Source organism: Helianthus annuus, chromosome 16 (genome assembly GCF_002127325.2).
Source record: "Helianthus annuus cultivar XRQ/B chromosome 16, HanXRQr2.0-SUNRISE, whole genome shotgun sequence".
NCBI classification, from domain to species: Eukaryota; Viridiplantae; Streptophyta; class Magnoliopsida; order Asterales; family Asteraceae; genus Helianthus; species Helianthus annuus.
This window is the reverse complement of record NC_035448.2, coordinates 106021897-106093985: the sequence shown is the minus strand read 5'-3', so window position 1 is coordinate 106093985 and position 72089 is coordinate 106021897. Positions and strand designations below refer to the sequence as shown.

Below are 72089 nucleotides of genomic sequence, written 5' to 3'. Positions count from 1 at the left end.
ATCGGGAACACAAATTTGACCAAAGAAGATTATCATCAAATTGATCCCGAAGAAATGGAATTGATTGACATACGCTGGTGCATGACAAGCGTAATTCGACATGCACAAAGGTTCATGGAAATAAACGGGAGAAATTCAATTAGTGGGCCTTCAACGAAGTTGGGCTTCGATAAGTCAAAGGTTACGTGCTTTAAGTGCAAACAAAAGGGGCACTTCAAGAGAGAATGCAGGAATGCAGCTTCAGATGAAACAGCCAATCTGTTTCATGATGATTATTATAAAAAGGTTGTTTATCATCGCAACAGGGAATAACCGCCAAGAATAAAACAAATTGAAGAAACTCCTAAGGAGAAGTCTAGAGCCTTAGCAGTAATTCATGATGACGAGGGATTCGACTGGAGTGAGTTTTTACAAGAAGATGATGCTATAGGTTATGCGTTCATGGCCAAAGTTGAACCATACAAAGATACACGAACTGAAGAGCAAAAATACACCTATCGGAAGATGGTAGCTCAAGCTATGAAGGATAGAAACTATTGAGCCTGGAAAGAAGCCAAAAGGGCTAACAGATGGGATCCGGATCGTGAGGGGTATTTGGACCCAAAAGGCAACATAATTGCTGAACCAGGAACACTCATAGTTGAAACTCTCATTGAAACCTAGAAGCAAGAGGATGAACAGAGAGAGAGAGACGCAGCAAAGAAAGCTGAAGAGGAAGAGTTAAGGTCAAAGAAAGTCGACGATGGGATAATCGACACAACAAAAGAAATGACCACAGAGAATTTGACAAAGATGGAAGATAAAGTGCTTGCTGCAAAGGAATTATAGGTAGATTCCAATCTGCGTATGAGTCAACAAACAAGGTCAGTTGTTGTAACAACTGCCACTAAAATCCATAATTAGGATGGTAATTAGCTATTAAGAAAACCCTAATTGAGAAACCCAAGTAATTCTGCACTAACCCTAAAATTTCCAGAATAATCAGAATCAGGAACAGGGCCCCTAAAACTCAGGGGGGGATAAACCCTAGCCAACGATCATCTTAATAACTCTCTGTCGAAATAGAATTTTAAAATTCTATCAACTCAGCAAGCCTACACACGCAAAAACCTACCCTATAAACATAGGTTACCACTCGCGTAGCGCGACGCCCATAGGGGTACCCCTCGCGCTACGCGACGGTGTCAAATTTTCAGTATAAATAGCAGGGGTTGGGACTTGAAATTTGGCACTTGAACGACGAAAAAACTCTTAATATTCTCTGAGTCATAGCGAATACAGTTCACAAACACACACGATTATCGAAACGCTGCCGCAATCAGGGTAATAACTCGATCGCTATTACGATTCAACGTCCGATCGATTATAACTATCCAACGATTGTCCGAGTGCTGCTCAAATTGAGCTTGTACTTTGATTATTCGTCGTGATTTTGACTTGAATATTAGAGTGCTGTTCGAATTCGGACTATGCTCTGTTATTCGTTGTGAATCCGATTGAATTATCGAGTATTGCACTGATTAATCGCTGTGAAGGTTTAATCTCGTGAATTGACGTAACTGCTATTAAGTTACCTACCTAGTTGTGTGCACTAGGTTACAAGGATAAATCAATAGGCTAAGCTTTGCCTGTATAAATCTGCAATATATCAAGGCTTATCTGTAGACTAAACTTTGGCCGTATGAAACTGCATGATTATAATGTGAGTCATTCCCCTTTTATAAACTCTTTTCTCACAGTTTGTGAGTCATTCTTCTTTTTAACTGTTTTCTCACAGTTTGTGAGTAAGTATTACAATACCTCAAATTATTTCAAAGTGTTATAATTACAGGGATTAAGTCGTGGTTATCTTAACCGCTGGTTAGTGGGGTATTGTGCACATTACTAATTTCTCACCGTTAGGCAATAAGCCCTGACATGAGTTAGGCTAATAAGACCTAACAGTGACAAAACGTCACTAATTGGGTGACTGGACCCAATAGTGGTATGACCATCGTCACACGGGTGGCAAGACCAGATATTAATTAAGATACTGCCATAGTAATCGCTCTTATGTTGTAATTTATAACTATGTGTCATTTTATCAAAATGAATGATTCACTCAGTATTTCCCGCTGACAAAACCATTTTTAAAACACGTTTCAGGTAATTACAGTATATTGGAGTAAGAATTGGATCCAGCACTGAAGGACTTCAAGAAGTGGATTATTTTATTAATTAAATCAAATTAAGAAATGTCATTTTTATTAAAAGCTACCTTTGTAAAACATGGAATTTATTCCATCTATTTAAATAAAATCCGGTGTTTCTAAACTCTGATATTTTTCCTAACTCACGGTCCTGATAAAATTTCCGCTGCAATGTTTTTCAAAAATAATCACCGGTACCACTGGACTGCTCACGGCACCCGATTCCGTCCAGGGTGGGTCGGGGGTCGTGACAGAAGGTGGTATCAGAGCTAAGCCACTGCTTTAAGCCTATAAGTGTTGTGATAATAATACTTAAGCTTAAATAAAAAGAGTTAGGAGATTTCTATTAAATGGTAGCACAGCTGATAGCAGTTAGACTTGAACATAAGAAAAGATGCCTTAGTATAAGCTAAGTCACTGGTTTACACAATTAGGTGTTATGATAATACCTAAGTGAAACGGAGAATTAGAAACTTAATATTATCTGATAGCACTCCGGATGGTATTTAGACTTGAACTTAAGAATTTTGCCTTAAAATAAACTTTAAGGTAAATTACTTATATAAGTATAATGGATACTGGTATGACGATTAGCAGGTAATAGCACTTAGTTGCTGTTTATTTTTGTTTCTTGATATTTAGTATAGAATAAAGATATGTATGGAAATACAAATTTCCTTGACTCTACATAAAAACCCTATTGAAATAGGCACTTTTAAAACATTGAAAAGATACTATTTATGGGAAATAGAAAATTTTCTCCGGCAAGACTGGGTATGGTGTAGCAGACTCTCCAGTTTGCCCGGATATACTAAGATTACCTCTCCGGCGCGAACCGGGTAAGCAAGTATATAATATGTCAAACAAGTGACAAGATTTCCCTAAATAGTATTATGATTAGATATTTGATTGGGTTTTTGGAAATATGACTTTGTGAATACGTTGACCTGATAAATGGTATGTTTATTTCAACATGTGAAATATGTGATTATATAGATAGGTATATCTATAAGGAAATCCAAAAATCCTAAAGATTGACAATTTGAAATAAATCACTAGTATCTGTGTCTAGATTTCTTTATCAGGAATCTCTTTTCCGATATCAAACATTATTCCGATTGATCAATTGTCACGTAGCTCGTTTGACAAAACAATGGAAACCCATTAAGTTGGGACATCATTAAGAGTAAAAGAAATTCTAAAAGAATTACCACATACGATTTACGCAAATAAAGTTGTGCTAATACACAAGAAAACACATGAAACTTATTAAATTATTTATCCACAAAATCTGAAGATTGCGCTAATCTCGGATTTAATTATTCATTTATTTAAAATTATTTATATTAAATTTGCCTTATTAATTTATTCTATATAAGCAAACATATACTCAGATAATGATACACAAATTCACCTCCTATTCTGATATACTCCCATTTAAGTTTATGTTAGTTTCATTATTTGTAATAATATATCAGTATTTTAAATACTCTGGTTATTATCAAGAGCAGATATTGAGTAGCCTAGCCTTAGTTAGGCATGGACTGATCACCTATGCTTAAACAAGGCAGCACTAACCAATATCCAACCATAATAATAACCATTTAATGTATATAAATTAAGTTATCATACTTATTCCAACAGTCAAAAAGAATATTGTGAGCATTTGCATGCACTCTTAACCTTGTTAAGAAAAGAGAAATTGTACGCCAAAATCTCGAAGTATGAATTCTGGCTACAGGAAGTGCAATTCTTAGGTCATGTGAAAAATCACAAAGGTATCCATGTGAATCCTTCTAAACTAGAAACAATTACTAAATAGAGGGTTCCGCAAACAGCCATAAAAGTTCGAAGTTTTCTAAATTTAGCTGGATACTATAGACAAATTATTAAATATTTTTCTAAGATAACTAAACCCTTAACTAAGCTAACCTGTAAAAAAGTTAAGTTTGAGTGGGGACCTAGACAAGAAGAAGCTCTTAAGATAGTAAATCAAAGGTTAACAAGTGCTTCACTTTTAGCATTACCAGAAGAAACTGCAGATTTTAAAGTATATTATGATGCTTATACCGTGTACCCAGGTAACAATTAGATATACCAAGATTTAAGAAATAATTTTTGGTGGATAGGAATAAAAAAAATGGACATAGCCAGACATGTATCTAAGTGTCTCACTTGTTCACAAGTTAAGGCAGAGCACTAGAAACCTTCAGGATTACTCCAACAATTAGAAATGCCTATATGGAAATAGGAACTCTTAACAATAGATTTTGATTACTAAAGTTACCCAAAACCAGAAAAGGTAATAATGCGATTTGAGTAATCATGGATTGATTTACCCAAATCAGCTTATCTTCTAAACTATGAAAGAAACCCTTAGCATGGAAAGGTTAACCAAGTTATACGTAGATGAAATAGTATCCCTACCTGGAGTCCCACTCTCCATAGTATCGGATAGAGATAGTCGATTTACTTCTCATTTCTGGAAAAGTTTTCAGAAAGCAATGGGAACTCGACTAAATACTGCATATCATCCACAAACAGACGGACAGAATGAAAGAACAATACAAAATCCAGAAGACATGCTCCGAGCATGTGTAATTGACTTTAGTGGTAATTGGGATAGCCATTTGCCATTAATTAAATTCTCCTATAACAATAATTATCATTCAAGTATCAAAACTGTCCCATTCGAAGCACTGTATAGACGCAAGTGCAAAACTCCAGTTTGTTAAGCAGAAATAGGGGAAAGTTAATTATCAGATCCTAAAATTTAAAAAAAAAAAAAACCCTGACGAAATAACTCAAAACAAGAAAAGACTGAAAACAGCTCGAGATCGTCAGAAGAGCTATGTCGATAATTGTCGTAAACCTTTAGAATTTCATGTAGGAGATAAGGTACTTTTAAAAAGTTTCTCCTTGGAAAGGTATAGTACGATTCGGTAAGAAAAGAAAGCTAAGTCCGAGATACGTTGGACCATTCCCTGTGATTCAACGAATAGGACCAGTAGCTTATCAGTTACAACTACCAGAAGAATTGGCTGGAGTACATAATGTATTTCATGTATCCAATCTCAAGAAATGTCTATCAGACAAATCTCTGGTAATACCTCTTCAAGATATAGCGGTAAATGAAAAAAAAATTAAAATTCATAGAGAAACCATTGGCTATCGAAGATAGAAAAGTCAAATTTCTCAAACACAAACGACTAGGGTTGGTAAAAGTCAAATGGGAATCCAAGAGAGGACCAGAATACACTTGGGAACTGGAATCGGAAATGAAGAGAAAGTACCCTCATCTATTCCAGTAAATCTCGAGGACGAGATTTTTCTTAAGGTGGGGAGGATGTAACAACTGCCACTAAAATCCATAATTAGGATGGTAATTAGCTATTAAGAAAACCCTAATTGAGAAACCCAAGTAATTCTGCACTAACCCTAAAATTTCCAGAATAATCAGAATCAGGAACAGGGCCCCTAAAACTCAGGGGGGGATAAACCCTAGCCAACGATCATCTTAATAACTCTCTGTCGAAATAGAATTTTAAAATTCTATCAACTCAGCAAGCCTACACACGCAAAAACCTACCCTATAAACATAGGTTACCACTCGCGTAGCGCGACGCCCATAGGGGTACCCCTCGCGCTACGCGACGGTGTCAAATTTTCAGTATAAATAGCAGGGGTTGGGACTTGAAATTTGGCACTTGAACGACGAAAAAACTCTTAATATTCTCTGAGTCATAGCGAATACAGTTCACAAACACACACGATTATCGAAACGCTGCCGCAATCAGGGTAATAACTCGATCGCTATTACGATTCAACGTCCGATCGATTATAACTATCCAACGATTGTCCGAGTGCTGCTCAAATTGAGCTTGTACTTTGATTATTCGTCGTGATTTTGACTTGAATATTAGAGTGCTGTTCGAATTCGGACTGTGCTCTGTTATTCGTTGTGAATCCGATTGAATTATCGAGTATTGCACTGATTAATCGCTGTGAAGGTTTAATCTCGTGAATTGACGTAACTGCTATTAAGTTACCTACCTAGTTGTGTGCACTAGGTTACAAGGATAAATCAATAGGCTAAGCTTTGCCTGTATAAATCTGCAATATATCAAGGCTTATCTGTAGACTAAACTTTGGCCGTATGAAACTGCATGATTATAATGTGAGTCATTCCCCTTTTATAAACTCTTTTCTCACAGTTTGTGAGTCATTCTTCTTTTTAACTGTTTTCTCACAGTTTGTGAGTAAGTATTACAATACCTCAAATTATTTTCAAAGTGTTATAATTACAGGGATTAAGTCGTGGTTATCTTAACCGCTGGTTAGTGGGGTATTGTGCACATTACTAATTTCTCACCGTTAGGCAATAAGCCCTAACATGAGTTAGGCTAATAAGACCTAACAGTGACAAAACGTCACTAATTGGGTGACTGGACCCAATAGTGGTATGACCATCGTCACACGGGTGGCAAGACCAGATATTAATTAAGATACTGCCATAGTAATCGCTCTTATGCTGTAATTTATAACTATGTGTCATTTTATCAAAATGAATGATTCACTCAGTATTTCCCGCTGACAAAACCCTTTTTAAAACACGTTTCAGGTAATTACAGTATATTGGAGTAAGAATTGGATCCAGCACTGAAGGACTTCAAGAAGTGGCTTATTTTATTAATTAAATCAAATTAAGAAATATCATTTTTATTAAAAGCTACCTTTGTAAAACATGGAATTTATTCCATCTATTTAAATAAAATCCGGTGTTTCTAAACTCTGATATTTTTCCTAACTCACGGTCCTGATAAAATTTCCGCTGCAATGTTTTTCAAAAATAATCACCGGTACCACTGGACTGCTCACGGCACCCGATTCCGTCCAGGGTGGGTCGGGGGTCGTGACAGTTGTAGTGATTCACAAATGGATCAGGTAAGACTGATAAGGCTAAAATTGAGAGTGATTGCAAAAATTGCATGAAAGATTGCATAGTTTGCAGCACAAATGTATATCTCACAGTCAAAAAGACTGAAGAACTGGTTGCAAAAGTCAAAACAGTTGAAGATCAAATCTTAAGTCGTGATAAACTGGTGAGAGCTTCAAATGAGAGAATTAAAGAGTTAATTGAAAGAATTGAAAAAGATAAAACTAATGTAGAATGATTTAAGAATGAAAATGAGAAGTTAATTCATGAAAACCGACAACTTTCTAAAAATCATGAGAAGCTGAAAAGAACAATAAAATATTCTGATGAGCGAAATAGTAAACATCCAAAGAAAATTTTCAATTGTCTGGAGTTCTTCAGACAAAAGAGAAACAAATCAACCAGCAATTGGATGAGATTGCAAATCTAAAGCTTCAGTTTCAGGAAGCGAAGATTGAGAATGAAAGAATCAATCTGAAAATGAACAGTTACAGCTCCGCGAGCTTTGTTCTTCAACACATAGTTCCCAAACCAATTGGGAAGAACAAAGATGGTGAAGATGTATACTCAGATGGAACCGGGGTGGGGTATCATCAAGTTCCCCTGCCCGTGTTAAACAATTTTTCAAAGAAAAATTATGGGCTGGATAATGAAGATGAATCAAATGATGTAAAACTTCCAGAAACAACCGATGTCACATTCACTTCATCATCTGATGAAGACAGTGTTCAATCCAAAGTCGTAAAAAATGTGGTTGAAAACGTTTTAAAATCTGACAGTGATTCGACTGAGGATGAAGAGTGTTTTTTGAATAACTACATTCTGAAATCAAAATCCCAAAACAACTCAAATGACGGTCCTACTCTTGTGATGTACAAGATGTCTGGTTCTGATAAGTTGTATCCGGATCTTGAATTTCCACTTAAGAATGTGAACGTTGACAAGTTGAAGAATGTTTTCAAATTGGTTGAAATCGATGTTTCTGAAATTGAGGGTTTGAAAAGTTCCAAAAGGCAATTGAACTTTGAAAAAGATAAATCTTACTATAAAAAACCTGTTGTACCGCCACGTTTTAACAACAACAATCAAAACAGATGTTCGGGTGGTTATCAGGGTGGTAAGAATAATCAAAGAAGGAACTTTCAAAACAAAAAGTTTGTCGAAAAGAAAGTCTTTGTGAAAAGCTCAAGTTCACATTCAGAGCAAGAATATGAAATTTTTTCAAAATCAAATGAAGAATTCTTTGAGAAAAAGGCCTCACAGCCTCAGACCGAAGGCAAAAGCTGGGAAGTTGACACCCACACATGCTTTAAATGCAACGAAGTTGGACACATTGCACGAAAGTGCACCAACTCGAAGCCTAAGTCTGTGGTTGTCGAGAGTCCGAAAAAGAAGAACGATGTCAAAGGAAAGGCTCCAATGATTGTTGAAAAGAAAGTTTTGAAAAATGAAAACACCAAAGTCAAAACTGAACCCGTAAAACAGTAGGTAACTAAAACTGATAAATTTTACAAACGGGTCGCTTCTTCGCTACAAACGTGGAAGCCAAAATCTGAGACAAAGACATCAAATGTTCAAAAACCAAAGGTTTCTGATTCTGAAAACCAATCATCTTCCACAAAGAAGATGAATGTACCTTTGGACTATTACGAGAAACTTGAGAAACAAACTTCGACCCATTCAGGGAAGAAATATGTTCCAAAGAAAGACCAATCATCTGGTCAACCTCTGAAAAATGAGTTCTTTTTGTATAAGGAGGTTGAGATTGGGTCTGAAGAAAGTCTTAAGATGAATGACAAGAATTTCCCCCCATTGTACACCAAAACCACATACCTAAACGTCAAGCTACCTGAGTCGAAAGAGGCTTGGGTTGCTTCAAAATCTAACTGAATGCTTTGAAATGTGCAGGAGCTCCCGAGATCTATCTCACGTTGGATAATGGATAGTGGAGCTTCTCGGCACATGACAGGGAGAAAAACCCTGCTTTATGATGTTAGAGGGTTTAACGGAGGTTACGTCGGTTTTGCTAGTAATCAAGGAGGACGTATTATTGGTGAAGGAACATTATCAAATGGTGTAATCACGTTTTAAAGAGTCACTGATAAAGAATGTCTGGTCTTCAAGCCGGGGTTTGTCATCCCCGAGGAGTGGATCATCATGAGAGCACCTCGAGTTAATGATCTGTACGTGTTGGATATGAGCGTAGCTATGACTACCACGGGTCAAACTCACTGCTTCATGTCAAGAGCCACTGAAAAGGAGTCGCAATTGTGGCACAGGAAGATGGGCCACATTCACCTGCGCAAGATGAACTACCTGGTGCATAATGATTTAGTCAAATGTGTTCACTTGAAGAGTTTCCATCTTGAGGGGGAGTGTATAAGTTGTGTAAAAGGAAAGCAGCGAAAGAAATCTCACCCGTGCAAGAAGATGAACTCAGTCTCGAAGTCGCTGGAGAGACTTCACATGGATCTCTTTGGTCCTGTGAATGTCAAGAGCATAACGGGTGATCTCTACTGTTTAGTAGTCACTGACGACTATTCAAGATTTTCGTGTGTGTCGTTCTTGAAGACAAAAGATGAAACATTCGAGAGTTTGCTGAGACTATTCAGAAAGACTGAGAATTTGTACCGAACCCGTATTAGAAGATTAAGAAGTGACAATGGTACATAATTTAAGAATAATATAATGGAAGAATTTTGTGATAGGAGAGGTATACTGCAAGAGTTCAGCGCCCTTATACGCCGCAACAGAATGGAGTCATAGAAAGAAAGAATAGAACGCTGATCGAAACGGCGAGGACGATGCTTGCTGATTCCAAGTTACCGGTTAATTTCTGGGCAGAAGCCGTATCAGCCGCTTGCTATACTCTCAACAGGGTACTTATTGTGAAAAAGCACAACAAGACATGTTTCGAATTGATCAACAACCGCAAGCCTAATCTCGAGTATCTAGAACCGTCTGGGTCTCCCTTCACAGTTGTAGATCCCGATGGCAAATTTGGTTCAAAGAGTATTGAAGGTATCTTCGTGGGGTATGCTAGTCCACTTAGAAGAGTCTTTGTTCCAAGTCTGAAGCGGATCATCGAAGCACAGCATGTTGAATGTCAAGGCTACATAATGCCACCACAGAAGACCGCGGACTCATGGCAATTCAACTACGATACTCTACGGGATTCATTCGAGTTAGAAGAAGAGCCAGAGTTCTTTGATGATTTAGATATTTTAAGAGAATATGAAGTAGCTCAGGAAAGATTCCCAGCAGGGTCTTCTACACATCAACGACAAACTTCTAATGATGATGAAGCTGGTCCAAGTCATGCTGGAGAGAATGATGAAGTTCAGCAATCTCCGACTTCTTCAGAACGCGAACCTGCTCCTGAAAATCAGACGGTTGTCAATGATAATTCAGAATCTGATGATATACCTACTTTTGACCGTGGTGATTCAGAGTCTGAGGGGGAGCAAATCCAATCTTCAGATCAGACAATTCTTGACAATGAACAAGTTGCGGATCAGAACGTTACGAATTTGGAAGGCGACGTGGATGTTCCTGGCGAGGTTATGCCGAGGACTCTTTCATACCATCTAGAAGAGTTGATAATAGGAGAGCTGCAGTCAGGCGTTCGCACCAGACGACAAATTGACCATGGCCTTACTTGTTTTTATACTAAAGTCGCTCCTTTACAAACAGAATTTTCACTCAGTTGTTTCATTTCACAGATTAAGCCGCGAACCTACAAGGAAGCACTGACTGAAGATTCATGGGTCAACGCAATGCAAGAGGAGCTGAGTCAGTTTGAAAAGCTTGGTGTATGGAAACTGGTGGACCTGCCTGATAGTCATAGGAAGATAAACACGAAGTGGGTGTTTAAGTGTAAAAGAGACGACCGAGGGGTTATTGTTCGTAAAAAGCTCGACTCGTGGTCCAGGGTTTCAGTCAACAAGAGGGGATAGACTTCACAGAGGTTTACGCTCCTGTTGCGTGTCTTGAAGCTATCAGAATCTTCCTAGCGTTTGCTTCATGGAAAGGATTTAAAGTATATCAGCTAGATGTCAAATCGGCATTTCTCTATGGCAAGGTGAAAGAGGAGGTTTATGTCGGACAGCCACCGGGCTTCACCGACCCAATTCACAAAGATAAGGTTTACCTCTTGGACAAGCCGTTGTACGGCTTGCATCAGGCCCCGAGAGCCTGGTATGAGATGCTCTCTCAACATTTACTCGCCAACAGCTTTATCCGGGGCAAGGTAGACGCCACTCTTTTCATAAAAGAAGTTGATGGTCATCTTCTGATAGTATAGATTTACCTGGATGACATTATTTTTGGGTCGACAAATGAAGAACTCTACAAAGATTTTGAGAAAGTAATGAAGCAGAAGTTCGAAATGTCTTCAATGGGTGAGATGAAGTTCTTCTTAGGGCTCCAGGTTGACCAAATGCCCGAAGGAACCTTCATACATCAGAAAAAGTATGTTCACCATGTTCTAGAGAAATTCGGGATGTCCGGGACTGCTTCTATGTCCACCCCATTAGCAACGAATCATGGGATCAACCCGATCTCATCGGAGAGAAGGTCGATGAAACGTTATATCGCTCCATGATCGGCTCGCTAGTGTATTTGATGGCATCAAGGCCTGATATAATGTATCCAACCTGCCTCGCGGCCCGATATCAATCAAGCCCCAGAGCTTCACATATGTCGATCGTCAAGAGGATATTATGCTACCTGAAAGGAACTCGAAGCTTGGGGTTGTGGTATCCAAAGGATGGTGACTTTATGCTTGAAGGGTACTCTGATTGTGACTTCGGTTGCTGCAAAGTCAATGCTAAATCAACAACTGCAGGATGCCAATTTTTCGGACCCCGACTGGTTATGTGGCAATGTAAGAAGCAAACCTCTGTTGCTTTATCAACATGTGAAGCAGAGTATGTATCTGCCAGCAGCAGCTGCTCTCAGATCCTGTGGATTCAGCAACAGATGCGTGATTACGGTTTGCAATTTCTTACTTCGCCTATTTTTGTTGATAATGAGGTAGCAATAAACATAACAAAGAATACGGTACATCACGCTAAAACCAAACATATTGAAATTCGTCATCACTTCATCCTAGATTGCTTCGAGAAGAAGTTGATACGAATTGACAAAATCCACACCGACGAACAAAAAGCTGACTTACATACCAAAGCTTTTGATAAATCACGTTTTCAATATCTTTTAAAACTAAATGTTATGAAGTTGTTGTCGGATGCGGAGGGGATACTTGGCGTTGATGAGGGTACTACTGAAGATGATGTTGAAAAGCAGACTGCACTGGTTTGTCGTATTTTTAGTTGTTTTGGTATTTAGGGGGAGATAGATAATATTTTCAGAAAATACAAAAACAATAAAAAATGCAAAAATCCAAAAACATTAGATATTTTCAAAATCCAAAAACAATAGAAAACCCAAAAAGAGTTTGTGTAAAAAGGGGAAATGATAGTACATCAACTAGATAGTTACAGTATGCTAAAGATATGTAATGTTTAAAAGATGTTAAGCGGTCTTGCTGATGATATGCCGGTAGGTTTTTATACATTTAGAGACTTGTTCGGGATATAAACCTAAAATCATTTCTTGCTTATTACGTGGGGAACATCTCTCGGATATATAGGTAACCCCTGAAATCTTGTTTGAAAGATTTTCTATTTCTGACATACTAGGTCTATGTGCATAATGATATCTGAGGTATTATATCAGGACTTCTGATTTTGCAGAAGCAATAGCCTAGTCCTTGTATAATACTCTGCACTGCTTTAATCTTAAAGCTTACCCTCAGCATAAAAAAATGATGAAACATTGCAAAATGCTAATCATGTGCTGTTGAAGAAAAGATCCCCAAACGGGACACACTGAAAGTCGAGCCATCATCTAGCTGTCTGAACGGAAGTTCTAACCTGAGCTCTCATGGCCTCGCATTACCCGTTACAGATATCATTATTGTACGTTCACCTGTAAGACTGAATATAGAAGTCTGGATACGTGTCACGACCCCCGACCCCATCCTGGCCGGAATCGGGAGCCGCGAGCAGCCGGTGGTACCGGTGGTTATTTTTGAAAAACATTACAGCGTAAATTTCATCAGGACCGTGAGTTAGGAAAAATATCAGAGTTTAGAAACACCGGATTTTATTTAAATAGATGGAATAAATTCCATGTTTTACAAAGGTAGCTTAAATAAAAAAAATGATATTTCTTGATTTAATTAATAAAATAAGCCACTTCTTGAAGTCCTTCAGTGCCGGATCCAATCCTTACTCCAATCTATTGTAGTTACCTGAAACATGTTTTAAAAAGGTTTTGTCAGCAGGGAAATACTGAGTGAGTTCATTCAGGTTTGATACAAAACATATTTGTTATAATTCATAGTATTGAGAGTTTTTACATTTGCTTCTTTAAGATTGGCAAAGACTCAATCACTGCAATTACAACTTTGTTATAATTTACAGTATTAAGAGCGATTACAATGTTTCTGATATCAACCAACTACCCACAGTATTTGTCACTCGACCCATTGGCCCTCCTGTTGTCCAATGGTGTCTGTGACTATGGTCATATCACCCCTTGGCTGCCCCAATGGTGAAGATTATCAAGTAATGTATACAAAACCCCACATACCGGCTGTAACTTGGTGATTACAAAGACTTAATCAATGTAATTATAACTTTGAAAATAATTTGGAGTTTTGTAAAACAGTTGATAAAAAGAGAATGACTCACATTATAAGCATGCAGATTCATACGGGCAAAGTTTAGTCTACAGATAAGCCTTGATATATTGCAGATTTATACAGGCAGAGCTTAGCCTATTGATTAGCCTTGTAACCTAGTGCACACGAACTAGGTAAGTAACTAATACAGCTTTTACGATGACTCACGAGATTAAAACCCTCACAACGAATGACAAAGTGCAATCACTTAAACATCCATCGGATTCACAACGAATGACAGAGTATTCCCCGAGTTCGGGTGGTACTAAAACATCCTGTCGGAATCACGACTAATGACAAAGGATAGCATTTAAACATCCTGTCGGATAGTTTCAATCGATCGGATATTGAATCGTAGCAGCGATCAAGTTAATACCATGTATCACAGCAGCGCCTAGCTATTATGAAAGTAAAATTTGAATTGGAGCAGTAGAACTTCGTTTCTGAAAGAAACTTTCGACACCAGAGGATTGCTCGTAGCCTACTCTATTTATAGCTGGAATTTGGATCTCACGCGGCCCGCGTGAACCTCCAGCCGATCCTTACGCGGCCCGCGTAGCCGCCTAGTCTACGTGTAGGGTTGCTGGGTCATCAGTGGGTGTGCCACATGAATGACACGTATCCCCGGATGCTTATCCGGTCAATTCTCAAGTTGACGCGGCCCGCGTGACCTCCTGCCTATTCTTTACGAGGCCCGCGAGAAGACCAAATATCTGGTATTCTTGATTCTTGATATGGATTGGGGGTTTTAGGGGTCCGGGTTTTTACTTACGGGTTCAACTAGAAAGTCTCCTGGTAGAATATTGGGTTTAACTTCTGAGCTATTTAAAAATATATAATGCACTGGTGTTAAGTATAGTACCCCTAATTCAACCTTGTCCCGATGTCCCGAGATCGAATCCCAACAACTTAGTCGGGCAGATGTAACACCCCCAAATTCCACCTGCGGAAACCCCGCGAGGCGTGTTACGCATCAGAGTTCGAGCCACCAATCACATTGAACCAATGATAAATATTTAGGTAAGTCATAACATTAATTACCAATTAAGATGTCTACATGATATCAATTCTCAAAAGTTGTGTAGCGGAAGCATGTAATCGTTTCATAATAATAATCAAAATCAATGCATTGTTTATAAGTGAATCCAAGAGTCTCGATCCATGACCACTCCAGCACTCCCAGATAGCAAGTCCATGTTCCAAACGTTAACGACCTACAAGCATGCAAACAAGTGTGTCAGACTACGCTGGTGAGTTCAAAGTGTTGCTTACGTGTTGTGTTACCAGTTATATGTTAATGCGATTCAATGGTGCGTTACGATGTTGCTCAAGTTAGTTACCCTAGGGACTACGCCCTTACGTAACCGAGGAGTGTGCCTCTTAGCAACCCACTATGTTGTCCAGTTAGTTACCCTAGGGGAACCGCCCTTACGTAACCGAGGAGTGTGCCTCTAAACAATCATAGTGAAACCCAGATAATTAGTACCTAATAGCGCTATCAACTAATCACCCCCATTGCCCTCCAGGCAATAACCAAAACCGATTAAGTTGTTTACCCAATGTTTCCCTTCCAAATGATTACCCGTTGTCCCAAACCACCGGGACGCATGCTTGAGAAAATGCAATGAACTCACCTGGGATTGCTCGGTTAGACTAAATGCTTGCTCACAGTTGGTCAATAGGATCCTATTAGGATTACGAGTGATAATCAGTTTCACGTGTACATAGATCACAATCTTTCGTGCACATTGAGCAAGTAGTCATAAGTGTACTATCACATAAGTTGTAGCAAGTATTCACTCCAATACATTTCCATATTGTATATTCATGCTATATACCCGTTCTGTTTACCCTAAACAATTAACCCATCGCACACAAGAGAGTGTAAACAGTTTGTCATGCAATCTAGCCATTACTCAGTTGTTTTACCCGGCCCGACTACCCCAGGCCCATTGCCTTCGTGCGGCCCAACTCGCCTATGGCCCCAATAATGCTAACCCGTGAAAGAAACCCAAACAACTAGCTAGACCCCATGTTTGTGCGAGGGCCTTTACCCATGCTGCCCACTCACATCAACTCATTGTTTGTGCGGCCCACATGAGGTGCCCTTAAATTTTCATATGTTTGGCCCAAAGTTTACATGATCATATTTATAATGTGTGGTTCTGGAGATCATTTATCATTTACCCCTACATATTCAAACAATAACATAAATATATCCATCCTGATTTTGACCACAGTTTACAACCATCATCTTTTATAAATCCAATCCTCATGCATCAACCAATAGGTCATGATCGTGTGTTTTAATCCCTAACAATGTACGTAATATTTACTATTGTCTAATAAATTTCCCAACCCCACAACAAGTCATACAAGACCCCAAATAGCATGCATATTATCGTTTGAAACCTTCAGCCCAACAGTATCTCTATATCACAATTTATAGTGCTAACACATAACTTGCCATAATCATTAAAATCACAGAAAGGTTCTTATCGAAATGTTGCTATCCTATTAACACATTACAGTTCAATAAGGTTCTTATAGTGGTGCGCGATGGCCCGCACCGGTGTTCCGCCAACCGATTTGCAGCCCGCATCGAACCCGCGAAACTCTTGCATCAGTTTCATCATACAGTTTATTATCGAGAACTACCGTTATTCGCACACGTATATCACAGATTCGTTCTCGTAAGGAGTCAGAATTTAACATCGTTAGCGTGTAGAATTATCAAGCCAAACATATCATACACCGTATCACGTATATCACAGATTCGTTATACTGCTTACATATGCATGAAATCCTATGGATCATAATCGTATGCGACTAAATTGAGTAATTGAAAAACTAACGAGTATGACGTTACTAACCGCAATACGATGCTAGAAGGATAACTCGAATGAGAGAGGAGAAGGATTTGGTTGAAAGAGCAATGCTTGGAGAATGCTTGCTGCCGTCGCTCATATAAAGGAAAATAGGGTTTTTGAAATATGAGATCATGTGCCTATCCTATGTATATAATATGTATGGCAGGTTACTAAACACCTAAAGGGCCGATTATATTAGTTAACACACAAGTGGGTCGGTGGGTATGGTTTGGGCCGAAATCAAATGGGGATACACAAGGTGTGCATGGGCTCCACATGATGGTTTAATCAATAACACTATGGTTTAATTAATTACATTATTATGTATACGTAAATAATATACGTTTGGGGTAATTCCACCCTTGGCCGATAATGGACTCAATCCCATTTACTTGAGCTGCCAGAACCAATGATAAGACTGTCGACACAAAGTTTGGGTCGCTAGTGTCTAATTCAAGTAATGCACAATGAAAGAAATAATGAGGATTTAGAATCGCTAAATTAATCGACACTAACCTTGAAAGTTGGAGTTGTCACATCATCCCCAACTTAAAAGAAATTTTGTCCCGAAATTTGACAAGTACAGCGCAGAGAAATGCAGTGAGAATTCAAGGTTGCTGCGGATTTTGCCCAGGTGTCACATCCTCCCCATGTTACAGAAATTTCGTCCTCGAAATTTAGGCTATATTATACTCTAAACTCCAATTATGAGTTTGTCGATAATTCACTAAACACGTAGTTAAATACGGTTTCACGAAAGTTCACTAAATAATATATAAGTCACATAGCATATATGGTCAGATAACATATAAATTCACATAAGTTATATTTCTTTATTTGTTCAGGAATAGTGTTCTAATTGTTCATCAACGTTCGAGTAGAACCCATGTGTAATTCCGTAATTCCCCAAATTACCGTTACGTGAGTGTTATGCATGAATGAGTGTTTGAGGTAACAGAGTTTGTGTTAACCGTGTTAAACTAAAAATGTCTTGCTCTTAAGTAGAAACACAAGTTGAGTTAACAGGAGCTTGATAATGAAGAATGTTGTGACAAGTTATGCTAAGCTCAAGAGATGCTCACAAAAGTTGAAATACGAGTGTGTCATACATCTGTATGGCATTGCCTGATGCATTTAACATGTGCGACCGGGGGGGGGGTTTGTTGCACTAAATATAACTTGGGTGAGCTATACGCCTTCGAATTTGGGGACTTGCAAAAAGGCAGTGTTTAGTTATCATGGATGTTGTATATTAAGTAGCCAACACTTCACGAAGCAAGTGTATCTAATGTATATCTAGAGCTTACCAGAATTGAGGCGAATGTCGTACATCATAAACGAAGGGTCGACGAAATAAACCGAACTGGAAATGTGTTAAGGTAGTTTGTTACAGGCTAAAATGCTCAACTTTAAAATCACGTGTGTTGGGTGCACCACCAAGATTTACTCGAAGCAAAGTATGTGAATGTGATAAAGTGAGTGTAAGAGATATATGTTTATATATGGTATCGCTACCGGCGATCAGAACGGGTGCAGTCACCCCTATCGAAGATCAAAGGTGATGCCATCGTATGTAAGAATTCGAGAAGGAAAACATAATTTCTTGGAACAGGTGATTCAAGCAATTCAATCAATCGATTGAATGAGAACTCAAGTTAGGCATTAATCCCTATTTCAGACTGGTATCATCTTGACTCGTTCGTTCAGAGGGAAAAGAGATTTTCAGTTGATATTGATCGTGATATTTTGGTCGCAGTTGGTTGTAGTAGATGACCAGCCTTCGATCAAAGGGAGATAAGCATGGAACAAAGAGGTCGATGAAGCTATACATGAGTATGGTGCTTTCACACAAGAAGGAATTTTGACCTTGGCATACCTTACGTAAGTAAAAATTTTATTTTATGTTCTTGCACTTGATGATCTTAAGTATGACTCATTCCTCGAGTGACGTTCGTAGAGAGTGATTTAGCCAAGCGAGGATTAGCGTATAACAGGGTTATGCAGGAACTATGGTATTCATTTTAGCACAACAAGATAAAACGCGAAGAATATACCAAAACGCGGTTATCATCAATCTGTTCCATCTAATTGTTTTAGAATCATGAGTAAAGTAGCAAATCCGATGATGAGGATGTAGCTGGTCGCAAACGAGAAGTATAAATGGAAACAAAGTGATGTACTGGTCGATGGGAGCGTTACTTTGAGGGTGTTGGCGCAAGAAGAATTATGTTGAAGAGTAACGGTTGGTCGAATTCATAGTGATCCGGTTTAATCGGGGCGTTCTCCACAGTCGTCAAGCCTGCCGTATGCGAATAAGAATGGTTCACTAAAATCTATGTACGAAATTGAGTGTGTAATTGGTCGAACATGTATGAAGCCAACTTTGAAGGGTTGAGCTAAGGCGTGTGCATTAGGAACATCAAGTACGTCACCAAAAGGTTTCATTACAAGGACACGAAAATATTTTCGAAATGATATGGTCATAAAATAATACACAACCATCCTCAGAGTACAAGAAGTGATCACTGCGTATCAAAAGAAGAGTTTATCAGGTTATTTTTTTTTAACTAGAGTACAATGTTATAGGAGTTTATGCGTAGACAATCGAGAATGTAGTGTGACCATGATAATGGAATGATAGGTTTATCTATATCAAGAACAGTAACTAACTGTCACCTTAAACGGTAAGCGTCGGCCAAGACAAGGGCTAGGGGATAGACTAGCTTAGAGAGGAAAACTGTTATGCAATAGCAATTCTAGCGATACAAGGAGTAAGATTATTGTTTATGTCATCATGTTTATCCGGGAGTTGATTAACTTATACCCCCGTCCTCCGTTGTCCCCCATGGTTCTATATAAGAGAAGGGAACAATCTTATGGGTCGAAATGAGGTAAAAGTCGAGTATCACATTGAAATCTACAAACTACCAAGTTTACACACAATAGGGCAGAACCCTTCTCACGCTCATTAAGCCTCACTGGGATTTGCATGCACCCTGCGTTATTATTAAGTGTGCACCCAAAATAATAAGGCAATTTGCATGCTTATCTCAGTGCCTCTTAGCTTGCGCTCGAAGTTTCCCCCGTCCAAACAACACAACAGATGATATCACAGTTCTATGGTTTACATGAGTCGAAGAGTAGTGTCACACTATCGAGCCACTATGGTGTTAAATGTTTCAGTTCATGTACGGTGTGAGTGTGTGACTGCTAAGCAAGTAATGTATAAAGTGGGAGAGAGACGAACCTTGCAATCTGGAGCTGAGTGTCATGATCGATTTTCGAAGTTGTTCGGTTATAGTCTGGTTTTACAAAACGTTTTAAAACCTAGTTCACTATAACCAATGGCTCTGATACCAACTGTAACACCCCCAAATTCCACCTGCGGAAACCCCGCGAGGCGTGTTACGCATCAGAGTTCGAGCCACCAATCACATTGAACCAATGATAAATATTTAGGTAAGTCATAACATTAATTACCAATTAAGATGTCTACATGATATCAATTCTCAAAAGTTGTGTAGCGGAAGCATGTAATCGTTTCATAATAATAATCAAAATCAATGCATTGTTTATAAGTGAATCCAAGAGTCTCGATCCATGACCACTCCAGCACTCCCAGATAGCAAGTCCATGTTCCAAACGTTAACGACCTACAAGCATGCAAACAAGTGTGTCAGACTACGCTGGTGAGTTCAAAGTGTTGCTTACGTGTTGTGTTACCAGTTATATGTTAATGCGATTCAATGGTGCGTTACGATGTTGCTCAAGTTAGTTACCCTAGGGACTACGCCCTTACGTAACCGAGGAGTGTGCCTCTTAGCAACCCACTATGTTGTCCAGTTAGTTACCCTAGGGGAACCGCCCTTACGTAACCGAGGAGTGTGCCTCTAAACAATCATAGTGAAACCCAGATAATTAGTACCTAATAGCGCTATCAACTAATCACCCCCATTGCCCTCCAGGCAATAACCAAAACCGATTAAGTTGTTTACCCAATGTTTCCCTTCCAAATGATTACCCGTTGTCCCAAACCACCGGAACGCATGCTTGAGAAAATGCAATGAACTCACCTGGGATTGCTCGGTTAGACTAAATGCTTGCTCACAGTTGGTCAATAGGATCCTATTAGGATTACGAGTGATAATCAGTTTCACGTGTACATAGATCACAATCTTTCGTGCACATTGAGCAAGTAGTCATAAGTGTACTATCACATAAGTTGTAGCAAGTATTCACTCCAATACATTTCCATATTGTATATTCATGCTATATACCCGTTCTGTTTACCCTAAACAATTAACCCATCGCACACAAGAGAGTGTAAACAGTTTGTCATGCAATCTAGCCATTACTCAGTTGTTTTACCCGGCCCGACTACCCCAGGCCCATTGCCTTCGTGCGGCCCAACTCGCCTATGGCCCCAATAATGCTAACCCGTGAAAGAAACCCAAACAACTAGCTAGACCCCATGTTTGTGCGAGGGCCTTTACCCATGCTGCCCACTCACATCAACTCATTGTTTGTGCGGCCCACATGAGGTGCCCTTAAATTTTCATATGTTTGGCCCAAAGTTTACATGATCATATTTATAATGTGTGGTTCTGGAGATCATTTATCATTTACCCCTACATATTCAAACAATAACATAAATATATCCATCCTGATTTTGACCACAGTTTACAACCATCATCTTTTATAAATCCAATCCTCATGCATCAACCAATAGGTCATGATCGTGTGTTTTAATCCCTAACAATGTACGTAATATTTACTATTGTCTAATAAATTTCCCAACCCCACAACAAGTCATACAAGACCCCAAATAGCATGCATATTATCGTTTGAAACCTTCAGCCCAACAGTATCTCTATATCACAATTTATAGTGCTAACACATAACTTGCCATAATCATTAAAATCACAGAAAGGTTCTTATCGAAATGTTGCTATCCTATTAACACATTACAGTTCAATAAGGTTCTTATAGTGGTGCGCGATGGCCCGCACCGGTGTTCCGCCAACCGATTTGCAGCCCGCATCGAACCCGCGAAACTCTTGCATCAGTTTCATCATACAGTTTATTATCGAGAACTACCGTTATTCGCACACGTATATCACAGATTCGTTCTCGTAAGGAGTCAGAATTTAACATCGTTAGCGTGTAGAATTATCAAGCCAAACATATCATACACCGTATCACGTATATCACAGATTCGTTATACTGCTTACATATGCATGAAATCCTATGGATCATAATCGTATGCGACTAAATTGAGTAATTGAAAAACTAACGAGTATGACGTTACTAACCGCAATACGATGCTAGAAGGATAACTCGAATGAGAGAGGAGAAGGATTTGGTTGAAAGAGCAATGCTTGGAGAATGCTTGCTGCCGTCGCTCATATAAAGGAAAATAGGGTTTTTGAAATATGAGATCATGTGCCTATCCTATGTATATAATATGTATGGCAGGTTACTAAACACCTAAAGGGCCGATTATATTAGTTAACACACAAGTGGGTCGGTGGGTATGGTTTGGGCCGAAATCAAATGGGGATACACAAGGTGTGCATGGGCTCCACATGATGGTTTAATCAATAACACTATGGTTTAATTAATTACATTATTATGTATACGTAAATAATATACGTTTGGGGTAATTCCACCCTTGGCCGATAATGGACTCAATCCCATTTACTTGAGCTGCCAGAACCAATGATAAGACTGTCGACACAAAGTTTGGGTCGCTAGTGTCTAATTCAAGTAATGCACAATGAAAGAAATAATGAGGATTTAGAATCGCTAAATTAATCGACACTAACCTTGAAAGTTGGAGTTGTCACAGCAGAGCCTTGACATATGTTATAAGGCTCAGATCAATCGGAAAGGATAGCGGTGATCGGGAGTTACAATACTTAAAACGGAGCAAGACTCTTGTTATTTAAGGGAAATTTACTAATATAGAAAGAGATAGGGGGCATGCGAGAGTTAAGGAATGGGCAGATAAAAGTTTGAGAGAAGCCTTCCTATTTATAAGAAACTCTAAGTTTCTTGTAGAACTTACAAGCCAACACGTATACACCTTCATTTATGGCACAAAACACACGTACACATACACGTATCAATTCTCAAATAAATGTTGAAGACACTAACTTTGCATGCATTAACTTTTACACTTCTTTTAAATTCATAGTCACCATGCATACGTTCATAATTTAGATTACTTGATTTTATTAATTTTCTTTTATCAGAATAAGAATATTTTTATCTACATTTTGAACCAAGTTTCATTAAAAACAGAGTAGGTTCAAATATAATGTTATTTTTATAATTTAGTTATTAGACGGTCACCAAGCCCGTCTAGGTACTTTATTTTTTCTAACAGTCGACTTACCCGTAATCTACCCGTCTAATAATATAAGTTTTTATATACTGTTACTTTATTTAGAAAGGTCACCTATATATAGGCCAATAATATTTCAACCAATTATATGAAATAGTGTTTAAAACTATTTGGGTTGAATATTTATATTAAAAATAAACTAGTTACTAGTGGTTAATAAATTTAACCAAACCTATAATTCTTATATGATAAAAATGGGAATGTTACATCCTCCCCACCTTGTTTTAAATCTCGTTCTCCAGATTTGGGTTACGATATTTCTTTTAGACTTATGTCATATTTTAGTCAATAAAAACAATATTTAATGTAGATGACACAGAATTTAAAATATCAAATTTGGTGAATACGAGTTGTACCATAAGTAAGATTCAATGGTTCAACTGAATTAGTTCAAGAAATCGATGACAAACGAATGAGATGAAATGATATAATTTCTAAAGTGACTAGGTTCAAGCCAAAAGATATATGATCAAATAGATATTTAAAATGAATGTGAAGGACTTTTAGAATCAATAAAATTCTTTGTCAAAAGAAAGCTTACTTTGATTGAGAAAGATTTAGAATCGACAGGTTCAAAATGAAATAAGAGTATGAAAAAGAATTTTTAAATATTAAATTATGATATGAGAAAATCAATGTGGTGAGATGAGTGAATTGTAATGATACAGGAAAAGACAATAGAGTTATTGTACATAATTGAATTAAAACGATTTTTATTTATTTATTATTTTTTTTAATTAAAGACAACGTGTACTCATAATAGATAATTTAATTCAACGAACTAACAAGAATTTTTTTAAAGATGACATATACTGAATGTTAGATGATAAGATCTATAACATGAATAATTGAATACTAAAAAAAATTTGAGAATCAAAATACTGTTGTAGTGTTGTTACACTTAAGTGGGCCATTTAAAAATAATATAATAATGATTATGTATAATGTCATCTTCTTTGTGGTTAAAGAGCACAGTAGTAGCCATTCTTTTTCTTTAACTAGAAAACTTCATAGTACTATTTTGTAATAGTTGATGTTATTTGTAAAGGTTTCTATTATGGTGGGGTAGTCATATATATATATATATATATATATATATATATATATATATATATATATATATATATATATATATATATATATATATATATATATATATATATATATATATATATATATATATATATATTTATTATTATTATTATTATTTTTGATCTTGATACATAATACTTCTATAAGTATTTAATAGTTGTGGAATTTTAAACAAGATGAACAATTACTTATAAGTATAAAATGTCTTGTTCATGAATACTTTGACAGTTATTTAGATAATTTTATTTGTCCCTCTAATTCTTGTATTGTTTTATGAAAATATGTTTTTTTTCCTTAAAGTACAAAGTATATATATTTTTATATACATTAACTAGTCATTATCATGGTTGGATATTGGTTAGTGCTGCCTTGTTTAAGCATGGTTGATCAGTCCATGCCTAACTAAGGCTAGGCTATCCAATATTTGTCCTTGACAATAACCCTAGTACCTAATAATACTAATACTACTATTATTAATATATTATACTAATAATAAAACTAATATTAACTACCAAAATTAAACAATAAATAACTAAACATAAATTTAAATGAGATTAGCACAATCTTCAAATTTGTGAAAACGTCACCACAAGGTGATCGTGATCAAAGAAATAATTTGGTGAAGTCGAAGGCCAAGAAAGCATGTTATAGTTCAAATGAATCGAAGTGCTTGTTTGGGATTGTTTTTGAATTTGAATATGATGGCTTAAAAATATCATATGGGACTTTGAATTGAATACGTATTGCGAGCAAGTTAACTGGGTTTGAATAAAACGAGTTTTAATAAGGAAGTTCGGACATGATCATAACAGAAATCATTTATACCATTCAAAAGAAAATCGAGTTTTTCAATAAATTCATTGATTCGATATTAAAGAGTTATCGCTTTGTAAAAACGCGGTTTACAATGCAAAGATCAAGTATAGCGAAATGATATTTGAGTTTTGATAAAACACAAATTTGGAATGATGCCCTCCCATGGTCTTCATAAATGAACCACATGTGCAACAAATAGTGCATGTGTAACGTGTGGATTTACCAAGAAATGAAATGGATCAATATTTGCTACTATGAAAGAATTCTCATGGTATGATGACCATTAGGGGAAGTAGAAACACGAAGGTCAACTCATTATAGGCAGAAGTCAGAATTGCAATGAAAGGAATATAAGAACTTTATCTGGAATTTCGTGTGATAATTGTTGTTAAGTGACATTACCAGGGAATGTCAAATAAAATGAACTAGGAAATTTGTAAAAGTATGTGACTCTTTTTGCAGCGTCAATAATTATGATTCTGATTGAATTATGTACCGATTGATGTGAAATCTTGTTTTAACGTACCTTAGCAAGATTCATGTCGTTTGTAGGATTGCGTGGCAAAGTGCTACTTTTTGATTAGTAGTTCTTATACTGACGGAATTAGTATTGGTGTCATCGTGCCCAATTTATATTTTCCAAAGGTCTTGCCTTGGAAGTGGTGTGTGATATACTCCGACATCTGTGTATAATTCTTGTGTTTTCTTGTGCACTAGCACGACTTTACATGCTTCTTTACTTGCGTTAATAGTTTATGATAATACTTTTGGAAATTCTTTATATTTTTGGATGGTGTTTCAATTTAAAAGGGTTTCCATTGTTTATTTTGTCACACGAGCTACGAGACAAATGATCAAACGAAATAATGTTTGGTATTGGAAAAGACATTCCTGATAAAGAAATCTAGACACATATGCTTGTGCTTTATTCCTATTTGGCTTTTGGAATTCCTTATAGATATACATATCTATATAATCATATATTTCACATGTTGTAATATACATACTCTTTATAAGGTTAATGTATTTAACAGATTTAGATTTCCAAAAACAAGTCAGATATCAGATCATGATACTATTTAGGGAAAACTTGTCACTTGTTTGACATATTATATACCCTGTCTTATCCGGTTCGCGCCGGAGAGGTAACCTCAGTATATCCGAACAAGCTGGAGAGTCTGCTACACCATACCCAGTCTTGCCGGAGAAAATTTTCTATTTCCCATAAATAGTATCTTTTCAAGATTTTTAAAAGTGCCTCTTTTATTAAGGCTTTTATCCAGAATCAAGGAAATTTGTATTTCCATCACATATCTTTATTCTAGACCAGGTAATATCAATAAGCAAGAATTAAGTGTTATTGCTTATTTATCATATCTTGCAATATTCTAATTACCATTCTTATGGCATATCAATATTTATTACATTATACTTATATAAGTAATTTATCTTGAAGCTTATATTAAGGCAAACTTCTTAAGTTCAAGTCTAAATATCATTCTGAGTGCTATCAGATAATATTAAGCTCTTAACTCTCCGTTTAAACTTATGTATTATTACAACACCTAATTGCTTAAACAAGTGGCTTAGCTTATACTAAGGCAACTTTTCTTATGTTCAATTCTAAATGATATCAGATGTGCTACCAGTTAATAGCAATCTCCTAACTCTTTTATTTAAGCTTAAGTATTATTATCACAACACTTACAGGCTTAAAGCAGTGGCTCTGATACCACATTTATTGTCACGACCCCCGACCCCATCCTGGCCGGAATCGGGAGCCGTGAGCAGCCCGTGGTACCGGTGGTTATTTTTGAAAAACATTGCAGCGGAAATTTCATCAGGACCGTGAGTTAGGAAAAATATCAGAGTTTAGAAACACCAGATTTTATTTAAATAGATGGAATAAATTCCATGTTTTACAAAGGTAGCTTAAATAAAAAAAATGATATTTCTTAATTTGATTTAATTAATAAAATAAGCCACTTCTTGAAGTCCTTCGGTGCCGGATCCAATCCTTACTCCAATCTATTGTAATTACCTGAAACGCGTTTTAAAAAGGTTTTGTCAGCGGGGAAATACTGAGTGAGTTCATTCAGGTTTTATACAAAACATATTTGTTATAATTCACAGCATTGAGAGTTATTACATTTTCTTCTTTAAGATTGGCAAAGACTCAATCACTGCAATTACAACTTTGTTATAATTTACAGTATTAAGAGCGATTACAATGTTTCTGATATCAACCAACTACCCACAGTATTTGTCACTCGACCCATTGGCCCTCCTGTTGTCCAATGGTGTCTGTGACTATGGTCATATCACCCCTTGGCTGCCCCAATGGTGAAGATTATCAAGTAATGTATACAAAACCCCACATACCGACTGTAACTTGATGATTACAAAGACTTAATCCCTGTAATTATAACTTTGAAAATAATTTGGAGTTTTGTAAAACAGTTGATAAAAAGAGAATGACTCAAATTATAAGCATGCAGATTCATACGGGCAAAGTTTAGTCTACAGATAAGCCTTGATATATTGCAGATTTATACAGGCAGAGCTTAGCCTATTGATTAGCCTTGTAACCTAGTGCACACGAACTAGGTAAGTAACTAATACAGCTTTTACGATGACTCACGAGATTAAAACCCTCACAACGAATGACAAAGTGCAATCACTTAAACATCCGTCGGATTCACAACGAATGACAGAGTATTCCCCGAGTTCGGGTGGTACTAAAACATCCTGTCGGAATCACGACTAATGACAAAGGATAGCATTTAAACATCCTGTCGGATAGTTTCAATCGATCGGATATTGAATCGTAGCAGCGATCAAGTTAATACCATGTATCGCAGCAGCGCCTAGCTATTATGAAAGTAAAATTTGAATTGGAGCAGTAGAACTTCGTTTCTGAAAGAAACTTTCGACACCAGAGGATTGCTCGTAGCCTGCTCTATTTATAGCTGGAATTTGGATCTCACGCAGCCCGCGTGAACCTCCAGCCGATCCTTACGCAGCCCGCGTAGCCGCCTAGTCTACGCGTAGGGTTGCTGGGTCATCAGTGGGTGTGCCACATGAATGACACGTAGCCCCGGATGCTTATCCGGTCAATTCTCAAGTTGACGCGGCCCGCGTGACCTCCTGCCTATTCTTTACGCGGCCCGCGAGAAGACCAAATATCTGATATTCTTGATTCTTGATATGGATTGGGGTTTTAGTGGTCCGGGTTTTTACTTATGGGTTCAACTAGAAAGTCTCCTGGTAGAATATTGGGTATAACTTCTGAGCTATTTAAAAATATATAATGCATTGGTGTTAAGTATAGTACCCCTAATTCAACCTTGTCCCGATGTCCCGAGATCGAATCCCAACAACTTAGTCGGGCAGAGCCTTGACATATGTTATGAGGCTCAGATCAATCGGAAAGGGTAGCGGTGATCGGGAGTTACAATACGTAAAACGGGGCAGGGCTCTATTATTATTTAAAGGAAATTTACTAACATAGAAAGAGATAGGGGGCATGCGAGAGTTAAGGAATTGGCAGATAAAAGTTTGAGAGAAGCCTTCCTATTTATAAGAAACTCTAAGTTTCTTGTAGAAGTTACAAGCCAACACCTATACACATTTATGTCACAAAACACACGTACACATACACGTATCAATTCTGAAATAAATGTTGAAGACACTAACTTTGCATGCATTAACTTTTACACTTCTTTTAAATTCATAGTCACCATGCATACGTTCATAATTTAGATTACTTGATTTTATTAATTTTCTTTTATTTTATTATTATAATTAATTCAACTGCTTCATTTATTTGGCGCTTATAACTTCTAAAATATGACGTTTTATAAAACAATGAATATGTCATCAGAATTAGAATATTATTTTGAAACAAGTTTCATTAAAAACAGAGTAGGTTCAAATATAATGTGATTTTTATAATTTAGTTATTAGACGGTCACCAAGCCCGTCTAGGTACTTTATTTTTTCTAACAGTCGACTTACCCGTAATCTACCCGTCTAATAATATAACTTTTTATTTACTGTTACTTTATTTAGAAAGGTCACCTATATACAGGCCAATAATATTTCAACCAATTATATGAAATAGTGTTTAAAACTATTTGGGTTGAATATTTATATTAAAAATAAACTAGTTACTAGTGGTTAATAAATTTAACCAAACCTATAATTCTTATATGATAAAAATGGGAATGTTACAATACGAGAATATATTCTGAACTGGGACACGCGTATAAGTTAAGCTATTAAAACACTAATTCGTATCCTGAACAGATTGAAATTTGTATGAAAATTTAAACGGATCAGTATATCGGCAATCTAAGTGAATTGTTTAACATTTAGTGTGCAATAAAGCTCAACGGTACTTGTAGCCTGTCGGTAGTTGATATGATCCCCTAACACGCTCACCAAAAATATGTTTGTAAATAGTTTACTTTCATTGCATTTTCATTTCATTTACATTTTAGCTTTCTAAACCCAAAAAGATTTCATAGTTTCTAGTTTAAACTTTCTTAAAATCTCAAAAAGATTTTACATTTATGCTTTATTGTATCGACAAACCAAGGTAGAAAGCTGATCTTTAGACTCGCAGTCATGAAGCAGATGCAGGAAGTTTTCTGAACTGGACAGCAGGGTTGGGAGCTAATCATAAAAAAACTTGGTAAAATTCAAAGTCAAAGCAAGTTCATTAAGTTGATAGTTGTAAATTTTCATGAAAAAGTGTTTAAAATTTGAACAAAATGACAGTTTGTATCGTTTCGAGTCAACCAAGGTCATTAACTTAGACTTGGTAGACAAAATTAAGTGCCTAGGGTCATTAACTTGGACCTAGATACTTAAGTGGATTTCTAAAACTAACCAAATCTGTTAAAACAGCAAAAAGTCAAAAGGTCAAAACACTTGAAAGTCAAAAGAGGAGTGTTTGGATCGGATGACAATCCGATCGGATGGCAATCCGATCAGATGGCCATCCGATACTTGGTCACCCTATAAATAGAAGGTCAATGGCTTCAGTCAAACCTTTACTCGATCGGGCGACCATCCGATACTCTCTCAAACACTTTCACTTTTCTGATCTTGATCCTTTAATCTTTCCTTCCACACTTCATTGGATTGTTGGCATACTCAACCTTCACAATGGGCAAGGTAAGATTTCTAATTTTAACTGATAAATTTGATGTTTTTGATGTGATTTTGTGAACGACGACTGTTCGGACCAAGATTCTTAGATCTAGGCTTTGTTAGGATGTTTTGATAGAAACCAAACATAGGGTTTTGTTCACGGGCCTTAGATCTACAGGTTTACCGTCTCAATTTGTGCTAAAACATGTTAGATCTAAGAGATTTGATGATTAGAAGGTGTCGGCTGTCGATGTACTTATTGTCAAATTAAACTCAGTTGGCTAAGAGTTAGAGAACAATGAACATAGGGTTTTGATCGCCTAAGGATTCTCTACGTAGATCTATGTTCAATTTGATGTTTAGCTTAGAAATTTTTTGATGTTTAAAATTTGTTCAACTGTTATTCATTGTTCATGTATCGAGTGGCAACTCGATCGGATGGCAATCCGATGGCCATCTGATCCATTGCATGTTATATGTTGAATATTTTCTAAAGTGTTTGTTGCAATGAAATCTGTGCCTTAGACTGTTTGATATGGTACCTTGGAATTTGTGCCTTATCTGTTAAAGTGTTGGTTGGATAGTTTGGCAACTCGATTGGATGGCAATCCGATCGGATGGCCATCCGATCCATAGCACTTGATGTTTGTAAACTATTCTAAGTGGTTGCCTCGTTTTCTGTGCTTTTACTATTCACAATGTGATTTGGAAAGTTTGGCATCTCAATCGGATGGCCATCCGATTCAAAGCACACATTCCATGAACTGTTCATCACATGCCAAGGATCGAGTGGCAATCCAATCAGACAGTCATTCGATCATCATCACAAAACGACAAAAATTTCTATCAACTGTTTAAAGTTGTCACAATGATCAAGTGGCAATCCGATCACCATCCGATTCATGCCACTTTCTCAGGAGAGGTTGACTGGTCAATGGTGTTATCTGTTTGTCACTTGGATCGAGTGACAATCCGATCAGATAGCAATCTGATCGGATGACCATATGCATATGGTTTAACTGTTCATTGAATCAGATGATTCATCTGATCGGATGGCAATCCGATCGGATGACCATCCGATCCTCAGTACTGCATAGAGTGAGTTTCCAGTGTTAGAAAATTTTTGAGGTTTCAACATTTTGTCACATTTCATCTTTATGTCTTGAACTTTGTGCAAAAGCTAACGTTGTGATTTGTTGCAGGGAAGAGCATCGGATTGGGATAAGTCTCAGAATATCTACTGTCTGTTGGATGCTCGCTATACAGACAATACTCCGTTCAAAGTTATAGCAAAATTCTTGAAGGAGAGTAAGATTTATAAGGCATTAACCGATAAAACTGAAGCGTATGAATCACATGTTAGAAGATTTTGGAGTTCGGTAAGATATGAGGAGAAGGAAAAGATGATTTATTCTGTAGTTAGAAAGAAGGACGAGAATGATCAGGATGTAGATTTGGAAATTAAGTTTAACGTTGGAGATTTAAGGAGAGTTTTGGAGTTAGGAGATTCTGATGATAATCCTATCATAATTCCTGAACGTTTATACAAAGGTTTATGGTGCAGAATTGTTAGTGCATATTCGGTGACAATAGTTTGATTATTTAGTCTTTGGATATTTTGTAATGGGCTTAGCTTATTGGTTAGGGAGTTTATTTGTTGTAATGGGCTTGGAAAATGGCCTGGCCCAGTAGGAAGCCCAGTTCACAGACATGTGGTATATAAACATGTTTTGTGATTAGGGTTTCAGAGTTATTGGAGGCTAGAGAGAGAAAGTCTAGAGAGAGAGAATAATTTCGAAATAGGGTTCTTAGACAAGATCACAGAGAGAGGTTGTGAGGTCTTGAATTGATTGTAAACTGCAAGTTGGATAATCAATAGAAGACCCGTTTGATTGTGAATTCTGTTTTCTACTCGTTTCTGTAACAAATCCGATCTAGGGGATTCCGCACTCTAGGTTAGATATACAATTCTGTGATGATCCGTGCGATAAGGGGACCTACAATTAGTATCAGGGCATTAGGCTCTTGAAGAAGCTCGGTTCGGAATTGCAGACTGCAAATTCGGGTGGAAAATTTGGAATAAATTTCGAAAATTTTAAAACCTGAATTAGGGTTTTCGAATTTTTTTTTTTTTGGGTTTTGAGATATTTTCGAAATTGGTTTTTGATCAGTATTGGTTGTTTTGATCTTGTGTGTTTGATTTTGCTTATTTACAGGTTTTCGGGATAGTTCTGGTTGACTGGTTGAAGGATTTTGGGCTAGAAAGTCTTGAAGATTCGAAGACTGTTCTTCGTGTTCTTCATAATTTTCGAAAATTATTGCTGATTTGGTTGTTCGATTTTGCAGGAAATTGTTAGAAGAATCTGGAAAATCTGCATTAATTAACAATTTCGCAGCAAATTTAACATCTACACTGGTTGATCAGCGAATTTGTGACCTGGTAACTTGGTGACCGGTGAAATTAAATCCAAAGGCGATTTTGGTAACCGTGTAATTGTCCTCAGCGACATTATTACGGTAATCGGCGAAGTTAATAGTCGTCGTAATAGTGAACTGATCAGGTAGCATAATTAACCAGCGAAGCGAAATTAACTGGAGTATTTGACTAGGCAGCATAATTAACCGGCGAAATTAAGTGATCAGCGAATTTGTTCCAGCGAATTTAATTAACCAGCATAATTATAATTACTCTACCAGCATATTTATAATTACTCTATCAGCATATTTAACTTGGTTAACCAGCATAATTAGCGTGACCCAGCGAAATTAATTTGGTTTGCCCGCAAAATTAGCTAGAGGAATTAAAAGGTGGAGTATTTAATTTTGTGGAGTAATTAGGTGCGTATAGAGGAGTTAACGTTTTCGTGAATAGAATTTGATCTGTAGCTCATCTGCCGAAACTGTTTGCACCGTTGAACTCGTTGGATTTTTAGGACAAAAAAAACAGTTTTCGGAAAAATATTGTACAGTTTTCCGAATTTGGTTTTCGACATTATATATCATTGGATTCGTTTTTTCGAGACGATTCTAACGGGGTTACATCATCTCCCGCCATGGCCGTGTTTTAGGGTTTAGGTTTCTAACTTTGTGAAGTACCGCTATTTCATACCATGAAGAAATCGATATTAAAGAAATGGGTTACATTTCATTGATAATTGTTATGCTTAAATACGAGAGAGCTCTCCAAGATATAAGGAAACATAATAATCTAACTTAGAAGATAAATAGGAAAATAAGAAGCATAAATAAGATAATCTCCTTTAGAAACGTCTATTCCATTGATCATCATATGCATACACGTCACATTTTCCGATATAATGCATGTTTTACCATGGCATACTCACTTGATTGCCATATGATAGTTTCTGAGCCACCCGTCTCATGACCTATTTTAAAAGATCTTTCATAGATAATTAGACCGTTAACAACACAATGTCCGATACGTGTGGCCTAGATTCCGGACAGGTGGAGCAGCCGGACCAAGCATTTAGGTAGTGAGGTGGAGCAGTCCGGTGTAGCGGACGAGGTGTGTTGGGTTTGATGATGCCCAAACAAATTTATTTAAATTAAAAACATTACACAAGCTAGATAATTAAACCTAAACAAATCACATAATTAAATCTAAACACACTTGATAATTAAACCTAAACAAGACCAAATAATTAAATGTAAACAAACCAGATAATTAAACCTAACCATCAACCCCTAGCCAGTCGTTGCAAAAGTAGCCGTATAAAAAGGGTTGTTACAAGAATTAAATATTTTTTAGTATTTTATTTGAATTTACTATTATTAAATATACTAGATAACGAAATAAAAAAATAATACAAAATAAAAAATAATTAAATAATCTTGTTGTGAATTTATTTTTCTATATTTTTTTAATATTTTAATAAAAAATAAATAATTTCATTAACTAAATAGATTACATAAATTATATATAGTTTAAATAAAAGGAAAAGTAGGTGATAAGGTAGAGGTTGGGAGTGGATTAGTAATCTAGTGTTGAAGGAAAAAGTTGGGTTGAAATGGTTGTGATTTGAAATGATATAGCATGCTGACGAGGCAAACCTCGATATTGGACCAATCTAATGTTATTTTCATGTGGTCATCGTATTAGTTATTAAATCAGATTCTTATTTACATATACTAAAAATAGAATCGAATGAACAGTGACTTAAGTATTATAATAATATATCGTTTTTTTAATGATTTTATTATCTTCTTTATTTTTAGGTTGGATAAGCTTGTGTCAACCGGTATTGATATCGAAAATACCGGTACAGTTATCGGTATATGAAGGTAAAAAACGACGCCAGCCTGGTACAGAAAACGCCAAAAGTCGGTATCGAATTGATTTTGAAAATCTTTTAGTTCGGAAACTCGGTACTGCTACCCGGTACCATTTGCCCATCCCTAATCACGGGCACCGTACGAACAACGGTATCGTGCAACTTTTTTTTGTTGATTTTCTTCAACTTTTAATGTAATTTTTTTTCGTTTCAGGGGTAGGGATGAGCTCGGTGCCAACCAATATCGAATCGGTACTGGTATCGAAAATACCAGTTACGGTACCGGTATATGAAGGTAAAAACCAGTAAAAGTCGTACCGAATTGGTACTTAAGAGCTTTCGGTTCGGGAAATTCGGTACAGGTACCCAGTATCATTTATTCATCTCTGACCATAGGTTTCATACGAACAACATCATTCCATATAACTTTTTTAGTTGATTTTCTTTTGGTTATCTTTTAGTGTTTTTTTCTATATTTTCTTTTTATTCTTGTTAGTGGTTCCGTGCGCAATGCGCTTGTAGTGATTTCAAAACATTGGTACTGGTCCCGAAAATACCAGTTACGGCAGTTACGGTATCGGTATATGAAGGTAAAAACCAGTAGCGAACCGGTACAAGGAACACCAAAAGTCGTACCGAATTGGTACTTAAGATCTTTCAGTTCGGGAAATTCGGTACTGGTACCCAGTATCATTTGCTCATTTTTACCACAGGTTTCATACGAACAACATCATTATCACACAACTTTTTTGGTTGGTTTTCTTTTGATTATCTTTTAATGTTTTTTTTCTATATTTTCTTTGTATTCTTGTCAGCGGTTCCATGAGTAACGCGTTTGTGGTGATTTCAAAACACATGTAAACACAGACTAAACAACAAAAGACGGTCGCCGCAAGGCGGCGATAGTAAAAAACTAGTTAGTTAAAAGAATCAACCCATGAAACATTTCCAATTAATTGTATGGTAAATTACACTTTTCGTCCTTTATGTTTGTATCAGTATACAATGTATAGCCTTTAACTTCAATAATTACAGTCATAATCCTTTATTTAGAAAACCCATTACACCTTTCGTCCTTTACCACTAACATGGTTAAAATTTTCAATTAAGTCTATTATGTCAAGGGTATTCTAGTCATTTCACGTTTTTATTTTAAATGTTTCTTAATAAAAAAAATAAAAAAATAGATACATACAACATCATCTTCCCCAACCGTACAACACTATAAAACCCTACCTCAAATCAATCTTCCTCAATTTCCATCAATGGCTTCTTGTGTTATCGCCAGATTCATATTTCGTCTTCTCCAAACCAAAAACCCTACCTTTCTTCACTCAAATCACCGTACAATCTTCACCACAATCCCCAATTTAACATCTCAATCTTCGATTTCATCTCTATTCGAATCTAAAGTTCCACCATTCAACCACCACTCCACCGCCTCCCGTTCCTTCTCCACCGCATAACGCTACCCTAACCGCCCACCAAAACTCCACATCGGCGCTGGTGGTGGTGGGGCTCGATCGATCGGAAAACATAACGGAACCTTAGCTTCGTAAATACGACGGCTATGATACGCCAAAACGTTATCTCCTTGAAGGAACGGAGGTAGAGACTCAACGATGTCGTTTTTTCGTCTGGCGTCGGTATCCGTGTACATGGTGGCGGCACCGTCGTCGGAGATTGTGGCGGATGCATCGTCGTCGTCTGTAATAGCAGCGTCGGAGTCTTGCATTTTGTTACGTTAGGGTTTGCTCAGTTTGATCAGAACATCGAGTGATGATGGCGGTGACTGATGAGCAGTGTTTGTTCTTTGATTGATATGCAAAACCTAATTTTGTGAGCCAGATTTGGGGGTGTTTGGTGGTGGTTACAGACGATGGTTGTCGGATTTGAGCTAGATTTGTTGGTATTTGGTAGTGGTTGTCGATTTTGGATATGTCAGCTAGATAGATTTGGTGGTGGTTAGTGGTGGTCAGAAGGGTGGTTTTATTTCCAGAAGATTTAAAGAGGAGTGAGGTGGAGAGTGTGAGTTGAGAGAGAGATGGAGGGGTGAGGGTAAATATTAAAACTTTGTTCTAAATTTTAATTTAATTAAATTGGTAAAAAGACTAAACTACCCTTATGTGATAGGATTTAACTAAAAATTTTAACCAAGTTAGTGTTAAAGGACGTAAGGTGTAATGAGTTTTCCGAATAAAGGACTGTAACTGTAATTATTGAAGTTAAAGGCTATCTATATACAAACATAAAGGACAAAATGTGTAATTTACCCTTAATTGTATCACACAAATGATCCCATAGTGGTTGGTCTATGTGTGTTGTGTTTAGAAATTCCCTAAAAATATGTATTCATTTTGTGGGAAACATCCCAAATATATATGAACAAAATACATCGTGATGAATAGTGATCATGAAAGAATATCTCAACGATATGTGTAGGAAGTTCAAATACATACATGACAATGAATCCCTAAAAACTGTTACCCCGCGTATATATTTATATGTAGATGCATATTAAGCTATCTTGCGCATATAAGGTCTCCAATAAGGATGATGGATCCATGTCTCCTCTCCCCTTCTTAGGCTTCTAAATCAGCATAACGTGCAGTTGCACCTTCTATCTCACGAGATCGTTCCATTTCCATCACATTGAAAAACGCATGTGGAGCCCAACCTATACAATTCAACTCAAAATCCTCATTTCATTTGTGTCATTAAACATGTAACATGTATACTAGGATACGAGACATTAAAAACGGTTGTAAAGCGAAAATAACAAAAAATATATGTACCATTTTCGTGATTCGGAAATGGGAAGAATTGTAAGTAGCAGAATGCGGAAACGGTCGTTCCTACAAATACGAAAGATACAATCCAATGAATATTCCCGGAAACGGTTGAGATATGTTGTCTGCAATGTTTTAAATATTGTTATGAACTAGCCGGTTATACCTGTTAAACCGGATATCGAACACGGGTCTGGCATGATAAAGGCCGATAAAATAAGACATGTCTATGTACCGGCGGTAAATCCGGCTCTACCGGTTCAAACCGTTAAACAAGTTTTCATTATCTTAAAATTAGATTTTTTAATTAAGGTAATAATTACATTCCATGTTTTCGGTAATTAACCTAGTGCCTTCCATTCCTATATTTCATTACTGTTGAAACTGTTACCCACCTCGTGTAATATTAATAATGTTTATAAGTAATAAAAATGCTCTAAAATGCTTAGTATTTACAAAAAAAATAAAAAAAAAGAGTTTTTTTTAGATAAAATCATGATCAATTACATAAATCTTAATTGAGATTGGACTATTATTTTAGATGAATTTGTATTTTGTGGAATTATAGGGTTAGTAACCCGGTTGAACCGTCCGGTACAATCCGGTTCTACTGGCTAAACCATTTTAAAGCCCAACTCAGTATGATTTAAAACCCGGTTTTTAAAATATTTGTTGTCTCACATTTGTTTCTCATGCATTGTAAAAGACTTGTATAGGCAAGACAAAAAGTTAATCAAACATTGTTTTATTATTAATTAAAATAAATTTAGATGCAAACCTATAATCATTCCGGTAAACACGTCTGTCCAATGATGCCAATAGTCGTCCACACGACTCACTCCAACTAGTGCCGCAAAAAGATATGGTAACACCACTACACATAGCTTTTGGGCATGTCCCTTATTATCAAAGGTTCTAAGTTTTCCACATAAATACCAAGCAAGGAAGCCGAGGCCCGCAAATGACCCTGCATTTTCGATTAGTCATGTTCACAAGTTTACAACGTGATCAGGAGCGGACCTAGTAAGGGGCAGTTGGATGGGCAGGCGCACCCCTGAAAAAGAATAGTGTATTTTATAGGACAAAATCCTGTCTGCACCCCTTGAAATTTTGGTTAAACCCCTCATCCGCACCCCTTGAAATATTTAGTGGGTCCGCTACTAAGTGTGACTATTCACATAAAAACTATGGTTCTCAAAATAATAATGAGACAGATTTTAAAAGCGTACATGAAGTATGCCCACTAGGAAAGCTTTTATATCCTTCTTTTATTTTTAGTAGGTCTCCATGGCATAATACATTTCCATCATCGCCAAACTCCTGTATATACATGTCACATTTCATCCAACATAACCATTTTTATATATGAAATCATGCAGTATACTAGCATCAAACATTCGTACCGCGTTACCATCTGGAAAACATCTATAGAAGAAATTCGGTCTTGGTCGACCTACTGCATCTTTTATCGAATCGGTGATGACAGCCGTTATCAAAAGTGAGTATAAAAGACCTGAATATCAATCCACAAGCAAATATTTGTTATATGTTGGCGATCTCCGAGCAAATACTTGATCAAACAATATAGTTTCAACTAAATCAAAAGAAATATAAAAAGACTCACCAAGCACAGCATGATGTACATCATAAACATCCTTTCTCTTCATGTAATAAATGAAGAATATCATAATTGGTAATATCCCTGCATAAAACTATATATCCAAAGAGTTTATATTCATCAAAATGTTTGTATGTAAAACGGAAGGTGAGGGGGTACGGGGCACTATGCGGGGAGGCAAGCGGTGACCCCATTCCCCGAGCGGGAACACCGCCGCTATCCCCGCGGTGAGTGAATTCGGTGATCAAGATCGGGGTGTAGTTACCGCACGAGAGAGAGGAGAAAGAGAGGGGGTGATTGGTTGTTAATGTGGGTCCACTCTTTTTCCACCAATCATATTTTTTTCTTCTTTTTTTATAAAAAAATAATTGTGTGAGTGGAGTGATGCCAACGTTTGAGTGCAAAATGGAGACTTAAGATGGGAGTTGACGTGACACGTGCTGATTGGGTGTGTGTAAGAGAGGGGACTCCCCTAAGAGAGGAGCGCACCTCTCACCCTAATATGTACACATCACATTAATTTGTACACAACATACATATACGACATCAATACACCTATTGCACATAATAGATGTTATGTACAAAGTAATTTATGGTACATGACAATCACCTCCCGTTTAAAAAAAAAAAAAAAAAAGACCTAAGCTTATACTTGGTTCTCGTGTTTTTTCACACTCATCATTTTTTTTTTTTTTGGTATAGTTAGGTACATGAAGAATGCGCGTACCGGGACAGCCCACATAGGAATTGTGTCTTTTTCATAGAACGGGTATTTAATGTCGGTCATCATATCTTGCGCTACATAGCGATGGAAAGGTTCGATCATGTTTAGGAAAAAATCTGTTAATCCTAGGAGCAGAAGGACCGCCCAATCATGCGAATGCTCCTTTAGGATTTCTTTGCCATGGGAGCTAATGGTGCGAGCTCCGTTACCCGTATGTCTCTCTGACATTATTACAACTTAACCTATCGAACATAAAATTCATTGAATAAGATGTTATACATGTATTGGTTTTAGTTTATATACTTGAATAGAATATGTTAATATGTTATATTATTGTACCTATTTGACGTTTTGTGTTGTATGATTTGCTTTAATTTTGCAAAATCAATGTAAGAGAATTATATAAAATGAGAAGTGTCAAAAGTCAAAAGTAATGTCTTTTTGTTTAGGTATCTAATGTAGCTAAAAAGGAATATTCTGTAAACCATATTGACCGTCAAACCATTGACTACACATTGATTATGAAAACCGAAGTTAAGAAAATAATCCTTAGTATATATGTCAAAATAAGCACGCCAAGTACATTGAATAACCAAGCAAAAACTAGTGTGAATCAAATGAATAAAAAGATAAAAGATCATGTCAAGTCAAGTTGACATATACATATAGTCATATATGCATTAACATATACACATACACATGCGCATATATAAATGTCTTATGGACCTACATAATGCGTATATATTTTAACATATATGCATACCAATATGTGATATAAGTATTCTATGGACCTACATCTACATATGTATATATACATAAATGTATGTTTGTATGTATGTACATTCATATAAGAAAGAAATGTACCTTTATCCAAAGGGATAAACCCAAATCATGTGTGCCTACTATAAAGATATAGCATTAATTATATGCATGCATGCATGTACGTAGAGATATTATTGTACCTTTATAGAAAGGGATAAGGCCAAGAGAGATCAAAGGGTTAGGGGAGGGGGGCTCATAGAATCCGGGCAGAGTCCTGATGGAGATAATTTGGTTGCAGGACATGGAGAATCATAAATGAATATGTAGGCCACTTATACCCATGCAAATTACCCTTTTTGGATCTCGTTTATTCAGCCACAAAACCGGAAAGTGCCCTTAAATGCACATTTTAAGCTTCACCTATGAGATTTTTTGGTTCATAAAATTTATTTATCTCCCGTGACTAACCACAAAATGACACGTGTTTTAACTAATATGAATGGTCCTCAATTAAAAGCATAAATTGTAGATTAAACTTCAATATCAATATATATGAATGGTGATTGTTTTTTAGTTACAAAGAATATTAATTAAGAGGTTGTTGATATGAATTTGGTTTTGAAATAAATTTTTTTTTGAACGGTGACTTTCTTTTTGAGTGACCCAATGTCACCGCCTAATCGGCGGCCCTAGCCAAGTCTGCCCAGACTTACGTTGTCTTAAACGGGCCCGCGCTGGGTTGGCCAGACTTGGTTACGGCGTTCTCCCGAAAACCATACTGCTCCCACACGAGAAGCATCGCTGAAGTAATAGCCGGATGAAAACCGGGGTGCGGCTCAGGATCGAACCCCCCCTCGGTGGGTTTGTCACCATCATTGCCCAATATCCACCCAAATATAACACAAGTGGGAATTGAACTTGAGTCTCCATTGGAAAACCCAAATCTACTACCACTAGGCCACAAGTGGGGATTTTGAAATAATTATTAGTGGCTTATTTTATTTGATTGAAAAAAACTTTATTTAAAATATCATAACCATACATATCGACTACAATATCTGACCTTTCAAATGAATCACTTTTTTTCCATGGAAAGTTGACAATTATGTTTTTATTTACAGGGTGGCTAGAGACAAGAAGGTGGCTTCATAATATTATTCCTACCTAAATAGTGGCGGAACTAGCCCATTAAATCAGCGGTATCCCAATTTTTTTTTACCGTGCAATCATACAATATTAAAAAAAAAGACAATAAATAAATAAAGTAAACAAATACCTAATAGATTTGGCCTCTTCTTTTTTTCATAGCTTGAAATCGTTCCATCACATCGTCGTCTTTTACTTTATGAAAAAAAAATCTTTTTCGACCGCACAAACATGGCATTGTTTAAAAATTCTGGGCCCATTCGACTACGTAAATCCGTCTTGATAATCTCAATTTCGAAAAACATCTTTCAACGGTTGTGGTTGTAACCGGTAAAACCAAAGCTAGCTTCACTACCCGATAAACCAAAGGACAAGAACTATGTGTTCTCATTTCAACCATATAAGATCACTTATTCTATTATATGGGCTTTATTAGTTATTACAATTTGGGCTTAATTATCATAAAACTAATTATTTGGGCCTTGTTACTAAACATGTTTTGGGCTTAATGAATAATATCAAGTTTCGTAATTTTCTCTTAGGAGTATCCCCATATATGTTTTTGGGTATGCTATGTATAAAACCGAAAAAAATACACTACGAATAAGAATATGGGGTTGAGCCGTAGCCCGTGCTACGGCTCATTCTACATTGGTTCCGCTCCTGTACCTAAAATACATTTATATGTAGAGCTCTCTTCTCACACATGAGATGCGATCAAAGTGTGTTTGTAGTATTGGAGGTCAAACATTTCTTATCGTTTAAACTTCTCTTATGTTGAGATACGATGTGTAATTCACGTAAGGCATTACAATCACACTCACTCTAAATTTAGGGACTCATCATCCCTAATAAGCTAGCTTTTCCCCCAACTACCCATACTACACGCAATATAATCACCTAATTAGGTTTGTGGTCTATGGGGTTGGTTTATCTTAAGCCTGTGGTTCGGTGTCGTATTGTTGTTTTTGTCTAGCTTCTTGCTAGTCAGGTTTTCGTTTTAAATTAAACTTTTTTTCGTTCTAAAACAATATGATCACCTGCAGAGCCGTTCCTACGTTTTCGGTGGCCCTAAGCGAATTACAAAGTGGAGGCCCTTTTGCAAAATTATCCTTTTCAACATATTTAGAAACGAAACCTCCTTCTTTACCCGGGCTTGGAACATGCAATTAAAAACTAAAAAATTTATAATTGTCGTAGTTAAAAAAAATTAAGTTACATTTTTTATAGATATAGCATATGTTTAAATAAGATTTATTTTTCTAGTTTTAACTGAGGCAATTGTTTGATGAAATTATCGTAATCAAGTTCTTCTAAAAATCTTTTTCGATTGATATAATAGCTAATGATTGTAGGCATTTCAATTTGGGTAATGGACTAATGGGTTGTTTCAGTTGCAGGTCATTTTAGTGGGTTTTCAGTATATTATCTTATAATAATTGAGCCTAGTATAAGAAAGCACACCAAATTTTGAAGGCCTTTTAATTTAGGTGGCCCTAGGCCTGAGCCTAGGGTCTGAAGCCCTTTGGGCCGGCCCTGATCACCTGAGTAGATGTTACTAAAAACAAAGTTATACAAACTTCAATCGATAAAATATGACAATATTTATTGATATGAGGGGTTGAATCACATACATTACGTCACTTATATTTCATTTTCTCAAATACGTAACGTTTTTTCTGAGTTTTTATGGATTGAGTCAGTTCTAAACTTATACGAAATATGAAGCAACACTACATGGTCCGCTCCTATGTTTCAATATTGTTAAAATTTCCGGTTTTGGACGTTTGCACAAATGGCCAAAGAAACTGATAAACATATATGGGTTATGATTTTTACCAAATATAGAAATGAATCTGTGAATTCAAACAAAAAACACCAAACAAAACAAATGAGTGGCATATCATTTGTGACTCGATGCAAATCCATCACAAACATTTGTTTTTCTCAATGCAAAATCATCACAAACATTTGTGACCCGATGCAAATTCATCACAAACATTTGTGATTTGATTTGATTCAATTAGGCTATTATAATGAATAATTTGAAAGGTCTTCTTAGAATTCGGATAAAAAGAGGTGTGAATCTTGCGGTTCGTGATATCAATACCAGTGATCCGTATATCATCATTAGGATGGGTAAACAGGTTAGTCTTCTCAATTCTATCGATTTATCACGCTACAATGTATTTGCTTTTAGGGTTTCATTTATCATAAATAATTTTGAACTTTGTATGTTATTGGATATATAGATTTCTGCTAGCTGGTAAAAATGTTATTATTTTTTAGGACGACGTTATAACTTTCAAATCCATAAATATTGTCAAGTTATTTTAAGAAAACATCAAGAAACTATACATGAAAAGGTGATATAAATACCATGTATCGTCGCGATATGCATTTTCAAAATGATATGACTCTAAGGACAAGAATCGTGTTTGGTCCGTAATTAGTGACCAGTTATAGAACTTAAGGATAGACAATATATCTTGTAATTAGTAGTGTATTTAAGTAATGTTTATAACACGTAAAATGACACTAGATTTTTGGTGATGTGGGTTACCATGTTTACTTGTTATACAACTTTGCTTACATGTAATAGAAATACATTGTTGTAAATACCAATGATAAAAGTAAGTTATATAAAGTATGATAAACCCTTTTATTATTTATCCATAATAATGAGTTTATCTATCTCATATTAGACGTAAACTAACGGGAGACTGTAGCACTTATTTTTGAACGAATGATCATTTATATTCAGTCATAGCTTGATAACATTTATTCCATAAATATTTTATGTAGAAGGTGAAGACTCGTATCATAGAGAGGGATGTCAACCCTGTGTGGAATGAAGACCTGACTATTTTCGTTTATAATACCGAACTTCCAATAAAGCTGGTAACATTCATTACTTTAGTTCTTTCTTTTATGAAAAGAGTTAAAAGAATACACCATAAATTAAATTTTAATTTCCTATATTAAAACCAGCGGCGAAGCTTGATATTTCCGACCGGATGTCGAAAACGTGTATACCAAAACATTTATATAAACCGGAGGGTCGAAAACGTATATACCCAAAAATTTCTATACGAAAATTACATACTCTCCACTACTGAGCAAAAATTACATAATCATGATCAATTTTAAACAAAAAGATTTTGCATTTAGAAACTACCTCCTACAATCCTTTGTTAGATTCTAATATGTTATTAAGATGACTCGATATCATATAATAACTATCAAAATACACATATGATATATCCCCTACAAAATAAAATATTTAACATGCACATCAATATAATTGTGACCAAATGCATGTAAAGATATGCCCTTGTTGATTAATTATACTTGCAACACGGTTGTAGGAAGTCTATGACCACGACTTTTTTAGCACGGATGATAAGATGGGAGACGCGGAATTTGACATACAACCATTTTTGGAGGGACTAAAGATGAACCTAAAGAGCGTGCCAAGCGGCACCGTTATAACTCGGATAAAACCAAGCAAGTCAAACTGGTTGGCTGAAGAGAGTTGCATAACATGGAGAGATAATGTTGTTGTTCAAGATTTGTGCCTGAGATTGCGAAATGTTGAATGTGGTGAAGTCGAAATTGAGCTCCATTGGATTGATGTTCCGGGTTGCAAATTGGCTTAGAACACTACCATGCTTCATGTCTTGTACATTTGTCCAATGTTTGTTGTGTTTGTATGTACATTTTCTATATTAAATATAACTAGATTTATCACCCGCCGATGCGGCGGGGGAATCTTTTCATACATATCATGGTTAATAAAATCCAAGTGTTTGTTAGACCTACATTCCATAGTCACATCACCTGCGTGCTAAGGATAAATGTTAAGTGTTATAAGTTATTTACAACTTAGCATACTAATACCGAATGTGTTATGTAGATAAGTCATGCAAAAGGTATCGTTATTTTCACTTTTTTGAACGGTGATGGCATGTTTTGGGTTTTTGTGAGTGCATCATGTCTATCACTTCCGTCAATCATGTATCGTAGCAGAAAACTGACCAAAACAAGGTTTTATAATGTTAAATATAGGAGAATGGCAAACTTGTAAATAAGGAGATCATCCTTATGCCTTGCCTATTGTCACATCCTGGCTTTGCGGAAGCGTAGGTTTATTTGATGTGACTTCTTAATACCATAGCTTAATCACAACAAATCTATATGAAAGTAAAACCATGATGATCATCCATAGATTCATGTTTTAAAATAAAAGTACCACAACATTGTTTAAAACGCCGTCACATGCAACGGGATTACAACATAACAAAATAAAAACATTGTTCATAAGACACAACCACAAACATGAAATAGACACAGTTTAAGACTTGTGACTCGTCCAGGTAAAAGCCACAACCCCTAAACTTGGATGACCTCATTTTCCTTACGCAGCGTGAAAACGTAGCACACCTCGCCAGATCCCTAATTCCCTGAAATACATGTAAGTTGAAAAATCAACAAAAATGTTGAGTGAGTTCATGTATAGTGAGTATGTAAAACCTTTGTAAGTATAAAAATCCCTGGTATGTAGCAAATAAGGAAATAAAGAGATCACCAATGGTTTGCAAGACCATTGATATGTGTGAAGTGCAGTAAGAAGACTCAAACCCAGCAGATTTTTGCGTCGGGTACAAAGTCACCCGAGGCCCGTTCTGTCGGGTACAAAGTCACCCCGAGGAAGACTCAAACCTAGCAGATTTTTGCTCGCTACACCCAGATAGATCTACCGCTAATGACCCTCGGTCCTACAATGAGGATTAATGGCCTCCAGTTCCCGCCTACCCACTCACATGATCTAAGTAGTAACCCTCCTTACGCTAACCATACCATGTAAAAAGTATTCGTAATCATAGTAATATGTATTTCACCCCCGAAGTATAAAAACTGAAAACAGTTAAGAGAAAAGGGGGACATGACCTCACAGAAGTGCGTCTCGAAATAGTATCTCCCAATCAACCTGCTGCGTGACGACCTACACGTACTAACTTCTATTAGACGGACGGACGGCCGTGCTTTGGCTTAAGGTTTAATGTCTTTGGGAAATAGTTAGGCAACTATTTCGTATTTACACTTCTTAATTATCTATTAATTATATTCCTTCCCAAGGATGGGGGTTTCAATACATGTGCGTTTTCTTATAACTCCAAAAATATATTATTAAGTCTCACTTAATACAATATATTTTAATTCATTTGTCTTAAAATATCCTATCTCCAAAATATACATATTTTTCCCGAAAATATTATATTTTATTCCATACCATTTCAAAATAATACTTTTATCAAAATACGCATTTAAGAGTATTTTTCCGAAAATTCATAAGTTACATTTTTAGAGTTTGTATGGTAATAATAATACCGGTGTAACTTAAATATTTATTCGTGAAGGTGTTGGTATTATTTTGGAAGTCATAACTTCATGATATTCCAAGTTATATTATTTTTACTCTAAAAATAATATATTTATTTCACAAAATAATCATAAAATCACACAAGTGTTACTATGAAAAATATATATTAAATATATATTTAACAAGTTTTATTATGAAAATCCACCTCCGACACTTGGTTATTTTATAATAAAAATCATGGCGAATCTTGTTTGGAAAAACAAGTTAAAAATATATTTTTAACCATTTGTCACAAAATATTTCTAAGTGTTATTTTCTGGAAAAATTTCGCCAGAGTTTCATCTGTAACTGGAGGTGGCCACGCTTACTAGCGTATAGTTTTCTTTTAAAAATTCTACCAACAATTTTCCAATCATCAACATACATCATTCAAACATCAAACTAGTCAAAAATAAGCATAAACCGCAATCTCATGAACTTGTAAGTTGTGTAAAAGTATGTAGTAACTTTATAACATATTTAGTAGGTCTTTCCATCTTTAAAAATAAAATCAGTTTCTTGGAAATTTTATTTTTAAAGAAAATGTAACTTTACAACTTCTAGTCCAAAAATTACAAAAATTTTTCTTTGTTAAATCCTTTTGTCAGACAAGTGTTTACACACTTGTTTGTTCACAAAAATGCTTTTAGTTCATGAAAGATCCGGCTTTTAAACATGATTTGCATCTTACACTTGGTTCTTCGAAAATACCACTTGTAGATCTTTAGATCTACTAGTTTAGAACTCCATTTTACAAGAAAAATCACTTTTACACAAGTTCATGTTTATGTGTGGAAGGGTTCATCATCTTGTATCTTTCAAGCTTAACATATTGCTAGTTCATGTTCCATGAACATGATCTAGCATGGTTAGATGACAATCCGTCCCACTACTAGCAACCAACAACATAAAATACCCATATCTAAACAAGATTCACAAATTTTACACCATTTGTTTTCTTTAACCATCAAGTTTATCATTCTTACAAGACTTTTAGTTTTGATCTTTAGTGTACTTGATTTTTATCCGTTAAATCTCTTATTAACCACTTTGAACATGAACAAGAGAGTGTTTAGAAGCACTTACAACTAGCTCAAGGCTAGGGAAGAATCAAAGCGAAAACAAGGTGGATAAAAGCAACGTAGTGAGGTTCTTGAGATTCCGAAAGCACCGAGCTTGTTTGTTTGAACTCTAGCACACTTGTATGTATGTGGAATAGCAAGATCGAAATTTGAAAGTGATGGTGGGTGTGTGTGAGCTCTCGGCCGAACTCAACAAGAGGGAGAGAGAGAACGAAATTTTGTGTTGTGTGGTTATGAATGAAATGGTTAACCTCTTAACATACTTATAACCCATGTTTCCTAAATACCCATTATGTAATATGTATGGTAGACATTAGACATAGATCAATAAAATATTCAAAAATGGGTGCAGAGTGTCCCACATGGGGACCGATTCGGTTGAAGGGGGGGGGGGTATTTAGTTTGATTTCAATGACATAGTTAAGTACTAGTTAGGTTAGTTAGGGATTTAAGTTAGTTATTAGTGTGTTATGAATTATAAAGGGTGTTAGGGTATTCGGGGACCCTAACTAGCTCAGAAAAGGAAAAACAATGTCATTGACAATATTTTTATATTCCGGGTAAAGTCTGGTTGTTCGGTTGGATGTTGATCCGTTAAAGTTCTAAATAAGCATTTAAAGTGTCTTTAATATTATTTTTAGTGACACAATGAATTCCCGACACTTTGGAAAGTGTCTAGTATTATTTTCCCATATTTTTGCGCTTTACTAGTTAACTTAAATGTTGAATTTTGTAATAAAGTGCAGGATTTTGTAGTTAAAGCATGTTTTAGGCACATCCGGTCACTATAACTATCACCTAGTGACGCAGTTTTACGATCCTCACCTCCCTACACTCCCTACTAGTGTAGTAATCTATTCCCGGCTCATACTGGCCTCAAAGACAGTGTCTGTCTAGTGCTGGCTATGTCAGCATGTTTACTGGGTTATCCGTTCATTGTGCTACTGTGCTTTTGTGCATCAAGTTTGTCACTATAGTTCTGTGTAAATAATGGAGTGACAGTAATAAAGTATGATGCATGTATAAGTATGTATCAGAAATCACGTAGCAGTTAACCACAATTGTAAGCAAGCACAGTAATTAAGCATTAATTAAATATTAATTAATTCGTACGGATACCTGATTTGGTGAGGGTTGTCACATTCTCCCCCCGTTAAGAAAATTTCGTCCCGAAATTTTAGGTTCTGCTTCTAGTTGCAGGGGTCTTAGGAAATAAGTGGGGGTATTTCTCTTTCATTCGGTCCTCACGCTCCCAGGTGTATTCTGAACCGTGTCTTGCATTCCAAGGAACCTTGACGAGTTTGACACTGCTCCTGCGCGTTTTGTTGATCTTCCAATCTGTATGTAATATGTATGGTAGATATTAGACATAGATCAATAAAATATTCAAAAATGGGTGGAGAGTGTCCCACATGGGGACCGATTCGGTTGAAGGGGGGGTATTTAGTTTGATTTCAATGACATAGTTAAGTACTAGTTAGGTTAGTTAGGGATTTAAGTTAGTTATTAGTGTGTTATGAATTATAAAGGGTGTTAGGGTATTCGGGGACCCTAACTAGCTCGGAAAAGGAAAAACAATGTCATTGACAATATTTTTATGTTCCGGGTAAAGTCTGGTTGTTCGGTTGGATGTTGATCCGTTAAAGTTCTAAATAAGCATTTAAAGTGTCTTTAATATTATTTTTAGTGACACAATGAATTCCCGACACATTGAAAAGTGTCTAGTATTATTTTCCCATATTTTTGCGCTTTACTAGTTAACTTAAATGCTGAATTTTGTAATAAAGTGCAGGATTTTGTAGTTAAAGCATGTTTTAGGCACATCCGGTCACTATAACTATCACCTAGTGATGCAGTTTTACAATCCTCACCTCCCTACAATCCCTACTAGTGTAGTAATCTATTCCCGGCTCATACTGGCCTCAGAGACGGTGTCTGTCTAGTGCTGGCTATGTCAGCATGTTTACTGGGTTATCCGTTCATTGTGCTACTGTGCTTTTGTGCATCAAGTTTGTCACTATAGTTCTGTGTAAATAATGGAGTGACAGTAATAAAGTATGATGCATGTATACGTATGTATCAGAAATCACGTAGCAGTTTAACCACAATTGTAAGCAAGCACAATAATTAAGCATTAATTAAATATTAATTAATTCGTACGGATACCTGATTTGGTGAGGGTTGTCACATTCTCCCCCCGTTAAGAAAATTTCGTCCCGAAATTTTAGGTTCTGCTTCTAGTTGCAGGGGTCTTAGGAAATAAGTGGGGGTATTTCTCTTTCATTCGGTCCTCACGCTCCCAGGTGTATTCTGGACCGTGTCTTGCATTCCAAGGAACCTTGACGAGTTTGACACTGCTCTTGCGGGTTTTGTTGATCTTCCAATCTGTATGTAATATGTATGGTAGATATTAGACATAGATCAATAAAATATTCAAAAATGGGTGGAGAGTGTCCCACATGGGGACTGATTCGGTTGAAGGGGGGGTATTTAGTTTGATTTCAATGACATAGTTAAGTACTAGTTAGGTTAGTTAGGGATTTAAGTTAGTTATTAGTGTGTTATGAATTATAAAGGGTGTTAGGGTATTCGGGGACCCTAACTAGCTCGGAAAAGGAAAAACAATGTCATTGACAATATTTTTATGTTCCGGGTAAAGTCCGGTTGTTCGGTTGGATGTTGATCCGTTAAAGTTCTAAATAAGCATTTAAAGTGTCTTTAATATTATTTTTAGTGACACAATGAATTCCCGACACTTTGAAAAGTGTCTAGTATTATTTTCCCATATTTTTGCGCTTTACTAGTTAACTTAAATGCTGAATTTTGTAATAAAGTGCAGGATTTTGTAGTTAAAGCATGTTTTAGGCACATCCGGTCACTATAACTATCACCTAGTGACGCAGTTTTACAATCCTCACCTCCCTACACTCCCTACTAGTGTAGTAATCTATTCCCGGCTCATACTGGCCACAGAGACAGTGTCTGTCTAGTGCTGGCTATGTCAGCATGTTTACTGGGTTATCCGTTCATTGTGCTACTGTGCTTTTGTGCATCAAGTTTGTCACTATAGTTCTGTGTAAATAATGGAGTGACAGTAATAAAGTATGATGCATGTATAAGTATGTATCAGAAATCACGTAGCAGTTTAACCACAATTGTAAGCAAGCACAGTAATTAAGCATTAATTAAATATTAATTAATTCGTACGGATACCTGATTTGGTGAGGGTTGTCACATTCTCCCCCCGTTAAGAAAATTTCGTCCCGAAATTTTAGGTTCTGCTTCTAGTTGCAGGGGTCTTAGGAAATAAATGGGGGTATTTCTCTTTCATTCGGTCCTCACGCTCCCAGGTGTATTATGGACCGTGTCTTGCATTCCAAGGAACCTTGACGAGTTTGACACTGCTCCTGCGGGTTTTGTTGATCTTCCAATCTGTAACCTCAGCCGGTTCTTCGACAAAATGGAGCGTGTCGTCAATATGAATCTCGTCTGTGGGAATGACAACAGTTTCTTGCGTTGGACTCTTTTTCAGATTTGATACATGAAATGTACCGTGAACACCATTCAGTTCGGCAGGTAAGTCCAGCTTGTATGCTACTAAACCAATTCTTTCCAGAATCTTGAATGGACCAATATATCGCAGATTCAATTTTCCACGCTTCCAGAAGCGTGCCACACAGTGGCGGACTTTAAGTGTTAGTAGGGGTAGCACGGGCTACCCCTCAACCCCGTCTACGTAGTGTAAAAATACCCTTAACTCTATTTCGGTAGTGTAAAAATACCACTCAACTTCGTTTTTGTTATATAAAGGATACCCCTGATCCTAAAAATAAAAATTAGGATAACCCTAACCTTTTGGGCTAGTTCCGCCACTGGTGCCACACCCTTCCAGGGTGATACTTTCAACAATACCATGTCTCCTACCTCAAACTCCAGAGGTTTCCTTCTTCGGTCCGCATAGCATTTTTGTCGATCGCGAGCCGCCTTGATGCGATCTCGGATCTGTGCAATCTTATCTGTGGTTTCCTGGACCACATCAGGACCAACCAATTGTCTATCACCTGCATCAGACCAACAAAGCGGTGATTTGCACTTGCGTCCATATAAAGCTTCAAATGGCACGGCTCCAATACTAGTGTGGTAGCTGTTGTTGGATTAAAATTCAACCAATGGTAAATGTTTATCCCAGCTACCACCCAAATCCATAACACATGCTCTCAGCATATCTTCCAAAGTCTGAATAGTTCTTTCGCTCTGGCCATCAGTCTGTGGGTGAAAAGCGGTACTCAGATTCAATTGAGATCCAAATGCTTCTTGAAAGTATTGCCAAATCCTTGACACAAACCTTCCGTCTCTATCAGAGATGATCGAGAGAGGCACTCCATGAGGTGCAACGATCTCTCTCATGTAGATTTCAGCCAACTTGCTCGTGTTATCTTTCTCTCTGATGGGTAAGAAGTGCGCTGATTTCGTTAGCCGGTCCACTATTACCCAAATAGTGTCATGACCTCTTGGCGTCCTTGGCAACTTTGTTATGAAATCCATTGAAATTTGTTCCCATTTCCACTTGGGAATCTCGGGTTGTTGCAGAAGTCCTGAAGGCTTCTGGTATTCAGCTTTTACCTTGGCGCACGTTAAACACTTGCTAACATAAACAGCAACATCGCCTTTCATCCTAGGCCACCAATAGTAATCCTTAAGATCCTGGTACATCTTATCCGCTCCTGGATGGATAGAGTACCGTGACTTGTGAGCTTCATCAAAAATAACTTTCCTCAAGCCACCAAACAGAGGAACCCAAATCCTTTTCATGAAACATAACGTTCCTTCCTCGTTTGGCACTAATTGCTTCTCCATCCCACGGAGATATTCCTCTTCGATGTTTCTTTCTTTAAGAGCTTCTTTATGCGCGGCACAGATGCGTAAAGAAAGATCTGTCTAAATAATCATCTCCAAAGCCCTAACCCTTATGGGCTTAATCCTTTCTTTTCGGCTCAGGGCATCGGCAACCACATTCGCCTTCCCTGGGTGATACTTGATCTCGCAATCGTAATCATGCAACAATTCGACCCAGCGTCTTTGTCTCATGTTTAGTTCCTTCTGGTCAAATATGTGTTGCAGGCTCTTATGATCTGTGAAGATTGTACATTTCGTACCATATAGATAATGTCTCCAGATCTTTAACGCAAATATTACTGCGCCTAGCTCCAAATCATGTGTGGTATAGTTCTTTTCATGAACCTTCAACTGACGTGACGCGTAAGCTATAACCTTCTGGCGTTGCATCAACACGCACCCCAAACCTTGACGTGAGGTGTCACAATATACCACAAAATCATCTGTTCCTTCCGGTAGCGATAAAATTGGTGCATTGCAAAGCTTGTCTTTCAACAACTGAAATGCTTCTTCCTGTTTGATTCCCCAATCAAACTTCTTATCCTTCTGCGTAAGGTAAGTCAATGGTTGAGCGATCTTTGAAAAATCTCAATAAATCTTCGATAGTAGCCAGCCAGACCTAAGAATTGTCGAATCTCGGTTGGCGTCTTTGGAGTCTCCCAATTTTTGATCGCTTCGATCTTTGTGGGGTCCACGTGGATTCCATCCCCATTCACCACATGTCCAAGAAATTGGACTTCACGTAACCAAAATTCGCACTTTGAGAATTTGGCATACAACTTCTCCTTTTTTAGCAACTCCAAAATGGCTCTTAAATGTTGTTCGTGTTCATTCTTCGTCTTCGAATAGATTAAAATGTCGTCGATAAACACAATCACAAACTTGTCCAAGTATGGCTTGCAGACTCGGTTCATTAGGTCCATGAAAACAGCTGGCGCGTTTGTCAACCCAAACGGCATAACCAGAAACTCGTAGTGTCCATAACGAGTTCTAAAAGCGGTCTTAGGAATACTCTCCTCTTGTATTCTCAGCTGATGGTAACCAGATCACAAGTCGATCTTTGAGTAGTAGCTTGAACCTTGCAACTGATCAAATAGATAATCAATCCTTGGCAGAGGATACCTATTCTTGATAGTCAACTTGTTCAACTCCCGATAGTCAATGCACATACGGAAACTACCATCTTTCTTCTTGACAAACAGGACCGGAGCTCCCCAACATGAGAAGCTTCGTCTGATAAACCCCTTGTCTAACAACTCTTGAAGTTGTGTCGACAACTCCTGCATCTCTGAAGGTGCAAGTCTATAGGGTGCCTTAGCCACAGGCGCGGCGCCTGGAACTAAGTCAATATGGAACTCCACTTGCCTTTGGGGTGGCAATCCTGGCAAGTCCTCTGGAAAGACTTCAGGATATTCCCTCACGACAGGGATGTCTTCGATTTTTGGCTCAGCAACTTTCTTATCCACGATGTGTGCCAGGAAGGCAGCACATCCCTTCTGTAGACACTTTCGAGCTTTCAAACAGCTGATAATTCGCAAAGGTGTATCACGCTTTTCTCCATGGACTACAATCGTTTCTCCATCTTCGGTTGGGATGCGAATGATCTTTTCGTGGCAGACAATCTCAGCCTTGTTGCTCGACAACCAATCCATTCCTACTACCACATCGAAGCTTCCCAACTTGACCGGCAGTAGATCCAAAGTAAACTCACGCTCTCCCAACTCGATCACACAACCTCTGACAACTTCATTAGCTTCAACCAGCTTTCCATTAGCCAGTTCGATTGAGTACGGGATATCTAATTTACTAGCAGCTAACCCAAGCATATTCTTAAATTCTAATGACACGAAGCTATAATCGGCACCAGTATCAAACAAAACGGATGCATAGCGTTGATTTCTAGGGAACGTACTAGTAACATCATTGGGATCCTGGCGCACTTCCCTCACCTCGATGTTAAAGACTCTTCCCCGTGCTTGGTTCAAACCTAGGCAGTTCCTCTTAAAATGCCCAATGTCACCGCAGTTAAAACAACCTAATGTTTGACCATTACCTCCTCCGTTCCCAGCTTGATTGTTGTTTTGGTTGCGATTCCCACTACCAGCTTCATTCGCAACGTTTCCCCGGTTTCCGTTTCCGCCATTATTCCCTTGCGGACGGTTTCCATTACCACCACGGTTATTGTTTCGATTACCAGAACCTCCTTGGCCTCCCCGGCCGGCACTAGCCCAGCAATTATCCTTCAAGTGGCCAACCTTTCCACAAGCTTCACATACTTTTGGCCCACACCGGCCAGAATGATGACGTTGGCAGGAGTTACACTTGGGTAGCGAACCCATATAACCTTTCCCTTTCTTCCCAGCACCGGTTGTAGCTTGGACTGGTGTGCTTGACTCTCCTTTCTTGCCAACACCGCTTGTTCGTTGTTTGAAGTTCGAGAACTTCCTTTTGTTCTCGCCAGATGACTCTACATGAGTCTCTTTCTTCTTTGGCTCAACATTCGAAAACTTGTTCAGGCGGATGGCTTCCTCAGTAAGAGTTACGCTCAGATCGATGGCCTCTGTGATGGTTGCAGGCTTGGAAGTAGTGACCATACTCATGATCTGAGGAGCTAAACCCAAATAAAGCGCTCGATTCGCTTGAATTCTGGTGTAACCATATAAGGTACCACATGAGATAGGTCGTGGAATCTCTGAACGTACTCAGCAATCTTGGGTCCTTCCATTTTTAGATGCCAGAATTCAGTTTCCAGCTTCTCAATTTCCGCACGAGAGCAGTACTTTCTTCGCGTGAGCTCTTTCAGCTCATTCCATGATTTTCCCGATCTAAATCAAGCAGGTTTTACATGAAGAAGATTTGGCTCAGTGTCATCGCATAAGCGGCGGCTTCACCAAGAGTTTGCACTTGTAAGTTCCACCAGGACAGGGCTCCGTCCAAAAATAGCCCAGAAATGTAGGTGACTTGTTGGTCTGGAGCGCACTTGCTCATTCGAAGAACAGACTCAGTCTTTTCGGCCCATCTGACAAATGCAACAGCACCTCCGGTGCCGTCGAAGTTTACGGGCTTGCAGTCAAGGAACTGCTTGTAAGTGCACCCTGCACATACGTTAGATCATACAAATGGCATTAGCGAACGTGCTATAAATATCCAAATGTATCGTAGCATGTCTCAACGACTTAACATTACCATGGGGTGGATTGTTATTGTCGTTGTTATTCGAATTGCTTCCACTGGTTCCTCCTTGTGAGGCTGCATACTGTGCTATGGCGGCAGCGATGATTCCTTGAAGTTCTGCCTCGTTGGCAGGCATACGCGTCTGACGTCTTAGAGGCATCTTCTCAAACACGTTTCACGTTGGTCAGGTCATAGTACGTAAAGTGTATGTACGTAACAACAATATCAACACATAACATCTCATGTATAAATAAATCAACCAATCAAATATCACATATAATGAGAATACTGCGATTGCGCTGTCATAAATCAAGACCACAATGTAAGGTTTACAAGTTTACAACTGTATCATACATCATCAGTGACTAAGAGCCACATCACCCTAGTCCAAACTATCAAATCAGTGACAACATCATCTAATATACAAAACATCAAAAATCATAATCATCCAAAATGCGGTCTCCAAAAAGGCTGTATAGTCTGCACAATCGTGGTCCTCTCATCAAAAGTCTACCCGTGTCGTACAAAATGGCCTAAGCTGATGGCGGTGGAGGAGGGGGAAAATGAGAAAAGAGTAGACGTCGCATATGAAGCCAATCCTACTCCATAGCGCGATGAGAGCGCATCAGGTATGCTATCTGCTGCTCAGGAGTCCAAAAACGAGCAACAGAATCAGGAGATAACGGACGAGGAGGGTGTGATACTGCAGGTGGAGTCTGGCACTGGCACGGGAGTCGCTGAGCTCTCTCCAGCTCCTGTACGTGACGGGTCAGCGCCTCCTGCTGTATCATGAAAGATCTGAGAATATCCTCTGTAGAATACCCCACGTGATATGGGTGATACGGATCAGATGGTGGCATAGTGGGGGGCGAAGTCCAGAGGAACGGCTCACTAGATGGAGCGAAGGATGGGAAAGCAGATGGTGTAACAGGGGGAACAAAAGTATGATGAGGAACCTGGGGTACAAACTGGTCTCCTCCTGACACGAAAGGTATATGACCAAATGGCTGACGAGATGAGCCCTCTCCAGGACGTGGCGGAGGGATGTCCTGAAGAAATATAACAGGAAGGTCTGCGCGATGCGCATCTATGACGTGTGTGGGAAACAAGGGTGCATCAATGGGAACTAAAGCAGGGGCTGAAGCAAGTGTAACAGGTACCACGAAAGGCGGGTAATCATCATCATCGTCTATCCACCCATTGTGGGTGTGAGAGTATCGTGGATCAATATGGGTCGCAAAAGGTGCACGGTCGAACAGCGCCGGCACTGGATCAGGAAGAGGCGCAACAACAGGATCAGCAGGAATGTCAGCAACATGAGGAGCATGAGCATCAATAGCATGATCATCCTCCAACAGTGGAGCAACAACAGGATGATCGTCAACAGGTATATCATCAACCAAAGGAGCAACAGCAGGTGCATCAGCATGAATAGGGTCATGCTCAAATGCGGGGTCAGGAGCAACAACTGGCTCAGGGGCCACAACAGGCTCCGGATCAACAAACTCCATCTCAAAGTCAGCTGGATCAGCAAACACAGGGTCGACAGGGGCTATAGGATCCTCCAAAGGCTGGTCTAAATGTATGAACTCAATGTCATGGTCCGGATCAAAACCAGGTGAGAAAACAGGATCTGAATCATTATCAGCATCATGATCAAACTCAAAGTTAGGGGCAGGTGCAGGTGCAGCGGATGACGCCATGTCAGGGTCTGTGTCGTGCGAATGGTGTTGCACTCCCTGCGTGTGCGAAGGTGCAGATGCCACAGACTCAAATGAGTCTGGGACTGGCGAATGAACGGGAGTCTCACCTGCAGTGGCATCCACAAGAAGTAGAATATCACCCGCAGCAATATGGACCTCGCCCTCAAAGTCATCCTCCTCAAATAGATTGACGTCGTCATCAGAGACTACGTCGAGGGGCATATCAACAACAGGATAAGCAGCTAGGGGCACAGGAGCAAGGATCACCGCGAGTGGCAAATCCCCAACAAGATGGCCATCAGCAGGCTCTGCTACGACATCAGGCAGCGCAAAGGGCTGGAAGTCGTCATCGTCTGTGCTGGTAGTATCTGAAGTATACACCTCGTGCTCTGATGAAACTATGTCGTCTGATACTATAGCCATGGGATCCGTAGTGTCCGACTCTCCAGTACCAAATGAAGGCATACCGTCTGTAACACAATCACACACACATGCACAAATAATCAATCATATAATCAAATAAACATGTTAGTCACCAATAAGCAATCAAATAGTTCTCCTAGTCCCACTAGTCTACCTCCCAGCCTCTCAAACTGAATCTCCTAGTCTCTCAGACTATCCTCCCAGCCTCTCAAACTGATCCACCTAGTCTCTCAGACTAACTCCCTGGTCCCCCGACCAGAACCTCCCCAGCCACCCGGCTGAACCTCCCCAGCCACCCGGCTGAACCTCCTCAGCCACCCGGCTGAACCTCCCTCAGTCTCCCCGACTGAATCCCTGGTCTCCCCGACCAAACCATAAATTTTAAGAAAAAAATGCTCAACTTTTGTTTGTAGAAATGTTTTGAACCTGGGATCTGGACGTAATGTATGCAATGTAAAAATGTTTTCGTGAGAGCCCTAGTGATCATAGTCTAGACTCGAGAAGGAATCCTAGTTCGCTATGATCAAAGCTCTGATACCAAGCTGTCACACCCTGGCTTTGCGGAAGCGTGGGTTTATTTGGTGTGACTTCTTAATACCATAGCTTAATCACAACAAAGCTATATGAAAGTAAAACCATGATGATCATCCATAGATTCATGTTTTAAAATAAAAGTACCACAACATTGTTTAAAACGTCGTCACATGCAACGGGATTACAACATAACAAAATAAAAACATTGTTCATAAGACACAACCACAAACATGAAATAGACACAGTTTAAGACTTGTGACTCGTCCAGGTAAAAGCCACAACCCCTAAACTTGGATGACCTCATTTTCCTTACGCAGCGTGAAAACGTAGCACACCTCGCCAGATCCCTAATTCCCTGAAATACATGTAAGTTGGAAAAATCAACAAAAATGTTGAGCGAGTTCATGTATAGTGAGTATGTAAAACCTTTGTAAGTATAAAAATCCCTGGTATGTAGCAAATAAGGAAATAAAGAGATCACCAATGGTTTGTAAGGCCATTGATATGTGTGAAGTGCAGTAGGAAGACTTAAACCTAGCAGATTTTTGCGTCGGGTACAAAGTCACCCCGAGGCCCGTTCTGTTGGACCAGGAGTTGGGCTCGCTACACCCAGATAGATCTACCGCTAATGACCCTCGGTCCTACAATGAGGATTAATGGTCTCCAGTTCCCGCCTACCCACTCACATGATCTAAGTAGTAACCCTCCTTACGCTAACCATACCATGTAAAAAGTATTCGTAATCATAGTAACATGTATTTCACCCCCGAAGTATAAAAACTGAAAACAGTTAAGAGAAAAGGGGGACATGAACTCACAGAAGTGCGTCTCGAACTAGTATCTCCCAATCAACCTGCTGCGTGACGACCTACACGTACTAACTTCTATTAGACGGATGGCCGTGCCTTGGCTTAAGGTTTAATGTCTTTGGGAAATAGTTAGGCAACTATTTCGTATTTACACTTCTTAATTATCTATTAATTATATTCCTTCCTAAGGATGAGGGTTTCAATACATGTGCGTTTTCTTATAACTCCAAAAATATATTATTAAGTCTCACTTAATACAGTATATTTGAATTCATTTGTCTTAAAATATCCTATCTCCAAAATATACATATTTTTCCCAAAAAATATTATATTTTATTCCATACCATTTCAAAATAATACTTTTATCAAAATACGCATTTAAGAGTATTTTTCCGAAAATTCATAAGTTACCTTTTTAGAGTTTGTGTGGTAATAATAATACCGGTGTAACTTAAATATTTATTCGTGTAGGCGTTGGTATTATTTTGGAAGTCATAACTTCATGATATTCCAAGTTATATTATTTTTACTCTAAAAATAATATATTTATTTCACAAAATTATCATAAAATCACACAAGTGTTACTATGAAAAATATATATTAAATATATATTTAACAAGTTTTATTATGAAAATCCACCTCCGACACTTGGTTATTTTATAATAAAAATCATGGCGAATCTTGTTTGGAAAAACAAGTTAAAAATATATTTTTAACCATTTGTCACAAAATATTTCTAAGTGTTATTCTCTGGAAAAATTTCGCCAGAGTTTCCTCTATAACTGGAGGTGGCCACGCTTACTAGCGTATCATTTTCTTTTAAAAATTCTACCAACAATTTTCCAATCATCAACATACATCATTCAAACATCAAACTAGTCAAAAATAAGCATAAATCGCAATCTCATGAACTTGTAAGTTGTGTAAAAGTATGTAGTAACTTTATAACATATTTAGTAGGTCTTTCCATCTTTAAAAATAAAATCAGTTTCTTGGAAATTTTATTTTTAAAGAAAATGTAACTTTACAACTTCTAGTCCAAAAATTACGAAAATTTTTCTTTGTTAAATCCTTTTGTCACACAAGTGTTTACACACTTGTTTGTTCACAAAAATTCTTTTAGTTCATGAAAGATCCGGCTTTTAAACATGATTTGCATCTTACACTTGGTTCTTCGAAAATACCACTTGTAGATCTTTAGATCTACTAGTTTAGAACTCCATTTTACAAGAAAAATCACTTTTACACAAGTTCATGTTTATGTGTGGAAGGATTCATCATCTTGTATCTTTCAAGCTTAACATATTGCTAGTTCATGTTCCATGAACATGATCTAGCATGGTTAGATGACGATCCGTCCCACTACTAGCAACCAACAACATAAAATACCCATATCTAAACAAGATTCACAAATTTTACACCATTTGTTTCTCTTTAACCATCAAGTTTATCATTCTTACAAGACTTTTAGTTTTGATCTTTAGTGTACTTGATTTTTATCCGTTAAATCTCTTATTAACCACTTTGAACATGAACAAGAGAGTGTTTAGAAACACTTACAACTAGCTTAAGGCTAGGGAAGAATCAAAGCGAAAACAAGGTGGATAAAATCAACGTAGTGAGGTTCTTGAGATTCCGAAAGCACCGAGCTTGTTTGTATGAACTCTAGCACACTTGTATGTATGTGGAATAGCAAGATCGAAATTTGAAAGTGATGGTGGGTGTGTGTGAGCTCTCGGTCGAACTCAACAACAGGGAGAGAGAGAACAAAATTTTTTGTTGTGTGGTTATGAATGAAATGGTTAACCTCTTAGCATATTTATAACCCATGTTTCCTAAATACCCATTATGTAATATGTATGGTAGATATTAGACATAGATCAATAAAATATTCAAAAATGGGTGGAGAGTGTCCCACATGGGGACCGATTCGGTTGAGGGGGGGGGGGTATTTAGTTTGATTTCAATGACATAGTTAAGTACTAGTTAGGTTAGTTAGGGATTTAAGTTAGTTATTAGTGTGTTATGAATTATAAAGGGTGTTAGGGTATTCGGGGGACCCTAACTAGCTTAGAAAAGGAAAAACAATGTCATTGACAATATTTTTATGTTCCGGGTAAAGTCCGGTTGTTCGGTTGGATGTTGATCCGTTAAAGTGCTAAATAAGCATTTAAAGTGTCTTTAATAATATTTTTAGTGACACAATGAATTCCCACACTTTGGAAAGTGTCTAGTATTATTTTCCCATGTTTTTGCGCTTTACTAGTTAACTTAAATGCTGAATTTTAATAAAGTGCAGGATTTTGTAGTTAAAGCATGTTTTAGGCACATCTGGTCACTATAACTATCACCTAGTGACGCAGTTTTACAATCCTCACCTCCCTACACTCCCTACTAGTGTAGTAATCTATTCCCGGCTCATACTGGCCTCAGAGACAGTGTCTATCTAGTGCTAGCTATGTCAGCATGTTTACTGGGTTATCCGTTCATTGTGCTACTGTGCTTTTGTGCATCAAGTTTGTCACTATAGTTCTGTGTAAATAATGGAGTGACAGTAATAAAGTCTGATGCATGTATAAGTATGTATCAGAAATCACATAGCAGTTTAACCACAATTGTAAGCAAGCACAGTAATTAAGCATTAATTAAATATTAATTAATTCGTACGGATACCTGATTTGGTGAGGGTTGTCACACCTATAAATAGGGAGTTTATGTTTTATTTTATAACTTTTGAACTCTAGCTGAACTTTAGAGAGCATTGAAGATTCTAGAGAGAGAAGGTATTGTACAAGGTGATTCATGGTGTATAATTGTTGGATCTTCAATAGAATCATCATATTATTACGTTCTTGTGTCTAATCCACACACGTACATGGATTTCGCACGTGATACGTGTTCATCGCAATCATCGGGAGTTTGAATTCGATCCGGAAACGCACACACAAGTGGTATCAGAGCGGCAGATCGATTGCACGAATTAGAGATACAAGATTTCACGAAACTTCGGCAGATTCCGAGCCGAATTCGTCACTTTTCACCTTCTATTCATCTTTTTACACTTTAAAACTCAGATCTACATTGTTTTAACGGATAAAAATGTGTGACTTTTTGATATAATGTGCGAAAAACATGTTTGATTAACCCTACAAAGTTTCAAAACAAAATTCAAAGTTTTACTAGTTCTTTTTGTCATAAAACCTGCCGAAAAGTATTGTTGTTCGCTGAACTCTTCGTACGAACCCAGGTCACTTCATACGAAGCCACATTATTACGAACCCACGTTTGGTACGAAGCTGATTTTGCATACCCACATATTTTGTTCGAACCTGTTTTCTACGAAGGGAGAAACTATGAACCCACAGGTTTTTTTTACGAACTTGCATGCATGGTATGAAGCCAGTGTAACCACATATTACGAACCCACATATTTCTACAAATCTGCATGCAAGTTACGAACCCAGAAGACTTGTACGAACCCAAGAGTCTTCAACAAACCTAGAACAATTATGATGAATCCAGGAAGTTATTACGAAGCCACATTTCCACCAACCCAGATCTAGGTTTGCTTTTACGAATAGACTTTGAAAAGTTGGGGACTATAGCTGTAATTTTATAAAGTTAGGGACTAAAGGTGAAAAGGGGCAAACCATATGGACTATCCAGACATTTAACTCTTTTTTTAATGCTGGAATCTTAAAGATTTGTCAAGGTCTGGAATTAAATTGGTGATTTAAGAAAAAGTGGTTATGTAGTAGATTTAGTGATTTAAGAAATAGTGGCGTTGGAAACAACACATGTTTCTCCACAACCGACATCGGCGTCGGAAACAACACATGTTTCTCGATCTCCATCCGTTACAGGCTCAAAACTCTTGCCAATTCTCACCGTCACTCCTAGCCGGACCGCCTCCCTGAACCACCATTAAAAACTGTCACACCCCCAAAATCCACCTGCGGATAACACCCGCTTCGGGGGCGTGACTGACCAGGATCCAGCCACCAATTATACCGAATACTTAAGTTGTTAACAAAAGTAATACTTACTATTCATAAGCTTAGCAAATATTAAGTTCAGAGTTTAAAGTTTTAAGTTCAAAACAGTAATAAGTAGCGGAAGCATAAGTAAGGTAGTTTAAAACAAAGTTCATGATTCAAAATAAGGTAACACCCAACACAAGGGTGAACAGACACTACACGTTCCCAAGCTGCAAGCTCCATCGTCACTGGTTACCTGCAAAGCATGCAGTAAGGGGTCAACAATAATGCTGAGTGAGTTCACTAGTTGTCCAGTTTTAATTACCCAAAAACTTTGTTTCACCGGTTAATTTATCCGTTTATACATGCCCTGGGGAGCTACCCCAAAAGTTAGCGACTAAACTGTTTTTCCAATACCGAACACTAGGTAACCGTTGCGTATCCGCAGGATGCCCCGATGTCAATGTTCTATCATCATTGACGGATTTCTGAGTACATTAGTTCACGACCGATCCCAAACCAGGGCACGGTGTGAGGCTGGTAAACACCTAAATAGCGCTATCAACTAATAACTCGCTCGCCTAACCCGGCGACTAATCGGTATTTGTAGTAGGGACTTGAGTGATAGAGTTTCGTTTAGTGCCGTTAGTTGCAATCCGTATAAACAGTGATTAACCAAAAGGTTTCCCAATACCCGGGAAGGAAAAGTAAGTTTTGTTCCCAATAACTAGGGAAGGTATGTAAATGGTATCCCCTTTTACCAGGGGATAGGGTTGTTAGTCTCGTGTCCCAAACCACCGGGACGCATGCTTTTAAGTTGTGAACTCACCTTGGGTTGCTCGGTAGGTTTAGGTTACTTGTCAATCACGTTGGTCACCACGTCCTAACATGGTTACCGGTATAGGTCAGGTTCGGTATACAAGCATTCACGTGAAATACATACAGGTACGTAACATGCATACAAGTAAACAGTCATTGGGTTATTGGACCGGCCTAAACAATTAAACAGTCAACAGCAACACATAATCCAGTCAACAGATAGCCCAAGTCACATAATGGCCCAATAACCAAAGTGGACGGCCCACTCGCAACCAGCTGGTCTCGAGTCGCAACCAGGTGGTCTCGGCTTGTCACGTTATGGTTGCGAGTCGTAACCGTCGTAGTTTCGAGTCGCAACCTCGTGGTTTCGACTTGTCATGCTTTGGTTGCGAGTCGCAACGGCGTGGTCTCGAGTCGTAAAGCCGTGGTTGCGAGTCGGAAACTGTCCCTTTCATACACACGTGATGATGCAGATGCATCAGTCCATTTTGTACCAAGAATTCAGGCCCAAATCCGGAAATAACCAATAAGATTTCTACAAACACTTTTCCTCATTTGACCATTAGACCATATAGATCAAACTTTACCATTTTTAAAACCTTCAAACCACATTCAAGAAGTTCATCCTATGTTCATCATTTTTCTAGGGTTTTCATGTCAACCTAACCATATATTTATGATCCAAAATCACATATTTTAACAAGATTAACATTGCAAGAACAAAGAGCATACAATACATAGCCGAAACTTATGTTAATCAATCATCATTTTGCAAGAAACAAAGAAGTATAGTTTGATTGGCCATGAACACTTGTAAACTACCATTTTCTAGTCATTTTAAACATGTCACAAGTATTCACACATAAATGGTTTTCACATATATTTTACTTCACAAATCACCCTAGAATCATGCATAATGTTCCTAACCAAACATTTTCTTTTCTATTTCATAAACACATCATTCAAGCAAACATACAAGGCATTAATTACACACTAACCGGTTTGTGAAGAAGGAGCCGAAAACAAAGGAAGAAGGTGAGGGAAGATGAAGTGTCCGTATGGTGATCTTGTCCGAGATCCTTGCTTGAATCCGAAAGTTGGAGAAGGTTGGGATGATGTTTGAGGGTTTTCTTAGTTGAGAGAAAAAGTAGAAGTGTATGTGTGTGTAAAATGGAAGAAGTGGGGGAAAGGTGGGATATATACAAGGGGATGTTTCGGGTTGGGCTTGGGGTTTCGGCCCAAGCCGGTTACGGCCCAAAGGCCCACTCGCAACCAAGCGGTTGCGAGTCGTGGTCTCGACTCACATACATATATATATAATACATACATACAACACACGTTAAGCAAATAAAGATCACGTTTCCATTTAATAATATTTATATACACAAAATATTACAAGGTGTTCGTTCGGAAAAACCTCGAGTGTCACAAAAACACCCTAAACCTAAATCTACAATCAAACTCTCTCATCTTCTCTAAATCAAGTAAAGCTTCGTATTCTCCTCCTAAATCTTGTGAGATTCCTATGATAGAAACATAGTTAAAATCTAGATACTTACGCTTACAACGCATCAACACCTTCACATAGGGCATTTTGGTCAACTAAGACAAATTTAACATGAAATACAAATTGAGTTACTTATTTGGATGGAAAGGGTTAAGAAATGCAAACCACGTGGCATTATATCTTAAAAATTAGATTTTTTGATTCAACTAGTTGAAATAGCCAAAACTCGGGGACTAAAACCGAAATTAACTCTAAATAATATATTGAAGTTGTTATAAACTTGAAATATTAAAATTGAAGAATTGCTAAAAGTGTAATTGAATATTCTATATTTATGTTAATTGTTCAGGTAAGTTTAAGATCCCACATAAGATAGCAAGTATGCAAACGGATAAATAAGACCATTAATGAGTATACCTCATACATGCAGTAGATATACCAAGAACTTGATAGATATTGAGTAACAATTACCCAACGTTATAAAATATGATTCTATCATGTAATACCCGTTTGATTACCATATCCAGTTTACCAACATTGAAACAAAACATAGCAGTATATTGTATAATCCTAAATATGTCAATAAATAACATGTTAAATATTCTTAGAGATTTAGAATTATCAAAACTGAAAATTTGCTAGAACTTAGAAGTGTAACCGAATATTCTATATTTCAAGTTAATTGGTCAACCGAGTTTAAGATCGAGTATAAATAAGACCATTGACGAGTATACCTCATACATGCAGATAATAAGTAACGGATACCCAACGTTATAAAATATGATGTTATATCTTTACTATCTATAAAAGGAAAGATGAGCATGACATCACAATGCTTAGGCTGCAGGGTATGGGGGACGTCCCCCACCCCGTCGAGGTCCGGCGACACCGGCACACCGTGCCGCCCCCCTCCCGTCCCGTCCTATCCGTCTCATACTCGACGTTGGCGACGAAGCAATTAAGGTGGGCCCTCTCCAAAAGTAACCGTTAGAAATAAAAAAAAAAACTTTCGATCTTCCATCTTTGTTTTGTTTGAGAACCAGGAACATAGTCATCTTCGACCCTTAGAATCAATTCCATTCGATCTTAACCTTTTGTTGTTTATAAAACTTTCGATCTATAATCGCAAATCTAAATTGTGGACAATAAAGATGGATTACGGAAAAAGGTAGAAAGAACACAAGGAGAGCACAATCTTTTATCTTTGCTTCTGTGGGAGACAGTGTGTCCCCAGTATTAACCTACTTTTTAGTGGGCTTTATAAAGAGAAATGGATATCTACATCATTTGGAATTTTGGGCTAAGATTGGATCCTTGCGTATTCAATAATTTTTTTACAATTTTAATCACTTTGGGCTTACAGGATATCAACTTTTTTATTAAGTTTATGTTTCCTTTTTAAGTTTATGTAATGTGTTTTTAATATTAATGAAAATATTTTGTTAGTTTATTTGTTAAATGTTAAAAAAAGTAGAAGATTAAAAAGATAAAAAACATAAAAGTGGTGGGGTAGGATCATATAGGACCATTCTCCATACCATCTAGTTTTATGGGATGGACCATCGTTGGGAGGACTATGACGTGGCGCCTACGTGGCGGATCATCCTCCCTTGGAGGACCATCACCATACCCTGTTGGTGCACTTGTGTCTGTACTTTGTCTGTATTCGGTCTGTATATAAACGATGTCCAAAGTTGGTCTGTAAGTTGACCAAGTCAACTATCCTCCTAGTTAGACTTGGCCAATCTGTTTGTAATATGCTTGTCTGAATCGAAGGATAGCCTCGAAGGATACTGTTGATCCTTCGAGGTGATCGAAAGATATGCTTCGACTGATGGCCCTCGAAGGATGATCCTTCGAGGTCCTTGCTGATCATTCGAACAGGTTGTCATCGATAGATGATCCTTCGGACCATCTATCGGATCCTTCGATCAGATCTGCTATGTATGGGTATATATATACCCATGCAGTGTAGTGTGAAAGATAGATGCACACAGACAGACAGAAAGGAAGTTGAGAGCATTCTGTCCGAAACACACACACACACACTTTGAGAGTTTGCAAACTGATTGTAAACATTGTGCTTGTAACCGGAAACTTTCTACGCATTAATACAAGTGGTGTTAATCGTTGAGTCTTGTGTGTTCTTGTGTTTGTTCTTGCATCATCCCGGTTTGCTCGCTAGCTTGGATTCCGCACTCGCTAGTGAGTTTGTATAACAAGGTTTAGGTTTGTTCTCGATCCTCCGAGAAAAGGGACCTTCAAGTGGTATCAGAGCTTGGCTCTTTACCTTGTTTAAAACCGGTTTGTTCGAGTTCTTGGTGTGTTTGGACACTTGGTTTAGCACCCGTTTTTGGTGGTTTTTCTTGCTTTTCTTAACTGAAAAACGGCTTCTAAACCTTCGGGAGTGTTCAAGGTTGGGTTAGGTAACTTGAAAACTTGTTTTTAAGTGTCTTGGAAAATTCCGGCCACATCTCCGGTTAGTATTCCGGTGAACAGGTTCTGGATAAGATTTCCATTTTTGGCATATTTTATTTCAAAATTGCAGTTGGTAAGGAAGGTACAGTCTGACCATTCCTTTTTGCCGAAAGTTGGCTCACCAACCACATCAACTTTTCACCAACCTGTCGTACTTTTGTCAGTGTGTCAGACCGTCGAAAGATAACTTTCGAGCTCGAAGGATCATCCTTCGATCAAGGAGATTCGAAAGATAACCATCCTTCGAACATCTTTCGAAGTCAGTGTGTTATCCTTCGAGTCAAGGAATCTTTTCGATAGATACATCCTTCGAGTTACTGTTCATTACGAAAGATAAGGATCCTTCGTGTTGGGTGAATCTTTCAAGGTTATCTTTCGAGGTTATTGTTCGAGCCATCAACAATGATCCTTCGAACACTGTTGATTCTTCGAACAAGTGTCATCTTTCGAGACCTGTGTTCGAAACATAAGGAGAATCTTTCGAAATCATCTTTCGAAAGATAAGGATCCTTCGTATAGTCAATCTTTCGAAGTCAATCCTTCGAAGTCTTTGTTCGAAACTCAACAAGGATCTTTCGAACCTTGTTGATCATTTGAACAAATATTGATCTTATCTGTTTTACACTTAACAGTCTGTGCTTGTGTAGATTCTCAATTAATATTTGATCAAAATGAGCTGTACAAGTCCATGGGATTGGAGTTTGGACTCACGAACCAATCAAGAGTTAGTCACTGCTGCAGATTGGGCAAAGAGTATGATTCCACAGCCATCAATCAGTCCAAGTCAATGGGCTTTGGTATCCAATCAAAGTCAAAGTCTTCAGAACCTTCTGATTAGTGAAAGTGAAACTGGCAGCAACAATCGTCCACCTAAGTTGAACCATATGAACGATTTTCCATCATGGAAAAACCGTTTTCACACATATGTTCAAGGGCAAAGCACTGATCTTTGGACGTGTTTCATCAATGCGTTCAATACTAATCTTGAAACTGCTGCGTCAACTTCAGAGGGTTATGCCAATATGCTTGAAAATGACAAGAAGGCTTATGAATTGGAGAAAAAGGCCTTTGCCACACTTACTCAAGCACTCAACAAAGACATCTACCATCAGTTCTCATATTGCAAGTCCACGAAAGCATTGTGGGATGCCTTAGTTGCTAGAGGAGAAGGCAATGCAGCTGCTCGAAAATCTCGGCATGATTTGTTGAAGAAAGAGTTTGAATCCTTTCAGTTTTTGGAAAACGAGACTCTGAATGATATGATCACACGTTTCTATCATTTGATTAGTGAGATGTGTGCTTATGGAGTTGTCTCTACTCAACAAGACATGGTGAGTAGATTTGCTGACGCCTTACCTCCAAAGTGGAGTTCTTTCATTGAACTGTTGAAGCATACTGGAACTCTAGATCAAGTCAACATCTATGAGTTCATTCAAAAGCTGGAACATAAAAATGATGAAGAAATTAGGAAAGCAAGGCGTCCTCCAGCTCCTCAGAATACAGAAATGTATCTTCCAGGATTCGATGCTTTGGCAAGATCCGCTGCAGCTCAGCAACAGCAACCTAAGCTGCAGACTGCATTTGTGTCCAATACAAGTTCAAGTTCCTTTCCGTTTCCTCAGTCAACGGCTGCTCCACCACAACCTCAATTCGATCCGAGGTCCTACATTCCTGTTCCAACACAGCCACAACCACAACCTCAACAACAACAACAGCAAGCTCACTATACAAGCAATCCTCAACCTCAACCCCAAAGTCATCACACAATCCGAGTCGACAACTCAAATCTTTCACACCTTAGCATTGAAGTTGCTAAGGAACATATGGAGATTATCAACACCATGGTCAGTGCATACTGTGGTTTGGTAGCAGGTCAGCTTGGGAACATCAACATGACCAATGAAGATTATGATCAGATCGACAAGGAAGAAATGGAGTTGATGGATATTAAATGGGCTTTTGCTAGTGCGGTTAGAAGGGCAAAAGATTTCATGGCACGAACTGGAAGAACTTCGTTGGAAGGAAAGAAAAACACGAAGTATGGGTTTGATATTAATGCCGTCACGTGCTTTAACTGTGGCGAGAAAGGGCACTTTAAACGTGAGTGCACTCGACCAACAAAACACGGCAATCACAACCCTTTCAGAAACCAGACGGATGTGAATGCCCAACAAGAAAACCGTGAACGGAGGATGGTGGCAGTGAATAACAATCAGGGACAGCCTGGAACTACCAATCACAATCGGGCTTTGGCTGTTCAAGCTGATGAGGGATGCGACTGGTCAGTACAGTTTGGTGAAGGTGATCAGGGAAGTGGAACAGCCTTGTATGCTAAGGTCATCGAGCATGTTCATAAAGAAGAATCTTCTGGAAGCGATGACAGTTCTGGTTATTCTGGAAGTTCGGATGAAGAAGGCTCTGTTTCTGGGGATAATCACTCAGAGCCTGATGAGGAGGAAGAAGGTGAAGATATTCAGGATCTTCTGAATGAAGCTGATGAGCTTAAATGTCAGAAATCAATTCTGATTAGGAAGGCTGCTACTGCATCAAAGGAAATGGAAAAGCTATTCTCTGAAGATGGAGCTTTTTCTTTTCAAACTGCCTTTATGGCAAACGGCTCAGCCTCTACTAGTCAGGTAACTTCTGAACCTCCTGCTCCTAGTATTTGCAAATCATGTGCAGAGATGAAGCTTGAATCAGAAAAGCTTCATAGTCATAACCAGAATTTGGTTATTGAACTGTCGAAATGCAAAGAGGCAAACATGGCTTTAACCCGGAATGAAAAAGAATTTAAATCTGTAATAGAAACTTTAAAGAAAAATGTGTCAGAGGTTAACAAAGTAGTTTACCACAAGCAAGTGAGTATAAATGAATATATTAACATTGTGGAAGAAACTAAAAAGCAATTAGCCATTGCCCAATGCGAACATGATGCGATCAAACAGAAATTGGATAGTTATTCTAACTCCCAATTTGTGCTTGATCACATCATCGATGTTCAACAACTTAAAGGAAATCAGAAAGGCATAGGGTATAACAAATGTCCGCCCCCTTTGATGAACAACTATACCAAGATGCCTGATGAGGAAGAAATGCCTCGGTATGAACCCAGTGTGCCTCTTGATGTTGAGGAGTTTACTACTGGCCTTGGGTTCAAACCGGACAATTCTTCAAACACAGCCTCTAAGGAACAAGAAACTTCACCATCCATGAAGCAAAGTCCTCCAATTATCGAGGACTATGAGACATCGGATGATGAATCAGAAGTGGCTGTAAGTGATCAGGATAAATCACTTAGCAAGATGAAAGGAGTAGATATTCCACGAGAGAATCACATCCTTTGTGATCCTGATACTCCTGAGGTTCCATCTGTTAAGAAGCAAGTGATTGATCCTGTCAAAGTTGATAAGCCAGGTGTGTCTACTGTTAAAAGCAGTAATGTGTTGTACACTTTGGTTGGAGATAATAAAATCTACTCAGATCATGTTTTTTCCAATTAAAAATGTAAATAAATCTTTGATTGACAAAGTCTTTGAAGACAATACAAACAAATTTTTGGGAAAAACACTTCCGGGAATTGTGGTAACACAATGTGATCCAATTCCTAAGGCTGAGATTAGAAAACAGTTTGGTAATCAAAAATCTCCAACCACTCAACAACTTACTGCTTCTAAGGGTAAACAACAACAACGAGCTCCAAAGCCAAAGGCTAAGGTTGAA

At 37.8% G+C, this 72089-nt stretch overlaps 2 protein-coding genes across 2 annotated transcripts; one reads left to right on the top strand and one right to left on the bottom strand.

Moving 5' to 3' along the window:
- Window positions 1-36831: 36831 nt before the first annotated feature.
- On the bottom strand, window positions 36832-39865 carry LOC110917677 (probable lipid phosphate phosphatase 4). The gene is made up of 7 exons (XM_022162150.2): window positions 39641-39865; window positions 38920-39007; window positions 38699-38808; window positions 38525-38615; window positions 38074-38262; window positions 37302-37361; window positions 36832-37183 (listed from the first exon to the last, which is right to left on the bottom strand). The coding sequence occupies exons 1-7, from the start codon at window positions 39863-39865 to the stop codon at window positions 37089-37091; spliced, it is 858 nt and encodes a 285-aa protein (XP_022017842.1). The 3' UTR covers window positions 36832-37088.
- A 3716-nt stretch (window positions 39866-43581) lies between these two features.
- LOC110916354 (protein C2-DOMAIN ABA-RELATED 4) lies at window positions 43582-45204 on the top strand. The gene is made up of 3 exons (XM_022161099.2): window positions 43582-43692; window positions 44351-44446; window positions 44914-45204. The coding sequence occupies exons 1-3, from the start codon at window positions 43582-43584 to the stop codon at window positions 45202-45204; spliced, it is 498 nt and encodes a 165-aa protein (XP_022016791.1).
- Window positions 45205-72089: the final 26885 nt, after the last annotated feature.

Coding starts and splice junctions, on each gene's coding strand:
- LOC110917677 (XM_022162150.2), bottom strand. CDS start 39,865: ATGTCAGAGAGACATACGGGTAACGGAGCTCGCACCATTAGCTCCCAT. Junction 37,362..38,073: donor GTTTACCGGAATGATTATAG/GTTTGCATCTAA, acceptor TCGTATTTGTAG/GAACGACCGTTTCCGCATTC. Junction 37,184..37,301: donor ATTTCCGAATCACGAAAATG/GTACATATATTT, acceptor TGAATTGTATAG/GTTGGGCTCCACATGCGTTT.
- LOC110916354 (XM_022161099.2), top strand. CDS start 43,582: ATGAATAATTTGAAAGGTCTTCTTAGAATTCGGATAAAAAGAGGTGTG. Junction 43,693..44,350: donor TCATTAGGATGGGTAAACAG/GTTAGTCTTCTC, acceptor TATTTTATGTAG/AAGGTGAAGACTCGTATCAT. Junction 44,447..44,913: donor CCGAACTTCCAATAAAGCTG/GTAACATTCATT, acceptor ACACGGTTGTAG/GAAGTCTATGACCACGACTT.